At 39.7% G+C, this 72,089-nt stretch overlaps 1 protein-coding gene and 1 non-coding gene across 2 annotated transcripts; both read left to right on the forward strand.

The window, feature by feature from the left end:
- The first annotated feature begins 7,771 nt into the window (after positions 1-7,771).
- Positions 7,772-7,846, forward strand: Trnal-caa (transfer RNA leucine (anticodon CAA)). The gene has a single exon. It is a non-coding gene; the product is annotated as a tRNA-Leu (tRNA).
- Positions 7,847-10,217: 2,371 nt separating this feature from the next.
- LOC126252930 (2-aminoethanethiol dioxygenase) lies at positions 10,218-58,047 on the forward strand. Its single transcript, XM_049953925.1, has 2 exons — positions 10,218-11,109; positions 55,820-58,047. Exons 1-2 carry the CDS (start codon positions 10,400-10,402, stop codon positions 55,824-55,826), a joined length of 717 nt encoding a protein of 238 aa, XP_049809882.1. The 5' UTR covers positions 10,218-10,399; the 3' UTR covers positions 55,827-58,047.
- The last annotated feature ends 14,042 nt before the right edge of the window (positions 58,048-72,089 follow it).

Genomic DNA, 72,089 nt, shown 5'->3' on the forward strand with positions numbered 1-72,089 from the left:
GGCAGCCAGTGAGCTGCAGTGCAACGCCTCTGAAAAGAAATAGAATAAATACACAAATATTACTTTTAATGTTATTGCATGACTTTACCACTGCAAACTATACACGCAAGCTCGTGATCAATATCAATAACACCTAAACATTAAATGGAAAAAAAAGGTTTGAAAATTTCCGAGGTTTCAAACCACTTTATGACTACTATTAGAAGAGTGCAGTAGGACCATGGCAGGGAAAGCCATATCAAAGATGCTACTCTATGCGGGTGTAAAATGAATGTGTGTAACAGAAAATAATAAACGCAAAAATGAAGATTTGGCCCTGTTTCACTACCCCCTGAAGCAGATCATAGGATCTCTTAATTCTATAAATTACAATCTAAACATAAATGACTGATGAAGGTATCTAATACTACTAAATGACAAACGTTGTTTCTTATTATATGTTTATTGCAGATTAAAAAAGAAAACACCCTTTCTGACAAATGTCTATATTTCCTAAGTAAAATTTATAATCAATTGCCAAACTCTGTCCCCCTGTTATTTCCACGCGATCTAACATTAATAACGTGAAATGAGTGACATTATCTATGTATCAAACGTTAGAAGACACAACTTCGAAAGATGATCTGCAGTGGTGTGGAACCTCAGTGGAAATAAACTAACGTGATTACAGCTGTTTAGCTTTATAGCCCTAATACGTCAAAGCAATTTACGATATCACCATATCTACTGCATCTGGTGCGTCGGCGTGCTGGTTCTCGTACACGTCTGCATTGATGGAAGAACTCCAGCCACAAAATAAAACTCTTTCAAACACTAGGACGGCAGAAAGCGGTCCTCTGAGTAATGCACTCTAATACTGTCTTCTCCTCTCTGTGTTCTACAGACGAGAAACGCTAACTCCCAGCCACAAGGACAGATTTCTAATAACGTCTCAATGTAAGTATAGACAGAAGAAGTGCTCCCACTCACTGAATGCTGCGTACTCAATGACGACTTCCAACCTGGAGGCGAAGTCCAGAATTGTATAGGTTCGCAACAGTACAGTGCCTAACTGTTCTAACTATAAACTTTCCTGAGAGCAAAGACACCCAGTCCGTCTGTCTCAACAGAGCTGATATTGAGCGAGCATCACACCTTCTTCACTCCACCGCTGGCCTCCCAGCAAGGCTCGGCTCCGCACCGTCGTAATTACAAAAACATTCTTCCGAACGCCGACCAACCATATTTTAGTCTTTCATCGTTCAGCGCGGAGAGTTTGGGAGGAAAAACCTATACTCGTACAATGGTAGGCTTCTGAGTAAAAATCCTTGGAAATAACCTAGCCTGCATGGTTTCCGAGATGCCGTTTCTTCATTCATCTCACCTGCGTCCAAGATTTTCAGTGTTACCAAAGTATAATCCTTCCAGTTCAGCAACAACATCGTCCAGTCGCGACTTTATTCTGCTCTAGCGCGTAGGTGCTACGATTCCATCTTGCTATTTCCTGTGTTTAAGCAGGACCAACACACCTGTGTAGGCCTTCCACCCAGAGCTTGAGTTCCGCCAGCCATTTCATTTCCACTGGCATTCCAACCTCTACTAGTAGAGGCAATCATTCATTATTCCTTTTTTATAATAAAGACACTCCGTCATCTTTCATCCAATAAGCGTTAACAATTACCTACAAGACGTACATGACAATGTCAGTCTCCTTTATATATTCATATATAATCTACAGCCTATCAAATGATACCTAATTGTGTTTATAGATCACGGCAAAGTATGGGGATAAGTGCTTGTAAGGTGCGAAATTACAGCCACCTTACAACTACATTGTCGACTTTTGTTAAAGGTTCGTCACTACCTTCACAATCACTTATATTTCTTATCGTTAATTTTCCTTCAATCTACTCGACCATAAATGTTCACTGCATGCAAAACAAAGTTCTCTGTTCTTTGCACTAACAATACTAATTGGCGTAATACATCTTTTCTATTGGTTTTCGTGATGCACATATTCTTCAGAGCTGAATTGCGTTAACACTGTTTTAACATTCTGCAAATAATTTTCACTTGCTGCAACTTCGTTTCTTATTGATTGTGTCAAGGATTCTTCCACACCAGTACTAAATTTCGCGTTCACAATTTTATGGCTGTTACAGTGTGCTGAACCATATTCACATGACGGATTCATCGTATTTAAATTCACCATACAAAACAGGTGAACCACACACGAATGAGTGGATATAGTCTACTTCTTTTCATCACTTATTTAGGCACTATACATTCTAAGTTAATGAGATTCAGAAATTCGACAAAGTAATTGCTATTTCCTGTGTTTAAGCAGGACCAACACACCTGTGTAGGCCTTCCACCCATCTTGGCATCTTGAACTACTTCTAAATAATACCCTTACAATTCTCGAAAAAACTCTCAAACTTTTTGACCCAATTCATGTACTGACAGGAGTTTAAGCCAAAGGCCTGAAAAAGACAGAATGTTTGTAATGAAAACCGGAATTTTCTTGTCATTTATAAACCTTAAAACTTCAATTTCAGCAACACATTTAGCATAAAGAATGTTCCAGAACTCGGAATATTAATCTTAATATGCCCTGGTAACTTTCTCACATTTAGTTCCAGAATGGAAATACCTATCAATTCCAGTTGATGTTGCTGGCTGAATTTTATTTTGGTTTAGCCCACCGGTTTTTTCTCTAGTTTTTCACAAGCTGATATTTTGTGACCTTTCTATCAATACTTATAACGCTGAAAAATAAAACGGTTAGCACCACTGTCATCAGATTTAATATTATTATCAGACTTTGATTCCTGCCCTGATTACGACAAAACACTTTCGATGACTTAATGTAAACTCCTTGACAACAGCTTTCCTCTTTGTCTCTTTACCCAATAGTCCATTCTTCACGAAATTTGGTGTTAATGTACGTAGTGACAGTTTTTCTAACATTGTAAGTAGATTCCCTTATTCCAACGACATTGTCAACAACAAATCGCAAACAATGTCAGTTTCTTTTAATCTTCCTCCAGACCTTAACATAGAAATTAATTTGAGGAATTGTAGGAAACGATCAAAAAGTAAGTTATTTGTTGACTCAAATGTTATTATTAGCAAAATTTTCCAAATTAATAACCAACTTGGCATTCCTCTTCGTTCAAAAACAATGCACAGCTACAATTTTGCATGTGGGTATTCTGGTTGTTAAGGGTTTATTTATCGCTTGTCATTTTTTGTTTCTATGTCACTGTTGCTATTTATGTTTACATACTGACATTTTGTCATTTGGAAATAGTGAGTGGAACAATGGACCCTGGAGAATTGAGTGACAAGTGGAGAAATCGAAACATTTCCGACATATTCTTCTGTTTCAGTTCAGTAAAGGGGCGGCAGCAGCGGAAGCAGCCAGAAACATTTGTGCCATTTATGGGAATAATGCCATTGTACAGAGCATGACAAGAAAATGGTTTTCTCACTTTAAGGAGGAGTGTTTTGACATTAGTGACTCTATACATTTGGGAAGACCTTTGGGATTTGATGAATATCGTTAAACACATTAATTCACAGTTATCCACGTCATTGTACTCAATAACTGTCAAACGTGATGAACTATGATCATCATGTGGCATTTTCATGCAATAGGGAAGGTTCAAATATCGTGTTGTGGGACCACTTGCTTCAAGCTAAAGTCTAAAAAATCACTGGGTGATATCTGCTTGCTCATCATCAATTGGTGCATGAACTGTACTAAACAGTGCTATCCTGTGTCATTAATTGTGGTGAGAAATGGAGTCTATACGCTAACATAAGGAAAACAAAAGAATGGTTAATTCCAAACAAAGCATTAACTTCCCATACAAAGACATGTGCACATCCACAACAGATAATATAATGCATCTGGTGGACCAGTGACAGTGTGCAATACTGAGGATTGCTTCCCTGAGGTATAACCATCACTGCTGAATTTATTGTCAACTACTGACTCACACTGCAGGAACAGTCCAAGAACAACAATCAGGAAGAGCGAAGTGATGCTGCTTCATGATAACGCCCATCTGCATTCTGCTAGACTGAAAAGAAATGCTATACAGGAATTGAGGTGGGAAGTCATCCCATACTCACCTTACTCACCTGATCTTGCGCCCTCAGATTTTAACCTTTTCTGCCTTCTATCGAACAATCCTCATAGAATTTCCTTTCTGAGCTCAGAATATGGCTTGACCAATTGGCGGCCTGAAAATCACGTGAACTCTACCGCTCTTGGAATCTAAAAGTTGCCCCAGCGTTGGCAGACTGTTGTAAATAGTGAAGGAAAATATAATATTGGTGATTGAAATCTCTGTTATGTCAGTCTGTTGTGATTATTAAACATATGGAAACTTATGCGTCTACCTAATAATTATCTGAGATTCTCTGTATGATTTGAGACTCATATTTGCTGTCACATTTTTGAAAGGTGTTAAATGCACATCCTTGTTTGCATATACTTCTGCTGAAACATTTTCTTCATATGTGGGCATTTCAGAATATTTCATTCTGATAAATTCCAGCAAGTGCATCTCATTTAAAAGTACCTCGAACTGTAATTCCCAATTATGTACTAAAATTGTTTCCATCAAACAGTGAAATTTTGTATTTCTCTGCCTTACCATCTTTGGTCAGTAGTGAAGTAACGTCCAAGGTAAAGGAAAAAATTATACAGGCATATTATTTGTGCTATAAAAGAATGTAGTGTGGGACAATATGTTGAGAATGTGGGTTTCACAAGAGGCGTGCCAGAGATAAATCCCTGCAGGCGCACTATCCTCTGTGTTCTCAGTGGCTCAGATGGATAGATCGTCTGCCATGTAAGCAGGAGATCCCGGGTTCGAATCCCAGTCAGGGCACACATTTTCATCTCTCCCCGTTGACGTATGTCAACGCCTGTAAGCAGCAAAGGGTGTTCATTCCATTGTAATTTCATTCTAACGAGCTGCTAGGTCACCGATGGTATCTGTTCTTTCAGACATGTACGATAGAACAGATACCATCTTAGTAGATATTATTGATATTACTGTAGTCTGTGTTTTTGTGCCTTTATTCTACTGAAATTCTCAATAATGTGGTTGAAATGTGTTTCATTCGAAATTTTTCTTTCCATTAATAAAATGGACAAATTGGCTAGTCATTCTTGATTCATCATAGAGAGAAGATAATTTTTTATTAGTTCCAATTTAGAAAACACTCAACTGCATCTCATTTACTGAACATATTTTGGCCTTGTTTGGGATTTGATTAAAAGTGGTCTGATACTGGGGGAGAGGGGGGGGGGCTTCCAGTTCTCGAGGCCCTCGAGTTTTGGATCCCCTAGGACCAATCGCCTAGTACACACCATCCCATCATTCTGCCCCCCCACTCCTTTAGTCAATCACTGGTTTGGACACACATACTTATGCACTTCTGTAGGATCCGAGCGATATAGACTCCCACGTTCAGTGAACATCCAGAGACTTTGGAACTCTAAACCGTCTTCTGTTATAAATAAGCCCCACGCCATAATAGACTGCAGGAAGATCTTGGAACAATAATATTACCTTGCCATCAAATACTAAAACACTAATGAAGTAGAACAGTCTTGAAATTAACAATTTAATATCATGTTACCTGCACGAAGTGAACATAAACCTCTGACGTATGTAGGCTAATTCACAGTGGCTGTCATATTGAGTCACCTCTGAACATCATCAAATCAGACTGTATTCACACTGTCCATCACTCTGTGTCTTTTATTCTTATTTATTTACAGCATGTGGTCACCGCTGTTCAGTTATTGTAAAACCTAAATAACTTTTCACTTTCTGATACCTGACTCCACTTGTGGAAGAACACTCAATAAAAAAAAACATCCAATTTGTCATGGAACATTAGCAATTTGCCATGAAAACAGAATACTGTACAGTAAGTCCTGCAGTCTTGGCACTAGATAACTCAGCAGTCCCGATATCTCAGCCACCCCTGCCACATCCTATGGCAGGACAGATAACCGTTTTCCTCACGTCACACTCCAATTCCGCCTGACGCCAGCCCTCTCAATCTACCAGCACCCTATGCCATGGTTAGACAATTCATTAATCGCATGCCGTAAGACGATGTGAGTGAATATTGTTCAGAGCTGGTTCAAAGTTTTTACATACTTTACAGTACAGTACTCTGCAATGGCATCTTCTGTTAAGAAAAATAGGTTAACTTGTCTATCAAGCACAAATTTGGCACATTAAAGAGACGGAATAAGGGAAAAAGAGTCAATGCAATAGTTAAGAACTTGGGAGTCGACAAAAGTACTATCGAAGACTGGATGAATAAGTGGATGGTCATGAAGTCTTGATGTGTTAAGTGTAGACACATTGAAAAAGAGGAAAATTGTAAAGGAAAGTGAGTTTAGTGAGGTAAATGAAGCACTTAGCATTTGGTTTTGCCAAATGGGAGAGAACAGCATGCCGATTAGAGGACTGATCTTGCAAGGCCTTGAAATTTTATGAAGAATTAGAAAAAAGGCAACGATCTTAACTTTGTAGCAAGCACTGGCTGGCTTGGTACCTGGAAAAAACGATATGGAGTCCGACAGCTTAGTATCTGTGAATGAAAACTATACATGGAGATTATGTCTCAGTTTAAGGAAAAGTTTCAGAAATTTATCGGAGTTGAAGGTTTCAGCAATTGTACAATTGAATTATAAACTTTTACCAACTAAAGGTCCTGCTTTCAAGGAAGAACAGTAGCTCCTGATTTTAAAAGGAACAAAGAGAATGTCACATTCCTAGCATGCAGTCACAGAACAGGTGACTACAAATTAAAACTTGGTCTCATTGGAGAATCAAAGAACCCACATGCCTTTAAGCATACTGAAACAGATACCATTTCAGCTTGATACCGAAAATAGTCAGTTGCTGAATGAGTGGTGTAATTTTCAAGGAATAGTTTCATTAGTTGAGCATTTTTAAAGTCTAAATATCTACTAAGGAAGGCTATTCTGATTTTGAACAACACATATTTGCACCCAGACACCGAAGAGTTAAAAAAATTGGGATATAAAATCAATATTATTACTACCCAACATCTCAGCCTTATGTCAGCTCATGGACCAAGGATTTTGTTTAGCCTGAAAAGAAGACATAGGCTCACGCTGTTTTACTACCTTCTTTCTGCAAACGATGGAAGATCTTATCCAAAACTTGAAGAAAATTGACCTAGTGGATGTTACCCAAAGGGTGGCGATCTCCTGGAACGAGTTAGGGTCACAAACACTAGTTTATTCCTGGAAAAACTCCTTGATCACCAGAGGAATGAGTTCATTGAATATCATGATACAGAAAATGTATACTGAATTGACCTTGGTAACAAAGTTCCTGGATGCAAAGAAGCCAATGGAAATGAAGTCTAGGAGTGGTTCCAGAACGATGCAGAAATTATTGCTGCTGTACCGTGCGTGAGTCGTGCTTCGGTAGCTCAGTTGGTAGAGCACTTGCCCACGAAAGACAAAGGTCCCGAGTTCGAGTCTCGGTCGGGCACACAGTTTTAATCTGCCAGGAAGTTTCATATCAGCGCACACTTCGCTGCAGAGTGAAAATCTCATTCTGGAAACATCCCCCAGGCTGTGGGTAAGCCATGTCTCTGCAATATCCTTTCTTTCAGGAGTGCTAGTTCTGCAAGGTTCACAGGAGAGCTTCTGTAAAGTTTGGAAGGTAGGAGACGAGGTACTGGCAGAAGTAAAGCTGTGAGTACCGGGCATGAGTCGTGCTTCGGTAGCTCAGTTGGTAGAGCACTTGCCCGCAAAAGGCAAAGGTCCCGAGTTCGAGTCTCGGTCGGGCACACAGTTTTAATCTGCGAGGAAGTTTCATATCAGCGCACACTCCGCTGCAGAGTGAAAATCTCATTCTGGAAACATTTCCATTGTTGAATTTGAGGTCTTCACCGTTCAAGATCCTAAAATATTACATGGTGAGGGATTAAAGGCTGTTGAAACTGCCCTTCAGTATTCTAAACAACAATTTACATCGATAAGAGGTTTATTGTTCCTTCTTCATCTTCATGATAAAGCAGCAAGTTGCAGAATGCAGTGCAGGAAACACCAGGGTATTATGCATTTCTTTTTAAAAAATTATTCAGTTCTTTTTTAAAGCAGACCAGTTAATTTTCACTAGAGTAAGCTGTATGCCTTCATGAAGTAATTTTTTGAAGTTTGTCTTATGACTACTGTGTTCATTAATTTTCATTAGCAAAGGGTCCATGCGTTCATAAAGTAATTTTCCTTCAATTTAAGTGTAGATAGAAATACACTCCTGGAAATGGAAAAAAGAACACATTGACACCGGTGTGTCAGACCCACCATACTTGCTCCGGACACTGCGAGAGGGCTGTACAAGCAATGATCACACGCACGGCACAGCGGACACACCAGGAACCGCGGTGTTGGCCGTCGAATGGCGCTAGCTGCGCAGCATTTGTGCACCGCCCCCGTCAGTGTCAGCCAGTTTGCCGTGGCATACGGAGCTCCATCGCAGTCTTTAACACTGGTAGCATGCCGCGACAGCGTGGACGTGAACCGTATGTGCAGTTGACGGACTTTGAGCGAGGGCGTATAGTGGGCATGCGGGAGGCCGGGTGGACGTACCGCCGAATTGCTCAACACGTGGGGCGTGAGGTCTCCACAGTACATCGATGTTGTCGCCAGTGGTCGGCGGAAGGTGCACGTGCCCGTCGACCTGGGACCGGACCGCAGCGACGCACGGATGCACGCCAAGACCGTAGGATCCTACGCAGTGCCGTAGGGGACCGCACTGCCACTTCCCAGCAAATTAGGGACACTGTTGCTCCTGGGGTATCGGTCCCCTTCCTGGGACAATGAATTCACGGTGTTCTTATTTCAATTTCCAGGAGTGTATATTCGTAAGTTACATTGATATAAAGTCCATATATTAGGTATTTTCTGAAGTTTATTTGGACAGTTTAAGTTTGAATTCCATCATTATTTGTAAATTGTTGCATCTCAAACAACAAATAAAAGTATTTAATAACGAAAGATTCATTCTTTTTTTTAACACCTTTTCCGATAACTCGGCATTTTGAGGAAATCGGCCACTCTACAGTCCTCGATAGGCCACGGTTTCGAGACTTCATGAACTGATAAACATGAAAGGAGATTTAAAACCAGAAATATTAAGACGAATTAAATTGGGCTGGCAAGCTTATGGGAGGCACTCTTCAATTTTGAAATCTATTTTTGACCAACATATATTGCCAGTAATAATTTATAGCTGCGAAACATGGACATTAAATGAGTTCATTGTTAGGAAGCTAACAGTAGCCCGAAGTGGAATGGAAAGATCAATGTTGGGTTGCATGAAAAAAGAAAGGTAGAGAGCAGTTGAAATATGACGAAAAACGAAGCTCACCAACATAATGGAAAGAGTGAATACATTGAAATTGCAATGGGCTGGTCATGTTGCTCGAACAAACGATGGTAGATGGTCTAAACTAGTCCTAGACTGGAGCCCAATTTACCAAAAACACCTAGAGGACGGCCACCAGACAAATGGGACAGAGATATAAGAAAGACAGTGGGATTCAGTTAGCAACGGGAAGCTCAGGATCGGAAGAAATCGAAGATCTTACTGGGATAGTTTGTTATACGCCGACTCAAAGAAGGCCACATCATTAAGTGATAGAACTGGCTGATGATATATATTAAGAAAATACAAAAGCACAAGATCCACTACTAAGTCATTTGTAAGTGCGGCTGAGTAAGTCAACTTCTGATGTTAGTAGCTGACGACGCCGTCAAAAATTTCTCCGTGAGAAATCTTAACATGACGTGATGGCCCGCTAATGCCTATAAGAATGCCGCCATTTGAACTCATCTAATATGCCAGCCAGTTGGAATTGGCCTAATTTTTAAATTTATGTATGCATATAATAGCAGTATATTGAAGATTTAACTGTCTTCAGTAACTTCCGTGTAGTGTAGTGGCTGTATTGTTTCCAGTAAAGAGTCAATAATATTGAATTTAAAAAAAAACGGAACACTATAACACTCTGTATGTATTTTGTATACCCTTTGCTGTAGGTTATCTTATCCTACATGCGTATTTTCATCTATGATAAGCGTAGCTAATCGTTTAACTTGGTTGATTATTTTGAGACACGTTATCATGTTATTACATAAACAGTAATTCTTACGCGTATTGTGGCTCAAGAACGGAAGCTTAACATACATTTTAATTTATTAAATGTACTTACTGTCTTGGTGTGTTGAAATACTGCCGCTTGGGTTGCTAGCGTATTCTACCAAAAGATCTTTGGTAGTAAGTTAATCTTTCAACTGCGCAGACTCCCAAAAAAAAAAAAAAAAAAAAAAGGCCAAAAAATGGTGACACTTATGGAGAGGTTATGGAAACAGGCATTACGTACATTTTCAAAGCGAAATGTACTTTCACAGCAGTCATTCGAAGAGAGCTTTTTGGTACTGAAATCATTAGCTGATGCGGTAACTGCTGCGGACGTTAAACTTGACCTGAAGTTGCTGGAAAGGCATCCCTTAGGTCCTCTGAGCAGAAGAAAGCCACCTGTGACTTACATCGAAATATATGAGGATGATAATGTTACTATTGGAATATTTATTTTAAAAGCTGGCGTCAAGTTACCCTTGCATGACCACCCTCAGATGTACGGTATTTTGAAAGTGATTTCAGGAACTGTTACCATCCAGAGCTATAGTGTTGTACCAAGTGATCGCATAAGTCCTAGATGTGGTTCTGAAGCCAAGTGTGTGTATGCAGAAAAACTCCCAGAAGTGACAGTGAATCAGAGTGATAATTCATGCACTCTAACGCCTGCAGAACGGAACCTGCATGAAATAAGAAGTGTAGATGGCCCAGCAGCATTTTTGGATATCCTGGCACCTCCTTATGATTCAGAGACAGGTGACTCTGATCTGACAGATCGGTCGTGTCATTACTTCGTCGAAGTGCCGTGGACAAGTGATGTTTGTGACAAAAATATCAAGAGGCTGTGTGTCATACCCAGTCCACCAGATTTCTGGAGCGATTCTGCGCCGTATAACGGCCCAGAATTACGGTGGGTACATTAGCCGATTAATCTGTTTTTGTCTGCACAGAAATCACAAATGTTTATGTTGCTCTTAGACTGTATGATCGCAGATGAAGCAGGTAATAACACACCAAGAAATGTCAGAATTTCCGTACAGCCATTAACAATCGAAAAGTGCATAATGTGTTTGAGTAGTACGTGCCCCACTTTGTATTGATTAGGCTATATATTTTGTGGGCTGTTAGGAGTGCCATAGTTCTGTGAGACTGGCAATATGTAAGTACCACCTAACAGTGATATTGATTTGTTTTGTTTTGAAAACGTGTTTATATGCTTGTAGTCCTGGTGTGGGAAAAAGATGAGATATGCTGGTGAATAATGATTCCAGAATGACAGATGGAGAAATTTATTACCGTCATTGAAGCAAAACTTTGAAATCCCTACTAATACTCTTATTAGGCCTAGTTTGTTTCTTCATCCAGGGATCATCTGATAATGATGTAGGATTTGTCATCATAATACAGTGGGATTAAGTAGCACAAATACACAGGGGTGGCATAGAACATATAATGATTTTGGGAGACCGGGACACACATTTTCAGCTGTCCACATCGAGGTATATCAACAACACCTGTCGGCAGCTGAGGGTTTCAGTTATCATTTATTCCAGGGAAAAGCTGCACGGTCATCAACAGTATTCTGTTCTTTCGAGAACAGTTACTGTCTTCATATATATAGTTAAAAGGCTACCCAGCCATTGACCTTCGTCTGTGTGAATGCGCACAGGTTGCCCAAACTCTTACGGGAATCGCCAAAATGTGCGCAAGTAATGAGTGAATGGGCAAATATCTATAAGGTACATTACATATGTAGAATTGTGGACAGTTGGGAATGTGAGTCTCACGGGAAGCGTGCAAGGGAGAAGTCCCCTGCAGTCGCGCTATTCATCTGTGTCCTCGGTGGCTCAGATGCATAGAGCATCTGCCATGTAAGCAGGAGATCCCGGGTTCAAGTCCCGGTCGGGGCACACACTTTCAGCTGTCCACATCGAGGTATATCAACAACACCTGTCGGCAGCTGAGGGTTTCAGTTAGTCATTGTTTATTAATTACTCCATTTTCCATAATACCACTTCATTGTAATCATTTAAGTTATCAGTTTGCTAGTTGTGTGTCATGGTCAAAGAGTCAGTACATGACTAGATAAACTTTCATATCATAGGCTAAGTGTTAACTTCCAAATTAATATCATTGCTTTATTTGTTTAATAATCATTTTACAACAATATACGATCTGTCAGCATAATACAAGGAAAACATAATCATATATACAGAAAAATAAATATAAAAATGTCTAATGATTAGAGAAAGCGGGGGGGGCGACATGTTGAAGGAATCACCCCGAAATAGTTTATAGGAAAACCACACAATATCTAAACCAGAATGAATGGGCTGAGCAAGACCTCCCACATCTTAGATCAATGTATTAACAAATGCACTAGGCCTATCTCAATTGTTTATACATAAAATACAGTTCTCTTATATACATACTTGAGACAAGGTAATTTAGTAACATAAAAATGGTTATGAACTGTTTCTTTAGTCCTTTCACACTTTTCATTGTACAAAACTCCACACTCTTGCTGGTGTTTTTAGAGCCATGGCCATGCTGCCATTCCTCTGTTACATGTCAATCTCTTCCTTTATGCCTGTCTGAGGAACTGGGCCAATTTCTCCTCATGATGAGTGAGATGTTGAATTCAGGAAAATAGTGAGATATTAGTATCCCACAACAGCAGTTTCCGTTCTGTATTATTCACCTCTACTCTTGAGTTCTCTAAGTAATCTTTAACTGTGTAGTATGCATTTTTACGGGGTGTGCTATGTGATACTTATTAAGTAAATGTAGTTTAGTTATCTTTTTCATCTCCTTGGACAAATTATCATGCAATTTTAATCACTGAAATAAAATGCTGCCATAATGATACCCAATTTTAAATACTTGATTAACAACAAGCCATCAGTTGTTAGCCATACAACTTTTATCTGCAGTTTGAAAATTGTATGTATGTAATATGCATTTAATCCATGGAACAAAATCCCCATAGCTAAGAACTGAATGTACATGGGGTTAATATTTCACCACAAGCATCTGGACTGTTACTCTGTAATGATAAGGTTCTGTGGGTACAATATGTTGAAAACACTATTACTGTCAGTATTTTTGTGTGTTCATTCCACATTAGTTGACAATGTATATTTATCCCTAAAACCTTTGTGTTTACTGTATAATGGGTAAATTTATCATCTGTGTTTTAAAGAGACAGTAGTTCTACCCCCTCTTTAAATGCTGTTTGTTTTCTCTCTTTTTAATGCCAGTTTATTACATATCTTTCAGCCTAATTGTACCATTCCTTCATAGTGTTCTTTGTCATCTCAACAAGGAGCTCTGATGTTATATCAGTGACTATAATGTTGTTGTCATCAGCAAAGAGAATTTTGTATCCATGTCTTATATTGTCTGAAAAGTCATAGACACCTGTTGAGAATGTAGTTGGTCTCAATAGACTGTCTTGAGGAACACCTATGTTAAAATGTTTGGGATCAGGCAATAGTTTCATTAAAAATTATGCATCTTTGTAACTGTGGGCCATCCCTCACCTTTTGTACATTATTTTCCATATGTCACTGGAACCTCATATTAGCTATGCCTTTTATATCTTTTGTGTCTAGTTCTTTTTTTGTGTAAACAGTGCTATCTCACTTGGTTTATCTGTAGTGTCCAATAATGTTATGTAACAAAATTATGTAAAAGGCACCGTTCATTCATTTCTAACTCCCAGTTACTGCACACACTATGCACATTTTATTTCACAATGTAACTCCATACACACTATCAGCAGACATAAAACCTACTGCTCTCAACAGGGATGACTGTGTCACAGATATATTTTCAGAAATAACTTTAGGCAAATGCTGGAATGGTTCCTACTGTAATACCACTACCTGTCCCATCCTTGTTGAACTAGCCCTGTATGTATGTATGTATGTAAAAGCCTTATATGAGTTATGTTACTTTTGTTGTAATTTAATTGTAGTACTGACACATGTCTAATATCATTGTAAAAGTGATCCATGGATGAATAGTACTACTACTACTACTACTATTACTAGTATTACTAAGTATACCATTTTTATAAACTCTGATATTGTAATTTTGCTGCCTTGGAAGCTAAACTGTGCTTCTTTAAGAATATTGTGTTTATTTGGATAACTCATTAATAAGAGTAGGGAAACTGGCCTGTAGTTTTATATTTTCACATCATCTTTCTGTAGCTGAGGAACAATCTGTGCATGCTTTAAATACTCTGGAAAGTTATCTGAATTGAAAGACTCATTTATTATACCAAAATCTACATCTAGCACTGGAGTATCTCAATGACACTTTCACACTTACTGAACAAATCTGTAATACAGTTTGCTGTTTTTCTTGTTGTCCTCTTTGTGTTATCTCTCCATTCTATCTGGTAACGGTCCCATACTGTTGAACAGTACCCGAGTATAGGTCAAATGAGGGTTCTGTAATCCACCCCTTACGTGGTTTATTGCCGTTACTGTGGAATCTGGCAAAGAATCTCAGTCTGGCATCTGCCTTTCCTTTAATACTTTTTATGTGGTTGTTTTACTTTAAATTACTCCGCACGCATACTACCAGGTGTTTAATGGATGTTGGCTGCTTCCAGTGACTGTTCGCCAAATATATAATCATACAATAACAGGTCTTCCTGCTTCTTTATGAGCAACACATTACATTTGTGTTTGTTGAGTGTCAGCTGCCAATCCCTGCACCAAGCATCAACCTTCTGTAAGTCTTCTTTATTTTCTAGCTTTGCAGCTTCTCTATATACAGCATTATTCATAAGTACCTCTGAAACCTTGAGAAATGCTCTACCCACTGATATCTGTCATTTTATGCTATGTTCCTTGATGACCAGAAGGCATTCAATACAGTTTTACACTGTTGTCTAATGAGCAAAATGTATACTCATGGAATATCAAATCAGTTTTGTGGTTGTGCTGAGGAATTCTGTGCAAAACAAGCATGTTGCCATGTCGTCGTCATCGTGTTCAGTCTGAAAACTGATTTGACATAGCTCTCCATGCTGCTGTATCCTGTGCAAGCCTTTTTATCTCTGAATGTAAAAGTAACTTCAGAGGCATTATACAACCATCACTGTTCACTATGTATATATGCACTGCATGACAAAAAAATTAATCAGCCAGAAGACATGGTCAAATATCAGTGTAACTTTGTATATAAAGTACATATGCACCATCAGTGGGTATATAAATGACATAGAGCGAAAATTGTCTGTGATGGGTAGAATGGCCACCAGAGTGCATTAATATTGTTTGTGCACAGTGCTGTTAACGGGCATGGTAGGTTATATAAGGGGCATGACAGTGTCAGATGTTGAGTGATCACATACTCAAGTGAGGCAGTGTTACCAGCATCTGAATGGTTTGGAAGGGTCTTCATTGTGGGTCTCCATTTGGCCAGTTGGTCAAATCATTGATATCCAGATTTGTGGAACATTCAGATGTCACAATCGCCTAATGTTGGCCTGCGAGGAACATGAGGCCAGCCATATGCATCGTCAAGATACCAATCAGGTGCACCTGACCACCGCATGGCAAGATCACCATATTGTGCACCAAGTAAATTGTAACACCCCCATATCTGCACCTGCAATCCAAGAACAAGTGTATTGGTATGAAGTACTGAGTGCTATTGATGGGATCTCAAATTCCCAGTTACCATCCATTTGGATATCAGAAAAAAAATGAATGCTTAATAAGGATTAATAATATTGCAGCTTTAATGTGGTACTACTTTGTTATTTTTTATTTTTACTAAGAATTAATAATATTGCAGCCTTCAATACTTATAAACTTAAAACTAATTAGGAAACAAAAATCTTAGGGAACATTCAGTGGCTTATGAATCTCGACAAGGGAGAGCGCACCTATTTCACAGCAGGGAGAGAAATGCTGGCTGTTATTTATGTTGCCTACTTTCAGTGTCATGACTGCTGTTATCTGTGTTGCCTACTTCTGAAAATCAAGGTACACAGCATGAACCTGGGCACTGGTATCTACTGCAGAATTTATCTGTCCATGTATGGTTTCATAACAACTCATCTAGTCCTGCTGACTTCTGGTTTTGTAATTTTTGTGTTGTTCTTCTGACTTCCTGCTCTGATGTGGCTTACATTGTTGGTCTGGCTGCACAATTAATTTTGGATGCTACACCTGTCTCAGGGAAATTTTGTCGCAACTTCTCTGCAGTGCCTGAGAAATAATCATTTACAGTGGTGGCCAGTTATCATGTGCTAACAATTTAGTACTGGAGGGCAGCGTGGAGGGTAAAAATCGTAGAGGGAGACCAAGAGATGAATACATTAAGCAGATTCAGAAGGATGTAGGCTGCAGTAGGTACTGGGAAATGAAGTGGCTTGCACAGGATAGAGTAGCATGGAGAGCTGTATCAAACCAGTCTCAGGACTGAAGACTACAAAAACAACAAACAATGTGTTACAGCACACTGTAAATACCACAGTAAAATTATTTTATTTTGCTTTGAATATGAGCTGGAAATTGCACTAAAATTATGACATTTCTCTTCGAATGCGAGCCGGAAATCGCACTAAAATTATGCCATTTCTTTTTGAATGCATGCTCCTATGCAAATTAAACATACAAAAACATGTTTTGTAGTGCTGTCTCGTGATAACTAGAAACCATTGTCGAGTGCTGAAATGACTATCAGCCGCTCTCCGATCAACTCAGAGAAGCAACGTAGCTGTGTGTTTTCTACTGCGCATGCTCTGTTATGACATCATCCCTTCTAGCTCTACAAGTGCTGTGTTGCTCACAGCACCAGGTCAGTATTTTTATTTGAAATTGCATGTAACGTATTGTGAAAACGTAGAGTATGAGGACTTACTAAAGAGCTGTTGTCCCGATGGCACTATGGGAAAGTGTTTACACACTGATAATTCCGGCTGATATAAATATTTTTTCCATTTTATTTTATTCCTCACAATGTTAAACTGTTATAAAATTTAAAAATAATGGTTCAGTGTATATACGTAAAATTAATATACTCGATTTAGTTATGATTACTACCATGCAGGTCAACAGGCTGTTGGCTAGATTGTGGTAAAACAAGTGAGTATACAAGGAAATTTAGTATGAATGTTTTTTCTGTAGATGACCTATTAAAGAGGACCTTTTCCAGTAGACCTTTGGATGAGAAAGTGAGATTTAAAGAGTTAGGTAGATGTACCTCAAATGTAAATGTAACAGCAGAAGAGTGTGTAATGAGGCTCACCGAATTGGCTTACATAACACTGAACACTTCGAAATACCTGCAAAATATTTTGATCGGTTTCTTAATTGTCCAGAAGCAATCCATAAACTAAAATACTCAAACACTCGTGAAAATTTAGAAGACGATTGACCTCCTCCAAAAATTAAAAAAAAAAGGGGGTTGAAATTAATCGTCGAGAAAACTTGGAAAACAGAAAAACTCCCAGGAGAGTGGAAGGTAGCCTTGATTCATCCACTACATAAAAAAGTCAATAAACACGACGTTAACAACAATAGAGGAATTTCTTTGCAACCAGTTGCATATAACATATTTTCCAAGATTATACTAAATGGAGTAAAACCAACACTGGAGAGTAATGTAGATGAATATCAAGGTGATTTTAGGAAGGAAAGATCATATTCTAAACAAATATTTAATTTGAAGTCAATCATTTGCCACAGATTACTGAATTTAAAAAGTCGATATTTTTCTTTGAAATAGTGTGTAGCGTATTGTGCAAGTATAGAGAATCAGGGATTTTAAGCACTGTTGTCGTGGCTCCACCCTGGGCGAGTAGTCTAAAGCATAGACTGGTAAGTCGTGGGCCCAGGTTTGATTCCCACAGATACCAACATTTATTTTCATTTTATTTTATCAATGCATTGTTAAACTATTAATTATAAAATTTAAATAGCTTTAAACATTTCAATTTATACGCATTGTTGCTATTCAGTTTAGTTTTGATTACTACCTTTGTAAGTCAAAAGACTGTAGGTCACCACGTTGTAGGACATTGGTGTAATATTGCATGAGGTGCCAATATTCATTTACAAAATTTACTAGTTATTCTGGATTTTCTATAAATCTATTCCCATTTTTATTGTTCTATTATTGTACTTGCGTCTGCCTTCTCTAGTTCTTCTTTAATGATGTCCCATGCTACTTTTTTCCAAAAAAAGCAGTACCCTCAGTTGCATCTTTTTGTAGTTGTGATGATAATTTAGGAACTCGGAATTCGTACAGAGTTGTTTAAAGGAGTGCTATATTTAAGAGCCTCAGAAGACTTTCTAATACCTTCGCACTTGTTTTCTTTAGCTGTTGCTGCTGCTGCTGCTGCTGAAGTGACCACTTTTGAAAATGTCTCCTCCAAAATTAGTTTAACAATCTCTAGAATTAAAAAAAAATGCATCTTCTTTATTTTATGTATGCACTTCATCCCAGGTTTGGTTTGCCAATACACTTCAAAAAGTATGTATTTTAGGCTGAAGGAATACTTTTTTATATGCCCATAGTTTTGTAGTACTTCCCAAGACTGCCTTTATCATCCACCATTAATGATCTCAGAGACCAAGATAAACTCTGCAGTGTTTATTAATGATATGCTGTCTGTACGAATACTTGCTTTCGCAGCAATATCCGTTAATAAAACATTCTCAGCTTTCAAACCTCATCAAGTGGTTTACTGTCCACGAGCTTTTGGCTTCATTCGATAAGACGTCTATTATTAAAGGGACTAATGGCTTCTGGGATAGCCTGATAAATGAGGCCATAGAGATTAGAATTTCTGACAACACCTTCAATAGAGACGGTGGATTGCAGCTGAGTATGGCATGGGATCTGGTGTTGAGGGAGTTGAAGTGGGTCCGACGGTCACACAGCCAAAACATTACCATATATGGTGCGGGACCAAGCACCAGTGAAATCATGAGCGATGGTGTGGCTGTATAAGCACGACAGTCATCCACTTGACAATGGCAGAGGAGATCCCTGCCAAAAGGTCGTGGGCAGTAAACCACTTGACGCTGCTTGAAACCCAAATATGTTTTATTAACTGATATGCTGTCTGTTAGGGTCTGCATTCCTGTGTTGAACTGGGGGGGGGGGGGGGGGGGGAGAGGAATCAGCAACAGGGCTTAGGCGACGAGTGTTAAATAGCATTACAAAATCATTTAATATTTCTGAGTCATTCAGAAAATTAATGTTAAAATCACCACAGATTAACATTTGATTTCTTTTGTCAGCTAACTGTTTCTGTATGAGAAACTCATTTTGATTATGTGTGTCAGTTTCCTTATCTAGAAATGCTTTTTGGTGTTTCTCAGCTTTCCTACATCGTTATTGTCATGTCTGAAGTCCTGACTACGTAGATGTTTAATGTTGCATTGACATTTAAATGTATAGGTGGTTGGTTGTTGACAATTTAAACATGTTTAAAATTTGTTTAGTTTAATTTTGCTGGATCCAAATTGCTCTTGAAGGGATGGTTGATACGGGCCAGTCCGTATATCATCTAACCCGGCTACCAAATCACTGAGTTGAAACTGGATGGGCTGACCTGCCATCCACTATAAGCCACTAGAATATTCTAAGATTCCTTGCCATTACAACTTCCTGTCCTTACAGTGGTAAGCCATCCATTATTTTGTAATGTCTGCACTTTTCTTCTTTCTCCTCCAGTGCTATAACATTAGCGGAAGAGAGATTCCTACTTGTTCACATTTTTTATCTCTGAATTTTGTCAGAATTGTCAGAAGAACTTGAAAGCTTGTGAACAGTTTATGTGTTTCATTTTGTGTCAAACTTTGCAAATAATGTATTGGTAAAGCAGCAACCTTACTTGTATTATTGCTGAATGAATCATTTCTTAGCAGTGTCCAAGTATTGTGGGTGAAAACAGTTTCAGTTTTTACATTATATATTTGACAGAAACATAAACAAAACTCAGTTGTCATTTCTTAGGATAAATTTTCAGCATTGCATGCATGTGGGTTGTGCTTGCATATTGTGCTCCTCTCTTTTCCCTTCATCAACATGCATGTGGGCATGTGGGACTGAGTTTCTCCCTTTACAAATCAATCCCAGCTAATGGTGAAAGAAAATATGAAGAATTAATAGGTTGTCTTCCAAAATGTAACAAATAATGATAAAGGGGAAAAAAGAGAAAGAAGAGTTGCACTTCTGCTGGAATAGTATTTGAAGAGAGATATTAGTTGTTAGATTAAACACCTTTCAGTAGAGCAGATGGTGTTTGAGATGGACTAAACTGATTAAAGTAATACGGAAAACCTTAAGCGATTGGTTAATGGACTGAGCTGAATACGATGTACATCTCTACTGTCTGTCCAAAAACTTGTAGTATTTATACATTTATGTTACTTCCACTTACTTAAGTGAAAATTACAGCGAAACTCGTGTAGAGCCTCCAAAGGCTTTGTAATTTAATGACAGAAATACATATCCTTACTCTTAGTAGATTACAAAATTAAACATTCTGCATTTTCATTGGTGTTTGTCTTAAAATGAAAGAACCTATTTTTTTATCTAGTTTCATCTACAGTGCACTATGGAAAGATTTGTGACTTATGTGTTGCCGAGTTGTTGGTGCAAATTGGTTCTCGATCGTGGGAGTTTGTTCTTTCCACCTGTAGAGTGAGCATGTTTGTTATGAGTTTGCATATTTCTTCTTCTCCTTCTTAATAAACCCTTCATGAATGGTATTGCACCACTTATTTTACTGCCTTATTTAGCTGTACAAAAGGAACAGTCAGTCCAGACATCTGCAGTTGTCGATTAGTACTTTTCGGTATGCACAGCAGCTGTGACAGCCGGCTCCACACGTCATCAAGGAGCTCATGGTGTGAAGACGGTTGCTTAGACTGAAACCAGTTACTAGAAATAATAAGTAAATAATTGTAGCGATCTGGGCTGTTTCTGTTCTACAATGAAATTTGATCACTGCCAGATTGCGACATCAAAAATTACTATTGTAACTGCTTAGGAACTTAAAAATGCCTATTCAAAATAATAAATCTATCATAGCCGCCAGTAGGATACTGTTGAAAATCTCTTTAAGCACCATGTGCTTATTTTGACAGTATAGGTGGTGTGTATATCATATCTGGGCACTGTTATGTATTTTAGTTTGTAGCTTGCCACTTTTTTTTGTATTCAGTAAGTTCAAACCACATTCACCATTCTGGTTTTCAGTTGTAGGAAATGGTAGGTGTATTAACAGGCCTGTTGTGGTCAGTGGACTGTCGGCTGCCAAGGCAACAAGACATTTGCACAAGGGGATAAAAAAGTATGATGAATTAAAGTAAGAAATAGTGGTAAAAGTAAGTGAAATGAGTGCTCAGTATGATCTAAAAGTGACTAGGTATGTGATTCTTCTAGAACAGAAGTTTATATTTTGAACATTGAGCATGATCTTCATTTGGCATCAGTTTACTGACACTGAAGCTAATAAATGGTCGGAGTTACATGTCTGAATGTATTTCTGTTTCTTTTAAAGAACCTTTTGTGTAATTAATCAACTGAGACAACAAAGTTCCTTTACAAAGGAAAACCCATGAGTATTGCCACAATTTATTCTCATACCACTGGAAATATTAGTGAAATAGATATCAGTGACAGTGGCATTGAGAAACAACTAAAATCATTAAAATTGAACAAAGCTCCATGGCCCGACGGAATCCTTATCAGATTATATACGCAATTTGCAGCTGAGTTTGCCCCTCTGTTAACCACACTCTTTTTCTGTTAACCACACTCTATTGCAGATCTTTCAAACAAAAACCTGTGCCTTGTAGTTGGGGGGAAAAGAACAGGCCACACCCATCTACAAGAAGGATGGCACAGGTCACACCCATCTACAAGAAGGGTAGCACAGATTTCAAAAACATCGATCAAGTAAGCCTAAATGTACATTTCTCACATGAGACATACTGAAAGTTATGGACCAAGGCACTTAGGTAGACACACTATTTCTCAATTTCCGAAAAGCATTTAACTCAATGCCACACCTAGCTTCTTATCATATGTATGATAATATGGGGTATCGCATGAAATTTGTGGCTGGATTGAGGGTTTTTTGGTAGTGAGGACACAGAAAATTGTCTTGGATGGAGAGTCATCGACAGATGTATGTGTAACTTTGGGTGTACCCCAGGAAGATGTGTTGGGACCCTTACTGTTCATGTTGTATATTAATGACGTTGTTGTTGTGGTCTTCAGTCCAGAGACTGGTTTGATGCAGCTCTCCATGCTACTCTATCCTGTGCAAGCTTCTTCATCTCCCAGTACCTACTGCAACCTACATCCTTCTGAATCTGTTTAGCGTATTCACCTCTTGGTCTCCCTCTACGATTTTTACCCTCCACGCTTCCTTCCGATACTAAATTGGTTATCCCTTGATGCCTCAGGACATGCCCTACCAAACGATCCCTTCATCTAGTCAAGTTGTGCCACAATCTTCTCTTCTCCCCAATTCTATTCAATACCTCCTCATTAGTTACGTGATCTACCCACCTAATCTTCAACATTCTTCTGTAGCACCATGTTTCGAAAGCTTCTATTCTCTTCTTGTCCAAACTATTTATTGCCCATGTTTCACTTCCATACATGGCTACACTCCATACAAATACTTTCAGAAACGACTTCCTGACATTTAAATCTATACTCGATGTTAACAAGTTTCACTTCGTCAGAAACGCTTTCCTTGCCATTGCCAGTCTACATTTTATATCCTCTCTACTTCGACCATCATCAGTTATTTTACTCCATAAATAGCAAAACTCCTTTACTACTTTAAGCGTCTCGTTTCCTAATCTAATTCCCTCAGCATCACCCGATTTAATTCGACTACATTCCATTATCCTCGTTTTGCTTTTGTTGATGTTCATCTTATATCCTCCTTTCAAGACACTGTCCATTCCGTTCAGCTGCTCTTCCAGGTCCTTTGCTGTCTCTGACAGAATTACAATGTCATCGGTGAACCTCAAAGTTTTTATTTCTTCTCCATGGATTTTAATTCCTACTCCGAATTTTCCTTTTGTTTCCTTCACTACTTGCTCAATATACAGACTGAATAACATTGGGGATAGGCTACAACCCTGTCTCACTCCCTTCCCAACCACTGCTTCCCTTTCATGCCCCTCGACTCTTATAACTGCCATCTGGTTTCTGTACAAATCGTAAATAGCCTTTAACTCACTGTATTTTACCCCTGCCACTTTCAGAATTGAGAGTATTCCAGTCAGCGTTGTCAAAAGCTTCCTCTAAGTCAACAAATGCTAGAAATGTAGGTTTGCCTTTCCTTAATCTATTTTCTAAGATAAGTCGTAGGGTCAGTATTACCCCCACGTGTTCCAACATTTCTACGGAATCCAAACTGATCTTCCCCGAGGTCGGCTTCTATCAGTTTTTCCATTCGTCTGTAAAGAATTCATGTTGGTACTTTGCAGCTGTGGCTTATTAAACTGATAGTTCAGTAATTTTCACATCTGTCAACACCTGCTTGCTTTGAGATTGGGATTATTATATTCTTCTTGAAGTCTGAGGGTATTTCGCCTGTCTCATACACAGTATTAATTACCTTACAGACAATATTAATAGGAACTTCAGACTTTTCACAGATGATGCAGTTGTCTACAATTAAGTACAAGAAAGTGAAGAGATATTCAGTCAGGTCTTGATGAAATTTCAAATTGTTGCACAGCTTGACAGCTTGCTTTAAATACTCAGAAATGTGTACTTCACAAAACAAAACAAGCAAACAAAAAACCTAGCTTATTTTATCACTACAGTGGCAATGAGTCACAGTTGGAATTGGTAATCTCATATAAATCTCTGAATGTAAAACTTTGTAGGGACATGAAATGAAGCAGTCGCATAGGCTGAGTGATGTGTAAATCAGGTGGCAGACTTCAGTTTATTTGTAGAATGTGAGGGAAATGCAGTCAATCTACAGAGGTGATTGTTTACAAATTACTCATGTGAGAACAAACAGGTGACCATAGAATGCTGGCTTTCAAAGCCATTATTTGTGATATTGCTGATATTTGTTTTATGTGTATTAGGCTGTCATCCAAAGCAGAATTCTCTGCTTCACATTTCGTTTACCAATGCTGGAGACATTATCAAAGGTTTTAATGACTCAGAAAGCTATTGCAGACACAAACAAGCTCAGAAAGTTAAACAGTTTACATGTATCCACGATGGCCAGTTCGTGACGTCGCCAACCTCCTGCGTAAGATCGTGAAGTCACATCAGTGTATGTTACAGAGCTCGTAATGGGGAAGAGCTGTCTCTGTTTGCTCTATTTAACACTCAGGTGCTCATCTTGTGTAATTTCAATCCTTCTGGTGTTCTGTTGAAATTGTGTTTGTGCTTCTGTATTTCTGTGGCCTCTCCATACATGCTAGCTTAGTAATTGTTAGATCTTCCTGAAACAGTCGTGCCAGAGAAACGAATGTGGTGATTTCCCGGTCCAGATGTGTGATCTACTACTGCGGATTTATTCATCTTGCCCAGGTAACAGTTGCTCTTGTATTCATTAAGGCAGGTTTTAATACTTCTTTTTGTAGTTTATATATATAGCTGGCAGGTCGATAGACACACAAACAAACACAAACATACACACAAAATTCTAGCTTTCGCAACAAACGGTTGCTTCGTCAGGAAAGAGGGAAGGAGAGGGAAAGATGAAAGGAAGTGGGTTTTAAGGGAGAAGCAACCGTTTGTTGCGAAAGCTAGAATTTTGTGTGTATGTTTGTGTTTGTTTGTGTGTCTATCGACCTGCCAGCGCTTTTGTTTGCTAAGTCTCATCACTTTCTTTCTTTTTAGATATATTTTTTCCACGTGGAATGTTTCCCTCTGTTATATATATATATATATATATATATATATATATATATATATATATATATATATATATATATATATATTAAACAAAGATGATGTGACTTACCAAACGAAAGCGCTGGCACGTCGATAGACTCACAAACATACACACAAAATTCAAGCTTTCGCAACAAACTGTTGCCTCATCAGGAAAGAGGGAAGGAGAGGGAAAGACGAAAGGATGTGGGTTTTAAGGGAGAGGGTAAGGAGTCTTTCCAATCCCGGGAGCGGAAAGACTTACCTTAGGGGGGAAAAAGGACGGGTATACACTCGCACACACACACATATACAGACACAAGCAGACATATTTAAAGACAAAGAGTTTGGGCAGAGATGTCAGTCGAGGCAGAAGTGCAGAGGCAAAGATGTTGTTGGATGACAGGTGAGGTATGAGTGGCGGCAACTTGAAATTAGCGGAGATTGAGGCCTGGTGGATAACGGGAAGAGAGGATATATTGAAGAGCAAGTTCCCATCTCCGGAGTTCGGATAGGTTGGTGTTAGTGGGAAGTATCCAGATAACCCGGATGGTGTAACACTGCGCCAAGATGTGCTGGCCGTGCACCAAGGCATGTTTAGCCACAGGGTGATCCTCATTACCAACAAACACTGTCTGCCTGTGTCCATTCATGCGAATGGACAGTTTGTTGCTGGTCATTCCCACATAGAATGCATCACAGTGTAGGCAGGTCAGTTGCATATATAATAGAGGGAAACATTCCACGTGGGAAAAATATATGTAAAAACAAAGATGATGTGACTTACCGAACGAAAGTGCTGGCAGGTCGATAGACACACAAACAAACACAAACACACACACAAAATTCAAGCTTTCGCAACAAACTGTTGCCTCATCAGGAAAGAGGGGAAGGAGAGGGAAAGACGAAAGGATGTGGGTTTTAAGGGAGAGGGTAAGGAGTCATTCCAATCCCGGGAGCGGAAAGACTTACCTTAGGGGGAAAAAAGTACAGGTATACACTCGCACACACGCACATATCCATCCACACATATACAGACACAAGCAGACATATTTGGTCGCGCGCACACACACACATATCCATCCGCACATACACAGACACACACACATTTCCATCCGCACATACACGGCAGCAGGAAAGAGGGAAGGAGAGGGAAAGACGAAAGGATGTGGGTTTTAAGGGAGAGGGTAAGGAGTCATTCCAATCCCGGGAGCGGATAGACTTACCTTGGGGGATATATATATATATATATATATATATATATATATATATATATATATATATATATATATATATATATATATATATATATATATAGGCTCTACAGCTTTTAGTATGTAGTTTGTTATTTGTTTGTCAGAGGACCATTGCTTCTGAATGTTTTCTTAAGTGATTGAGCTCATGTGACAAGTACTGTGATTCACTTATTCTCTTAGTTCAGTCCACCAATCACTCCTATTTTCTGCTTGGGATCATGAATGGCATTTCTGTGAAAATGTCTATCCTTGCGACTAGTCTTTCTTTAGGCTTTATGCTCTAAACTGATTGTGGGGCAATGGGGAACCTGCTCATCACAGATGTAGTGAATTTTTATGTGAAGAAAACTTGAAGAAGCAGCCCTTCAGATGGCAAAGAAGAAACCTCATATTATTGCCTTCAGTATGTGGATGATACTTTTGTTACATGGCCTCATGGGGAAAAAGAACACACTGAATAATGTTAATTCTAATATGAAGTTCACTATGGAAAAAGAGAAAGGAGGTCGAATTTCATTTTTAGACTTAGAGGTACTTCAGATACATGACAGAACTTTGGGACATAACATCTACAGAAAGTGCACTCACACAGATAGAATATTTGCAGAAATTCTGATCAACCCAAGCAGAGAAGAGGAGTGATCAAAACATTGGTGGACCAGGCTAAAAGAATCTGTGAACCACACAGTTCTTTGAAGATGAGCTCAATAATTTAAAAATAGTATTCAGAAGAAATGACTACTCTGCATTACTGGTTTGCAATCAATCTGAAAATTGAAGGTTTAGGCATTTTAACTGAAAATTATTTTACTCAGGCAGAAACAACAATCAGGAAAGAGAGATGGGGGGAGATTTTTTTGTGCATTGCATTTGATTCACACACCCCAAAGCAGAACATTTGCTCGCTGTAACAGTAGAATCACTGTAGAGTAGATTTGGTGGGTGTCTCGCCCAGTTTTTTGTGTTTAAGCTCATTGAGTAAAGAGACAGTGGCACACACGTCAGCCTGAAACTGAATGGGGGTCTTGTTAAGTTAAACTGGAGGAGGGTCTGTGTAAGTTTCTCTGTGAATGGGTCAAGCTGTGTGAACAACTTGTTGACATGTTTATACTGTGGTGTTTGTAGCTCATTATGCTGAGTGTGATTTGGCTATAGCATCAGTGACCAGTGCTGGATCAGCTTCCAAGGTGTGCTGTTACGAACACAGCTGTGTGTCCAGTGTTGCTACATTGATTACATTCCTCATCCCAGAAAGAACATTTGGAACAATAATGCATAATGATAAAACAGCAACCCAGAAAAACCTTTGTAGCTTATTTTGGAGGAACTGAAGCACGCAACTCACGACATGTTCTGTGGGCATAGCTGTTACTATTAACAATTGTGTGCTGTATCACTATCCATTGAAGAACACTCTGAATTTTTTCTTCACGTGAGAACTAGGATGTCCCCAAATCCCTGTTGGAAGACTTATCTGATGACTCCCGATCTCAATACGATTCACAGGAATGGGAAGGTTTAGACATGGTAAACACCACATGTTCTTAAACTGAAGAGTGTGCTCATTTTGAGATTTTGTTAACTTTAACGATTGTAAGAACCTCTTCCAACATGGGGTTTTCTAATTTCAAGGCTTGCAATGCTTCAGTCTGATAAGGAACACAATGAATTATGACATTGCACACCAAACAGTCGGTGCATGACTTTGCAGGCCATATTTTCACAGGTAAAACATCAATTTTGGAGACACTTTATAAATGTCCTGCCCAAGCTGGTAACTGCAGCAACTACATGCTGCTTTCGTTCATTGTAGGGCATCACTGTACATGTTAGTGCCTCCTTGGTGCAGGCCACACTGTCTTGTGAGTGCCACCTATTGCTGACCATGGCCATCTCCATAATGGTATTGGATTGAGAGCCTGTGTTGTCATTATACCGGAATTCAAGAATGTTGATCGGGATTGTGTTTCATCGTGGCTGCAGAGGAAGAAGTAAAATTTGGATCCCATGTATGGCTGTAGTAAATAAATACAAGAAAGTTTCATAGGAATCTCTTTAGGAAAGGTAATGTAATTGTTAATGCACCTACAACTAAGAAAAACAAATATCAGTTGTATATTGCTCAAATTGCAAGCTGTTGTTGTCCAGGCAGTGATTCAGGTATAACGTGTAATGTCAAATATCTCCAGAAATAAGAAATGAGGTTTGTTTGGCCACAGGTGCCAGATATTGACACAATAAATGAAGAATGGATAACCTTAGTTCTAACTGAAGAATGGATAACCTTAGTTCTAACTGCACTGGATGTTTTGAAATGAAGATTTAGGTTTAAGATGGACGAGACGTAAGTTGTTATGCTCAATGAAATTTGGAGCTGTGTGCGTGGTACTCTATCTGCGTACCTTTCGTTATATTTATAATCTGATGATGCCTCATACTGTTTGATTTATGTACCGTACTAGGTATTTTCTTTTATGAGGCTTCATAAGGCAAGTCGAAGTTTTAATATGTTTTTGAAATATTGACCACAATTCACAAATGGAATGGTAGTCGACAGTCATGACGGAGGTATAGACCAATGACTGTATCCCCAAATCCAAGCTAACTTTAACCACCTACAATTTTTTTCATTATGTACTATGCATTTTAGAAAATGCATCCCCCTAATTAGTGTGTAATCCTTTTATGTAAACTCCTGTGTTCACTAACATAAATATAAAAGTTAAAAAGCAGTCATGATAATCACATCAAGTTAAAATGTGACCTGAAAATTGTTCAAAATATGCCCAATGTATGGTAGTTATATTTTTAGAGACCAAGCCAAGTAATCATTTTATTGTTCTCCTGTAGTTCTGGACTTTTGACAAAGTTTTTATCTCATGCATGGAAGAAAATATTCCTCCATGCATACTTTTTCCTTCAAGAGTAGTCATTTCTGATTAGAATGATTCAAAATCACGTTTGACATTGCACATTATAAGAAGTTTCAGTGATTATTACTGATTTGAAGCTGTAAAATGGAATAAAGAGTGGACGAGCAAGAACTTAATATCCCGTCAATAATATTATATGTGTAAACCCAGGCAAGAAATCAACTGTGGTCTTTTTTTGACAGAACCATATGGCATTCACCTTAAGTGAAGTCAAATAAAAAAATAAATCCCATTGACCAGAGTATCCTCCTTCTCCTGAGTGAAAGTCCAGTGCCTTAACCATGGCACAGCCTTACTCAGTAGATATCATTGCACAACTTACAAGGGGTTACTTATGTATAGATGAGACACATTTATCACAGCAGTGTATGAGAAAATGATTAAAGTTCTCACATATTCACATGCTGGTGTTCTTGTATGAATTGTGGTGAATTTGAGTAATAAAAAGCAGCTGAGCCAAACCACAAAGCTTGCACCATTCAAAAATGTTTAAAATATAACATAGCTGCTTTGCTGAGACAAAACAAGCATCGTTCATGTGGAAAAAACTATGAGGGTTGGTACTTTAATAGTGGCAACTGTTTAATAAACCTTTTGCAAAATAGATACCTGTTTCAAAGTTTTGCTGTCCTTCTAAGTAGTCACCAGTGTTGTGTATAAACCATTGCCCACAATGTGGATGTTATGGAATACTTTAGCAGTGCCACTTGTGTTGATAATTCTAATGGAGCAGTCTTTTGCCAGATGAGTCTCTGTAACAGTTCTGAAGCAAATGCCATAAAGTGCTTCCTTCAGTTTAGGAATCAAGTTGAAGTCACAGAGGCTTAAGTCTGAGGAGTGTGATGGGTGCTACAGCACTTCCCAGCTCCATCTATCAAACAAATTGGTCACAACTTGCGCCATATGCAGTCATGCAAGTCCTCCAAAGTGATGGGTGGATCCTGAAGGAAGTGTCACTGCTTCTTTTTCTAAGCTGTTCATTTTGAAACACAGCATGTGACCAACTTAGAGAAAGAGGTAGTGGACTTTCTGCAGGACCCACCCATCATTTTGCTGGTCTTGCTCATGTGAGTGTGGCACAAGTTGTAACTGATTTGTGTGAGTGATGGGACTGGGAAGTGCTGTACCGTTCACCACACTCCGTGGACTAAGCTCTTGTGACTTCAGCTTCACTCCTGAATTGAAGGAAGCACATTATGGCATTTGCTTCAGAACTGTTGCAGAGATTCATCAGGCAAGATACTGCTCCACTAGACCTATCAACACAACTGACACTGCTAAGGGAATCCTATGACTTTCACATCACTGACAATGGATTGTACACAACGCTGGTGACTACTTTGGAGGACAGTAAAACTTTGTAATATGTATCTATTTTTATAAGCTTTAAATACATAGTTGCCGCTATTAAAATTCATCCCTCATACATAATGCATGAGTGGTCACCTGTGAGTAAAGTTGCTGCAGGGGCTTAAGGTGCTGAATTCACGTGAAATGGAGTATAAATCCCTGCCCAGTCATTTAGGTTTTATGTGGTTTCCTTAAACCACTCCAGGTTAATTCAAGGGTGGTTGCTTCAACATGATATGGATTTTTCCTTATGAGCCGTTCACTCCTCTACTAAAATAGCTCTCTCCCTTCTCTTCTTACATCATTATTGACAAGGCATTAAAACCTCACTTCCTTTCTTGTGAGTACGGGGCTAGAGAAACATTTATTGCAGTGTGAGAAACAAAAGCAGATATGAAGGCAAAGTAAAACGTTCCTTGCCTGGCACAGAGAAAGCATTCATATAAAAGAGCATACGCAGAATGAGGTTCGCCGATGACATTGTAATTCTGTCAGAGACAGCAAAGGACTTGGAAGAGCAGTTGAACGGAATGGACAGTGCCTTGAAAGGAGGATATAAGAATAACATCAACAAAAGCAAAATGAGGATAATGGAATGTAGTCGAATTAAGTCGGCTGATGCTGAGGGAATTAGATTAGGAAATGAGACACTTAAAGTAGTAAAGGAGTTTTGCTATTTGGGGAGCAAAATAACTGATGATGGTCGAAGTAGAGAGGATATAAAATGTAGACTGGCAATGGCAAGGAAAGCGTTTATGACGAAGAGAAACTTGTTAACATCGAGTATAGATTTAAATGTCAGGAAGTCGTTTCTGAAAGTATTTGTATGGAGTGTAGCCATTTATGGAAGCAAAACATGGGCAATAAATAGTTTGGACAAGAAGAGAATAGAAGCTTTCGAAACGTGGTGCTACAGAAGAATGTTGAAGATTAGGTGGGTAGATCACGTAACTAATGAGGAGGTATTGAATAGGATTGGGGAGAAGAGAAGATTGTGGCACAACTTGACTAGAAGAAGGGATCGTTTGGTAGGGCATGTCCTGAGGCATCAAGGGATCACAAATTTAGCATTGGAGGGCAGCGTGGAGGGTAAAAATCGTAGAGGGAGACCAAAAGATGAATACACTAAGCAGATTCAGAAGGATGTAGGTTGCAGTAGGTACTGGGAGATGAAGGAGCTTTAACAGGATAGATTAGCAAAGACAGCTGCATCAAACCAGTCTCAGGACTGAAGACCACAACAACAACAACAACGCAGAATCTGATGTAGAGGGGGCAACTCGTATTAGTTTCATGGTGAAATAGATTTGGGTGAAATAGATTTGAGGCTTCATGACCAACAGTTTTGGATGCACTTGGTACTAATCAACATTTCTTCAAACTGACTCTGAATTGATCCATCAGCAAGTGTGATGGGTCAGGATGTGAGTTTAGTTTGTGAAGATAACTTTTTCTCGGGTGTGGGGGAGGGAGAGGAGCTGCAGCTTTGTCCCCTCTCTCCACTTCATGTTGATATAAATGAAGTCTGTTTTTTGTTATGCTAGTACAAGAACAATAAAATAAATCATATAGCACCCTAAGAATGCTTTCGTTCATGCTGACTTCTAGATTAGTTATGTTGTTTATGTTTCAGTCAAATATATAAAGTGGACTATTGTGCTGTCATAAAATTCACTGTTTTGAACAATTTATCACTAGCAGAAGTTCACCCAAAGTTTGTGAAAGCTTAAAAGAAGCCTACTCCTTGATTTTTAACATTTAAGAAATGGGCAACTAATTTCAAATGTTGTGATTCTCTCTTAAAGATCACTGACAGGAAGGGCATTCCATAACTACAACCAGACTTGCAAACATGTGGAAAATGCATGCTGCAGAATTGGATGATCAGCCATGAATGATTTATGAAATAGTTGATATCATCAGTATATCAAAAGAGAGTGCAGTACATTGTACACAAGGAATATTTTTTTTTCTTAAAAAGGCTTTTTGAATGTTTGCCAATAGTAAATGCAGAAATGAGTTTCTCAGCAATGATTTTATTCAAAGGATTCCATACACTACTTTTTTGTGCCTATTTTATTCCAAAAACGAAACAGAAGTCAAAGCAGTGGGTGGGGGCAGGTGGCCCTGCACTGAAACAACAAAGACCCTTTTATCTCCCACATAAGGTGTGACAGATGCATAATCATGCTCATGCAGTATTGTAGTGAGGTATCAAATAACTCTTGAAAAATTTTGAAAGGAAATGATTGTCTATAATGATTTATAGCTTTGTGGGAACATTCTACTAAATTTTCATCTTTGCTTGTGACAGGTGTGTAATCAGGACCTAGTTGTCCATAATTTGTTTGTAACTAACTGTTGTAGTAGAGATAGAAGCTTACATGGCTATGAATGACATTCCTGCTATCAAAGTTTTATTCTTAAAGTAGATATTTCATTTGTATGGAAAGGAAATTTCACTTACTTGCTGACAAAGAGAATTCTGACAATAATTTGGAGGGTCCTACGGCAGACTGGACAAATCACAAATTACATATTTTGAGATATTCAGCTCTAAGGTTCAGCCACAGGGGAAAGACTCAGTTAAGACACTGAGGATAGTAAATGACATTCAGTACAATTTAATGTATACTCGGTGTCATCTGTTATCTATCCAAACAAAATATGTTATGAATATAATAGAGGGAAACATTCCACGTGGGAAAAATATATCTAAAACAAAGATGATGTGACTTACCAAACGAAAGCACTGGCAGGTCGGTAGACACACAAACAAACATAAACATACACACAAAATTCAAGCTTTCGCAACCAACGGTTGCTTCGTCAGGAAAGAGGGAAGGAGAGGGAAAGACGAAAGGATGTGGGTTTTAAGGGAGAGGGTAAGCAGTCATTCCAATCCCGGGAGCGGAAAGACTTACCTTAGGGGGAAAGAAGGATGGGTATACACTCGCGCGCGCGCACACACACACACATATCCATCCACACATATACAGACACAAGCAGACATATTCAAAGGCAAAGAGTTTGTTTGACAGTGTTTGTTGGTAACGAGGATCACCCTGTGGCTAAACATGCCTTGGTGCACGGCCAGCACATCTTGGCACAGTGTTACACCATCCAGGTTATCTGGATACTTCCCACTAACACCATCCTATCCGAACTCCAGAGATGGGAACTTGCCCTTCAATATATCCTCTCTTCCCGTTATCCACCAGGCCTCAATCTCCGCTAATTTCAAATTGCTACCACTCATACCTCACCTGTCATTCAACAACATCTTTGCCTCTGCACTTCCACCTCGACTGACATCTCTGCCCAAACACTTTGCCTTTGAATATGTCTGCTTGTGTCTGTATATGTGTGGATGGATATGTGTGTGTGTGTGTGTGCGTGAGTGTATACCCGTCCTTCTTTACCCCTAAGGTCAGTCTTTCCACTCCCGGGATTGAAATGACTCCTTACCCTCTCCCTTAAAACCCACATCCTTTCGTCTTTCCCTCTCCTTCCCTCTTTCCTGACGAAGCAACCGTTGGTTGCGAAAGCTTGAATTTTGTGTGTATGTTTGTGTTTGTTTGTGTGTCTATCGACCTGCCAGCGCTTTCGTTTGGTAAGTCACATCATCTTTGTTTTTAGATATACAAACAAATTATGTGCATTACAGACCTGAAAAAATTATGGCCATTAGAGCTAACTACAATGAAAAACAAATGATGAAACTGTCTCATCACAGATGTTAACCAAACAATAGTCATGTTTCTTTCAACTAAGGACTATGTTGTAAGCTGTTAAGAGATGATGTCTTTAGATAGAATTTCGAGGGTTCTCACTTATCTACTAACGTTGCTTCATCGCTGGAATCTCCAACACTCTGAGTAGCATTTAGTAAATTCTTGTAAAATTCGTGGTGATATGGAGAATGCAACACAGGATTGACTGTAGGACTTCCTTCTTTACACTTATAAGTGGTTTTCCAATGGGATACTTGAAGTTCAGGGCAGTGACATTAAGCTTAGCTGGACAGTCCATTACACATTTAGTGAAATGCAGTTCATAGCATTTCACATCATCATTGTGTGTAAACTTCAGGTGCTTTACATTCACTTTATATTTGCTGATTGTGATGTATTTTTTGTTCATCCAAGCTGCAGTTTGTCCATAATTTTTTCCTGTTTTTTAAAACTGTCAGAGCATTTCCACCACATGGAACTTTCGGTTTTTAAGTCTGCATGTGTTGATGGTAAATATGTTGGCTGCATTTAAGCTTGCTCTCAGTGTTGATTGAAATTAGTATAACTGGTCTGAGAAGTCTGGCCTGGATTTAAAAATTTTTGAGCAATCTCTTTGATATGCTGGGTAGGATCTTGAACTTTAGAATGGTTACAAGTTGATACTTCTGTTGTGGTCACAACTAGAGTCTGAATAAAGCATTACAGTTTCTTCTATAGGATTAGTATTTAATGCCTTCAAAAGACACAGTCTTGGCCCTCGGCCTGGCATTCTCTCATGCCAAAGTTACATAAGTCCTTTGGACATGCCCAAGTCATGGACACCCCACATTAAAGCAAGAAAGTTATTTGCAATACACAGTATCTGTAGGAACCTTGGTAAGTGAAACTATCTTTTGTAGATCAAATGTCAGTACCTCTTCTGCCCCCTCTCCCCCGTATTTTGTTGCCTTGAAAAGTCAACTTGTTGATTATGCCTTCGCATATTCAGGATTCCTGTCAAATACACTAAGAGACGTGGTTTTTATTTTAAATATGTCATAATTTTTGTGTAATTCTCATACATGGAAGTGAACCAAATGCGTGAACCAAATGCGTTCCTGATGTTTAGTTGCTGATGTTCAGTTGTTGTAATAACAACTTAGGAATATGTCTATACACATATTCAGTTTTGATCTTCAGGCTATACTTATTCTTCCAAACTTTATAAATAAGTTCTATGGGGTTATATATCCATGTTCATTAATTGCATGAACATCTACAAACATACTTTCCATGTTGGTGTCTGTATTACACTGAAACAACCTAACAGCTTGTCATGAGGCTTGATGTATACATTTTTGAATATGCATTCTTCCTTTGTGATTTTTACTGTCGCCTGCTCTGAGAGGCCCCTTCAGCAGTCCATTTTGTTTTGGAAGCTCCATCACATGCTTGTTGTGATGCCTTCTGGTGAACTCCAGCCACTACATGCTGCCCAAGGAGTACCTCAAACAAATAACAATTCAGCATAAATAAATATTTGTTTTAACATATAATCTCATATGTGAAAATGCAAACCTGCACATTATTTGAAACCTACACTTTAACATAACAATGATAAACAACAAATTTACTCATTTATATATGACAACGAATGTAAAGAGAACTTCTCACCTCTAACTTCAGAGGAAGAACCCCGAATTTCACTATGCAAAAACTCTGCACCCTCTTATGCATATTCCACTACATAGTTCTCACTTTACTCTCTAGATGGCACCATAGCACACCCAGAAGTAGTTAGCTCACTTCCATGTGTAACCTCAACTTCATACAATTGTTTTAAACCTTTTTTTTACCCAGATCTGTGTAGTCTTAAATATAAAATGTACCTTCACTAACTGATTGACCAGGAGTTAGCAAGTGTTCATCATTAGAACCACGCCTGACATCAGCATCACTGTCATTTGATTTGTGATCTTTTGTCTATAAATTTTTCTGCTACCTTGTCAGTAGATTAGTTCACTTTCACAACAGAAACATACGCAGATTTTACATATGCCAGAAGTTCAAACATGAACAATATTACTCCGTGTCCATACACAGTCTTGGTGCAGTTAGCCATGTGAATATTTGCAGTATTCAACATCAATTTCCACGACAAACTTAAAAGGTCTAAAGTTTATAGTTGGTTCAGTCAGGTGTAAGACCATACATCTAGACTAAAGCATTAGCCCTTAGTGGGGAGGCAGGAAGATGACCATCACCATATTTATGGCATTCAGTAAGACACACATGCTTTATGGGTCGTGCCAAATGGCTGTCACCTCAGGAATCTCATCTTTTGTTACCCTTGGGGTTTCAGACTTGAGGACTAGTGAATACCAACAGTTATCCTCTGTTCTGGACATGTTTCAGTGACCACCATGCCATGGAGCACTGGAACATGATGAGGATCTTGACTTAATTCCCATCCTCAGATTGCAGGTATGGTAAAAACCTCTATTGAAAACCCTCAACCTCACCCTCAAGGTGTACTATGTTGCAGAGGGATGGATGAAGGTGAAACAGCCATTAGTTTGCTATCTTTAAGGTATTTTCAGGATGCCACTTGTATAAGGTATGTCCATATAAGTGTGATTCTGTCTGGATTGGCTTCTATTTTTGTAGCTGTTTCTAGGAGATTAGTGAATTTTACATCAACCACAAACACCCCCAGTTTTTCTAGTGATCTGTTGGGCAGTATTAACACCCAAACAACCAATAGACTCTGAGACTAGCCCACATTAGAAATCTGTCAATAGTAGCTAAATTAATGTCAGTTACAAGCCATGTCCTGTGTTAAATGATGTAGACTACTTTTGTGGCCAAATTTGTGGGGGATGCCTTTGTGAAATTATCTCCTTTGTATATAAGTGAATCCACTGTGTAGTGGCTCAATCCTGGCGAAAACATAAAGATGTACCCAAGTAACCCAACCAATAACATTCAAATTTCCTTTGCGAGTATGTTATAAATATTGAGCCGCATACCTTGCTGAATGACAGTAAATGAGTTGTCAGCTCTAGAGACTACATGGACTACAACTTAAATGGGCAGTAAATAATTGTGAGCTTGGAAAGACACTCATTGTACCAAAGTTAGCTGAGTACCCATGAGCTACTTTAATCCATCTGGAAGTTATGCTTTATTCATGTAATCCTAAGTGCTGCTTCAAGTGTCGACATTTGGTTACAATGCCACAGTGTGTGTGGACCAGGCAGCATGCAGCAGATGTGGTTCAACTGCCCACAAAACAGATATACACCGTTCCACCCATGTGGCTAATTTTTTCCAAAGGCATCCAGTTTGGAACAGGGGATGTCTTTGTAGAAGAAGAAAAAGGATCCATGATGTAAAAACTGCATGATGTATCTCATATTCCGAGCCAACAAAGATATTAAGGCCACTTGGCTACCTTTTATTCATGAATTCCTTTGCTTCAGAAATGAAATGGCGTGCACCAAAGACCAGCATTGTCACCTAGACAACGTCACTCTCAGGAAATGCTAAAACCTGCATATTTACAAGCAGTTGCAGATGTACACTAATAAATCTTTGTCATTGTCTCCAACAGGAAAATATACCTTAAAGATCAGCTGAAAAGCTGTAAAACCATGCAATTTTGCAAGTAACACCCCACCCTGTCTCCACTTGTATTCTCCCAACCATTCTGGGATGAAAGAGAAAAAACTCCTCATTAAACTACCTGCCATGAAGGAGTTCAAAACCCATGTGGAAGAATGGAAACTTCTTGCATAGGGAAGATCCTTTGCATGTCAAACAATTTAATGTTTTTGATGCCACTGTGTTATTCCCTACATGATGTGGACTGAGCAGTTTCCCCAACAGTTCCTCTTAGGTGGTAATTTGAATGCACACTTGTGCTTGTGGTATCAACAACCACCTGCTGCAGGGATCAAGCCTTTGAGAGACTCTTGTTATTACCACACATATCACGGAACATGATGTAGGGCACACACTTCAGCACTGCTATGGCTCATTCTCTGCTATTTGTGAAGCCTCACTATGCTGTCCAGCCATTGCACAGACCACTAACTGCACTCGTAGGGGCATTGTTTGAAAGTAAACTGCCCAGATGGATGCTAGGTAAAGGGTAACTGGATGGTTTGCTTTGAGTGTGCTAATTTCAAACATAGTACAAGTGTCTAGAAATGGGTTTACAACTTTACCAGCATGATCTAACACAGCACTGAAGCACCCATACCATGGTCTTCATACAAAGTAAGATGATTTTCTTTCCTCTGATGCAATAAAGAATGCCATTGTTGCATTAGGGGCTGATGGACAGTTCTGCATAGGTTCAAATTCTGACCAACTGCAGAGAATCTTATAGCCTTTATGGTTTTACAGAACTGTTCAAGAGAGCAATAAGAGATCATGACAGCAGTTTCCAAACAAACCAAGGCAGTCCATTAACAATACAGTTTTAGGAAAGACAATTAAGAAAATTTCAGTAAGAAGTGTGAAGTGTACAGTTGCTGCCCTGATGTGAAACTGATGTCTCTTCTTTAAAAATGTTGAACATGGTGCACTATGATGGAATTAGTCTGGCCACTGAGGCCTTTAGAACCACCCTGTACTGAGCCTTTGTGCGGAGGCTAGTGAGCCATTGCTCCACATCAGGTGACAACTTCTTATGGTGCAACAGACAACAAAATCCATGCCAAACATTCCTGTGTACCAGACCATTGCTCGGCCACCGTTTGAAAGGCATTTTCGTCATTGACAATGAGCAACAAGGCCCTATTGGATTTGTGTGAAGGATTGCCTTTTAGAGATGAGTGTGGGTGATTTTAAAGTTTAACACCAAGGTTGGAGCAGGCTTCTACAGGGGCGCAGACATATTTTAGACTTGACAAATTATAAGAAAGATTGCACTCCATCTTTTACATTTCAGTCTCCGTTTATTAACATTTTAGATGGTCATCACAGTTTTAAAGTTGTGTATACTGAGGGTTCCAAATGAGGGGACTCCCCTGGCTATTCAGTAGTGTTTCTCGACTATGTCTTCAGGATTCGCTTTCCCTATAAGTATACTGCATTTACTGCAGAGCTCCACAAGATCTGGAAAGCGCTTGAGCGGTGAGATATTTTCAGGGCAAACAGATTCTCATCTTCCCAGATTCCCTTAGTGCCCTGCCATCATTGCAACACATGTACCCAGCAGAGAAAATGCTCCAGTTAATATGTATTCATCTGTACTCCTTTCAGCAGTGAGGGAAGCAGATAGCATTCTGCTGAGTGCGAATTTTGGAAAATAAACAGGTAGACCAAGCAACCAAGGAGGCCTGCAGAGAACATGATGTGACAATGTGCCATCCCCTTGCAGGCTGTCATTTCACTGTTGCATTGGAGATACATGTGAGGGTGGGGGGAGGCTGGCAGTGACAAATAGTAAGCTGAGGTGGGTGAAGCCATCTATCTGGCCATGGCATTCTTCACACTGGTCACTCCAGTGGGTTGAAGTGAAGTGTCACTGACTCCTAACACATAGCTTACTACTCCGGTGAGTGGACCCTCCAGTCTGTGATGCCTGTGGCATGCAAATAACTAATGCCACATTTTAACTGAGTGTACAGTATATTGTGAGAAGTGGGCAGAGGCAAACATAGATGGTGATCTTACCTCTTATTTTAGCTAATGATGATATTTGTGGGTGGGCGGGTGTTTGTTTAGGGTGTTCTCTGTGCAGTTTTGTGATCATAATCCACCACACTCATCTCGTACAATTTTAGTATGGGTGCTAAAAACCACATCATCATCATCATCATCATCCATGTATGAGCTGGCTTCAGTTTTGTCCTTGGCTTGTGGCACATCACCTAGTTATGACCGGATCCATTACAGCATAATTTTATGCATACTTTGCACTGTGCTGCCACCACTATTGATACATGAAGATATAGAAATCACTACCTCAGTTGTGCTAATGCTTTAACTTATAGCAGCATTTACATTCATTGAATATAATCAAGAGACAATTGTTTGACATCTTGTGGAGTGAGCTCAGTTTTCTGCTGTGTTTTGACACAATACAGTTGGTAGATTGCTCGTGTACACATGCAAAGTGTGTTTGGCACACATAGACTTGGCTCTTTCTTAGTTAATGGCAATATATCATGAGGATATGTATGGAGCTACACACTACTGGAACTGTTTTAATATTCACTTCAGCATTCCACAAGATCACAGGCACTTGTCACCTGATAAAGATCAATGAACACAACTTATTTTGAGAATTAAAATATTTTCTTAATAGCAGCTGAGGTGGTGACTTTATCTGTTACTGAATGCCACAGCACCTCACAGTCAGAAATAAATATATTTTCCTTACCTTTTTTAATTGTATCTGGATGACAGACCATTTTGTGACTCATAGAAATGTGATAAGTTAATCCTATTTCTAAAACCTGGGAAATGGCCAAGCAGTTATTATGGTGTTGCTCTCATCAGCATAGAGGAAATAACGTGAAGAAGATTTTCAACCACTGCCTTGTCTGCTTTTGAAAATCCACACAGCATTCAATGAGTGAGTGTTCTGGAGCTACCACTTCACCATTAAAAACTGAACCCTACAGTAGGTGACTAGAACAGGCCTGCCAATGCAGATATAATCTAACAAATGGAAGAATGCTCCTCTCAGAGCACAGAAAAGGTGGATATATCCCCCTTTACAAGACACTGACAGGCAAGTGAGTAACCAGCTGCCTCATTCTGCCTTTTGTCACCAAAAGTTTTGGCAATATGAACATATTTGCACTATTTTAACACAAAAATTTCTAAATCCTTTTACTTGATACTTTACCTGTGGGTAGCGAGATATTGATGCGCACATTGGAGCTTTGGAAAAATTGCAATAACAGAGGAAGCCACCAGGCAGGAAGAGCTGCCTGCAGAAGAGTAACCCAAACTAACAGTGAGCGAGCAAAACACGACAGACAGATGTAGACAAGACAACAGACTAGGACCAGGACAAGGACAAACAACCTAGAAGACAATGAGGCACTAATTGAAGTCTTCTCCAAAATGATAACGAGGCCTAGAGCAATGGAGAGAGAAATCCAAAATGCACCTAGTACAGCGAAGATAGCTCAACAGTTTCAAGTGTGAGCACCAAACTACCAATTATGCACTGGGTGGCCACCTATGTACCAGCTACATGGAATGCTACTGGCTGCTGTATATAAGTGGCAAGATGGAGGCACTCTCTCTGTACGAGCACAACACTACACAGCTCTGGTACCCCATAACAGCCATCTAAATCCAACTCCTGTGGTAGGCATTCAACCTCCACAGCACCCGATACACAAGTTAAGACTTCATCCCCATGGTCACCAGAAGGGTGAGGCAAAGGCAGCAGTTCAGGTAAGTTCCTTGGGCGAGGAAGAAAAGTGATGACAGTGACGTTTTGATCACTAGATTTGATTTCTTCTTTGATGAGCTTCAGCACCAAATACCCCACATCCAACTGCAACTGAGAACTCTAATCTTCTCCAAATGACAATGAAGACCTGCATTGTGCAGGGTTATAAATAGGGTGCAGAAGTTTTGTGAATGCTCCTGACAGGAGGGTCCTGTAATAATGAGATCATCCAGATAATTCACACAGGCTTCAATCTACTGTGTGTCAGTTGTTCCAGATATTTTTGGAAAATTGCGGGGGCCGAGGCAGTGCCAAACGAGAAATGCTTGTACTCATATAAACCGAAAGGTGTGTCGCTGACGATGTTCTGAGATTCCTCATCTAAGGGTAACTGAAGGTACGCATCATTAAGGTCGACCCCCTGTAGCAAGTTTCCATGGAATAGGATCAGTTTCGACCTGTGATTGAGCATTAATTGTAACATGCACAAACTTAAAAAAAAAATGCATGATTTTCATTTTTTGTTTTCCTTGTCACATTTGATCTCTTTTTGTGTGGTATATAGTTGCCATGAAGATTGTTCAGAATCAAAACCAGTTGCAAATAAATATTATTATAGACAGCACCATTTTTTGTAGTGGGGCAGCCCATGTGTTAGATGTCATAGGCTTGATAACTCCAGCAGCATGGAGACAATCAGGCTCCTACTTCACCGCAGTACATAAGGGCATCAGAACGGGTCTGGCATGGTAAAAACAAGTCCATCTGAAGGGTGATGTGCACTTGAAAGTCCAAGGCAAACACCATATCCGGCTTAAATAGAGATGCAAACACTGAGCAGAGGTCATCGAGTTCCTGGAAACATACTGTGGGAATGTGACCTTGACTTCATTGGAGATAGAAAACCCAAACAGTGTAAAAGCACCAAGCCCCCCCCCCCCAAAAAAAAAGAGGCATGTAACTTGTATGTATGCTACTGTGACCAAGAAGTGTTCACAAAGGGGAATAGAACTGTCCCCATAGACCACCAAACAAAGTGAGTAAGGAAATGAAACACCTACTTCCATCCTTGTGATGTCATTTATTGTATGGCTACCAGTTTCGATGCTTTAGTGCACACCTTCAGGCCGTAGCTGATGCAGAGAGGGCTAACAGCAACCATACATATGATGTATCACTGGCCAACATCTGTAACTGGTTCCTGCAGACTACCTTAACTGCGATGTTGCCTCTCCAACCATCAACTATCAACACAATGACAACAAAGCCAAGGACAGTGGAGACACAAATCCAAAACATGACCAAAGAGATTAACTGTGTGAAAAGCAAGGTAGTTGTAAAGCAGTCCTGACATAGCAAAGATAGATCTGACAATATGAAGCACGAGCACTGAATTGACCAGCTGTGCGCTGGGTGGCTGCCTATATACCGGCCTTGTGGACAGCTATTGGCTGCTGTATTCATGCGAGACAGTGGCACTGTTGCCATGCGTGCATAGTACTCTGCGGTCACAGTGCCCCCTAAGGGCCGTCTAAGTCCATCTCCTCTGGTGGGGCATTAAAGCCACAGGGGCTCAGAATTCATTTGCTGGGTATGGGCTTGGCGACCCCGAGTTTCTTGAGCTGAGGACTAGTAAGCACCTCCAGTTCTCTGTCTGTGTGAAGTCTGAACATGCTTCAGTGACCATCATGCAGCACAATGATGGATGTTGTGTGTCATAGGGAACAAGGTAAGAAACCCTTGAGTCTCAAGGTGTGCTGTGTGCTGATGAAATGCATGGCTTTTGGGGTGGAACCGTTCTTAGTGGGGAACCTCTGGGGATCCTGCAGCACCTTAGTTTGTGTAAGGCTTACCTAGGCACCCAGGGCTCTGCCTAGGTGGGCTATTATTTCCGTAGCTGCTCGTGGGACTAAGATAGATCCCTTGAAATTGTCTTCTCCTCCTCCCAGTGAAAAGGGTGGGTTACTGGTAGGTACTAACACCCAATCATGTAGCCAGTCCTTCAGACTTGGGAATTACACAGAATGTTTCAGTCTCGAGAAACAGAACACATGCTGGTGGCCAGAATGTATTTCTTATAGTTAAACAGAAAGAGAAAGTTTAATCTTTCTACTAACAAAAAGGTTTAGAAAGTGTCATTAGAATGTTAAAATCTGTCAAGCACTTGTGAAATGGGACGCTGCTGGCAAAACTTCTAGTTCTGAACAAGTGAAGCAAGTTCGGCAAGCTCAGTGCCTAGGGAAGTATGCAATAAGAAAGTGAACTGCACAACACCTTGAACTGCATCATAGGTGTTGACACTTGCAGGCATCTGGTTGATGTTCCCCAAGAAGGACTGAAAGCTGAGTGATCCGGGGAAGGCGTTGTTGATGTGCAAAACATTATGAAAAGGGTGGTGGAGATCTTGTCAAATCAGACTCTTTTTATACTTGCATTTAACAGCACCAAACTTCCAGAGTATATTGAGGCAATTTTCCTTTGCCTAAGTATATGGCCTTATTTCATGTACCCAGTGCACTGTTTTAAATGCCAGCACTTTGGGCACGCTGCTCTTGATTGTGAGGGAGAAGCCACTTGAGGCAAATGTGGTGAGGACGCCCAAGGCAGAGTTGGTTGTTCCTCTGCTCTAAAGTGTGTCAACTGCTCTGAGGATATCCTCATCAGGAATAGTGACTGCAGTGTCTTCCTTGAAGATTGGAACTCCCTGCCCTCTCCAAAGATCCAGTTTTGTCCAGCGATGCCACTACCACCTCCATGGTTGTGGCTGTGGAGCCTCCTCAGACAAAAAATCTAAATCAAAGGTGAAGAAGCACCCCTGACAGAGTTGGGAAGTACATAGTCCGGCAATGTCAATGTCATCCTCTCAGATGTCTCTCTCGAATCGTCTTCAGATGCAGTGGGCCTTGATGTCAGATTTGGGCAATCAGCTCACCTCAAAACTAAGCCTCCACTCATTGCTGGCTCGCCTCCCCTGCAGAAAGTCAGGATGAAAGTGCTACCCACATGATAAATGGCTCCCATCCTGCAGTAGAACATTAATGGGTTCAGGACACATGTGAGGGACTAAAATTCCTAGTACAACAGGAACACACCCTGTGCTTTTGTATGCAGGAAAGGTGTTTTAAAGTGTCTGATCCCCTGGACTATCAGGCTAAATGCTGTATCGAGAGGATGACCTGACTGGGGAAAGAGCCAAAGAAGGGGTCATTGTGTATGTCAATAACTACTTCTCTGTTCTCCCCCTGGGTACTGACTTGCAAACAGGTGCCGTTGAAATTAATGTGTGTGAGAGGATAACTAGTTGCTCACAGTATCTATCTCTGCAAGATGCAATAGATTCCGAGGCTCTCGCAGATCTTATGGACCAATTGCTCCGACCATTACTCATACTGGAAGACTTCAAGATCGACCATCTCTTATGGGGCTTGACCTCTGCTTGCCCTCGGGTTGGGTTTTGGATAGCCTCCTGACATCTCACAAGCTGTGCTTCCTCAACACAGCTACTCCCACTCATTTCTGTGCTGGTACTGGGTCATTCTCAGCCATTGACTTCTATTTATGCTCTCCAGCCTTCGCAGACTCTGTTCGGTGGAAAGTCATTGATGACCTCCATTCCACTGACGACTTCCTACTCAGCTAGATGGAAAATTACCTGATGAGTGACCACCAAAATAATGGTCAGCAGGGCTAACTGGATGCTGTTCAGTCAGCTTGGCTGTATTTGAACACTGTAACAATGTCCAGGAATGGGTGGACCACATTACATGGGTAATCTGTCATGCTGCTGACTTATCCATCCCAAAGCCATCAGGTCATCTTATGAGGCAACATCTACCTTGAAGGATTGTTGAGTGCTGCTCAGAAATCCGGGACAGGCATGTAGCTCCTTGACAGTTTAAGTACTGCCCAACAGCAGAGAACCTCAAGCATTTCAGGTCGCGAAGCCAAGGCTTGATGCATAATTAAAGAGAGCAAGGGAAGGCCATGGCAAGCATTCCTGGACTCCATCAACTGTTCCACTTGTTACAAAAGTATAGGAAACCCTCAGGAGGATTTCTGGTAAACACAGTCATTTACCGACAGCAGCTGTGCTGAAACAGGAGTGTCTCGAAACAACGCCCAGATACATCACTCAGATGACAGCAGAACATTTTGCAAAAACTACTGCCACTGCCAGCCAGGATCCAGTGTTTTACCACTGCTGTGCAACTGTAGAGAGGACCAAGTTGGACTTCATATTCAACCATTCTGAGTCTTACAATCATCCATTCTCCATGTGGGAGCTGAACATAACCTAGTTGTTATCAGAGTATCATCTTAATGAGCTGTGTAGGAAAGACCCTGGACTGAATGGTTAACTGTTGTTTGGTGTGGTTGTTAGAGGCATCTATTCAGCAGACTTTCCTACATAAACATCACTGTTTCGGCATATTCTTTGATATCAGTAAGGTGTATGATACTACTTCGAGACAAAGTATTGTCACACAACTCTATCAATGGGGCTTTCATGGCCACCTCCCCATCTTCATGTGGTCTTTCCTGTTTTAGCGGTTTTTTAGTCCTGAGTTGGTGACACACTGTCAGATCATTTGGAGCAGGAGAAAGATATGTTTTAAGTGTTACCCTCTTTGTCATAGCCATTAACAGTATCATATCTATCATCAGGATCACATCTACCATAAATAGATCCATGCAATGCTCCTTATTTGTGGACGATTTTTCTGTTTTCTGTTCACCCTCCAGTGTTGCAACAGTGACTTGTCGGTTGCAATTTACTGTGCAGAGGTTAGAGGAGTAGGGTGCAAAGACAGGTTTTCAATTTTCTACAGATAAGTGTGTGTGTGTGTGTGTGTGTGTGTGTGTTTCATTTTGATCATTTCCTTTGTTTTTTTTAATTCACCTGACTTGCATATGGGGGATACCTTTCTACATTTTAAAGACACAGTAAGGTTTCTGGGCCTCATTTTTAACTCCAAAATCTCTTGGTTACCATACCTGAGAGACATGAAAGGCAGAACCCAGAAGGCAATGAATATCCTACAATGTCTGAGAAAAAGGTCGTGGGGAGCAGACAGAGCACAGCTGCTCCAGTTTTATGTGGCTTTTGTGTGTTCACGACTAGACTGTGGGTCCACAGCGTATGGATCAGTGAGGCCTTTCTACCTGGATATTATTGATACTATCCACTGTGAGGGTATTAGGCTGGCCAAGGAGGCCCCATACCTATTCTCTATGCTGAGGCTAGGGAACCGCAACTCACCATCTGGCGGCAGCTCCTCGTAGTGCATCAGACTTGCAAGTTTCTTGCAGCTCCGACTTCACCTGCGTACCATACTGTTGCTTGTCCACCTCTGGAGTGCCTTTTGTCAAATTGTCCATGAGCAACAATACTGTTTGGGATCAGTGTGCAGTATTTATTTTGCTGGAGTCACTTGGAGTGGAGCATTTACAACACCAAATCCAGGATTTTAACTGCAGAGGTCCAGAGCAGTTTTTGATTTGGTGCTGTGAAGGAGAGATTGCACTCCTACATATGTTTTTAATACATCATTTTATGACATTGTAACTGAGCACCACTACTCTACACCTGTCTTTACAGATGGGTCGAAACAGGGGGACTCCATTGGTTGCTGCGTTGATTTCCCTGATCGTGTCCTCAGTCTGACTGCTGTCTTCAGTGCAGAATTATATGCGATCTTGTGGGCACTGGAGCAGATTAGATGTGCTCCAGGTGCTAAATTTCTTGTCTGTTCTGATTCTCCAAGTGTCCTGAACTCTCTACAGTGCCTATGTGCAGTAGACCAAATTGTAGACCAAATTTTACTAGACTGTGTTTTATTTTTGCATCAGAGGGCAGTGACAGATTTGCCAGCAGATCTACCATCTATTTTAAATGACATTAAAACAAATGTCCAATTTTTTTCTATAAATTTTATGGAGACGTTATTAATGTGTCAGCAGGGTGACTGGCTAGCCCTTATTTTTTTGTAAGTGGTCAGCCAGTCACATTTCCCTGTGCCTTTCTTTTAGCTGTTCTCTGGTTTTATTTCTGTTTTAACCCCATTTCTGGTACCTGTCACTCTTCTTCATTTTATTAGGGCCTATGAGATAGTGTGATTGTGTGGGTCAGTGAGAGTGAGGGAGTGAATGTCATTTCATAGTTTCCTTCTCACTGTGTGACAACAATTTTAGTCATTTTATCCATATCTATTTCCTTAAATATATGTAAAGGTGGTGATAGCGTTGGCTTTGAATGCCTGTAAGCTCCACATCCTCCCTTTCACCCCCCCCCCTCTGCCACCCACCCACACACACACACACACACACACACACACACACACACACACACGCCACACAATACTCACTGTCCCCTTTTCTCTCGTTGATTTACAGTGTATACCACTGCCAGTGTCTCCTCCGTCACTCATACTCTCTCCTCTCTCACTTACACTGTCTCTTATTGTCTTTCTTTGCCACAGCCAGTCTCCACCGTACCTCGGTAGCTCAAAACTGCTGGAGGGTCCAACTTGTTCTTGCATCGGTACCCAAGTATTTAAAATTTCTGTTCAAAATGCAGCATTCCCTATACCTACATGTTGAACCGTGCCGGTCTGGGAGGGTCCAGACACTCCAAGCCTATGTATGGTCTCCACTCATATGTATTTTTCATTTCCACTGTCTCTTCTTCCTTTCTCTCCTGTTGGCACCTTCTTGTCTCTCTTCCACCTTCACTGTCTTTATGCTACTCAGTTTCAGCACAAAAAAGTATGAATAATTTTGCATGCTGTAATTTTTGGCGGGGAAAGCAGAATGAGGATTCAGTCAGCTGGTTCTCCACTTTTCTGTCAGAGTCTTTAAAAGAAGAATATATTCGCCTCTTTTGTGCTCTGACAGGAGCATTTTCTGCTTGTTTCATTATTTTCCTAGCTATAGCAGGGTGTGCTGCTTGTATAAAACAAATTCTGCAGGTCTGTAAAGTTTTGAAAGTGTATTTGTTTGGTTCATCATATTTATCTATTTTAACACACACAAACAACAAGTAATTGTACATAATAATAAGAGTAACACAAACTCTTTTGTTTTGCATTTTTTATGGATGCTTTCCTCATCAATCACAATTCATCGAAAATGTTCAGCTTATGATTGTACAAGGTATGCAACGTTGCATCTGCCATTTTTTCCCCAACATTTGAGGCTTTAATCAAACAGATTGGTTACACATGTATCATTCAAAGTATTTTCCATTGCTCTCCCATCTTTTGGGCAGTGTACGAACCCCGTGTCGAAAAAATTGTTCATCTTTTGAAGCGATCCACGAATCAATCCAATTTGTGACTTCTTCATGAGATCGGAAGTGTTGGTCAGCCAAGCCATGCGCCATTGATCTAAACAGGTGATAGTCAGAGGGAGCAGTGTCTGGAGTATATGATGGGTTACATAGGACTTCCCTTTTTAACATTGCCAAGTATGTTTTGACATCTTTTGGCAACGTGGGGTTGAGCGGTGTCATGCTGCAAAGTCACTTTATTGTGCCTCTCACTGTATTGTGGTAGTTTTTCTTTTAATGCTCTGCTCAAACTCATCGATAATGAGCACCTGTGATTGTTTCACTTGGTTTTAACACCTCATAGTACACGACGCCGAGCTGGTCCCACCAAATGCAGAGCATGATCTTGGAGCTGTGAATATTCGGTTTGGCTGTCGATGTGGAAGCATGGCTGGGATATCCCCATGATTTTTTGCATTTCGGGTTATCGTAATGAACCCATTTTTCATCCCCGGTCACAATGTGCTGCAGAAATCCCTTCCGTTTTTGCCTGTGAAGCAACTGTCCATTAACACACAAATGCCATTCAACGTCTCATGGTTTCAGCTCACACAGGACCCAAGTTCCTTCTTTATGAATCATGTCTGTAGCCTTGAGATGTTTTGAAATGGCTTGCTGTGTCACTCCCACTAACTGTGCCAGTTCTTCTTTAGTTTGATGTGAGTCTTCACTCAGCAATGTCTCCAATTCTGCATCTTCGAAAACATTTTCTATTCCACCACTATGCTGGTCTACGACGTTAAAATCACCATTCTTGAAGCGTTGAAACCACTCACGACACGTTCTTTCACTAATAGCATCCTTACCACATGTACTTGAGAGCATTCAATGAGACTCAGCCGCTGTTTTCTTCATATTGAAACAAAACAGTAACACCTCCTGCGAATGACGAGAATTAGGCTCGTAAACTGACATTTTCAGTCAAGAACAACTTTATTATGCAGAGACAAATCGACTAATGTTTGAATGAGGTTACGTTGACCAAGGTCCAAGCTAACTGCCTGACGTCTATGATCTGTTTCTTTCGACAGCTACTTACCATTGTCACCACCTCTCAGCAAATAGCAGAAGCAAAGTTGTACACCTTGTAAATTAAGACCAAAAATGTTGTTAGAAATATTTTACTGGATTTGCAGTTTTTCCTGTTCTGTATAATTTTTATCATTCATTTTAAGTTCTTTTCGGGCATGTTAAGACCCATTTTATCCCATTTTTGTCACAGCAGTACCACATTGTGCATATTTAAACAGGCATGAAGTGCCTATTATACAGAGACCGTGCAGCATAATGTTGGTGAACAAGTAGTGCCTAAAAACACAGTTTAATGACCTCAGAACCCTTTGATGACCTATGAACCTGTGTCATGGGTTCACTGTGTCAGTTACAACTACATTTATGCCTCAGCCCAGGTATTATGTTCATAAATTTAAGTTTCACCCCAGAGAAGATCCTCTTAAGAACATATGGTAAACATTTTGATGATTTACCTTGAATACAAAGTGTAGAAGTGGCTGCCCCCTGGCCCAGCATTGGTGCTTTTTGCCCTCAACAATCGGGGATTTTCAGGTGTATCTTGGCAATGGATAAAGATTTTCGAAAATGGGAAAATAGTGTGTGTCAATGAATGTCTAAAGACTGTACAGTTAAATTTTGAGCAATTTTCTACATTTAGTTACTTAGGTAATTGCAGCCCACAGTGCAAAAATGGGTTTTTGTTGTTATCTACTTAATTACTGTAACAATGAACAGATGGAGCATTTGGAAGCCACCTAAGGTTTCAGCTGAGAATTCTGTTTGTGTGCTTTTTAACCATTCCTGTTCTGATTTTAATAAATTTTCAAAATTCTAAATAACCAGTGAAATTTCAATGTCACACATTTAACTTAAAGCTTACCTGTTTGATACACATTAGAGATCTGAGAACTCCTCCCAAACAGGCCATGAAGGCCCAACGGTACCGACCGACCGCTGTGTCACCCTCAGCCCATAGGCATTTTTGGATGCGGATATGGAGGGGCATGTGGTCAGCACACCGCTCTCCCACCCATATGTCAGATTCCAAGGCTGGAGCCACTACTTCTCAATCAAGTAGCTCCTCAATTTCCTCACAAGGGCTGAGTGCACCCCACTTGCAAACAGCACTCGGCAGACCGGATGGTCACCTATCCAAGTGCTAGCCCAGCTCGACAGTGCTGAACTTAGGTGATCTGACGGGAACCGGTGTTACAACTGCAGCAAGGCCATTGGTAGAGGTCTGATAGAATGCTCCTTAATATCACCATGTATTTTAAAAGGCAAGAGCCATAGTTCACTGAGAATGGATCAAGCCTGTATTCTCCAGTTTTACAGAGCCTTTGTGGAAATGCAAATTGATAATAGTTGTGTGGAATTGCAGATTGATAGTAGTTGCATCATTTATGGGTTTACTAGATCATTCTGTTTAAAAAATAATAGGTTTGTTGCATGGTGAGGGAAAGAGGCTTGCTGTTTGAGCCTTTAGGGCTAGCCATATGCTCAGCATTTATTCTGCAGCTGGTGGATCACTGTTCAACATCAGGTAAATATTCCTCATGATGCAACAAGACTATAAAATGGTATCTGCACACCATATTGTTACTTATTCACATACAAAATAGATTTTCATCCATACTGTATGAGAGCAACAAGCACAAAGAATTGCCTTTTAGAACTGACAGTGGCTAATAAGTAAGTTTTACAGTAAGACTGGAGCCGATCAACACCTTGGCATCTTAAAGAGACCCAAAACTATCTTTTGGTAAATTTAAAGAACAAATGTACTGTAGAGATAACTTCTGAGAATTCATTTTATTACTCATAACAATAAGGGAAATTCCTGGATGGAAAAATTCATAAAACAAGGGAAAGGCAATAACTTACATATAAAGGACTGGCACATGGCACACAGAAACATGTAATAGAAAACAGTTAACACTAACTTTTGTGCTCTTGCTCTTTTTCTAGTAAGATTACACACACACACACACACAAATGAGCACAACCACAGTAGCGACATGACTGGTTATTGAATATCAGTTAGGCTATTGAAAGCAGTTGCCTGGGTAGATGGAGGCAGGCAGGGGTGGGGAAAAAAAGGGCAAGAGAGAGACAGAGACAGGGGGATGGGTGGGAAAAGGGGGGAATGGAGTAGAGGTTTTGTGTGTGTGTGTGGGGGGGGGGGGGGGCGTGGGCGAGCGAGCGAGCTATATTTTTCTGCTGTATTAGTTTTGTACCATACATGTGCACACTTACAAAGAATGGACATTTCAAAGATGAGCTGTCTTGGCTATAGGTAATCTCATGCGAGTATAAAACAGTAGTAGCTGGGACAGGTGTTCCAACTGTTAAAGAGCAAGAGTCCTTATTGCGGTAATAGATAACAGGAGCTGGGGTCACAGGGTTGCCATCGGCCATACCGGAGTGGTACCACCAGTTCCCGTCAGATCACTGAAATTAAGTGCTGTCAGGCTGGGCTAGCACTTGGATGGCTGACCATCTGATCTCCCGAGCACTTTTGGCAAGCAGGGTGCATTCAGCCCTTGTGAGGCAAACTGAGGAGCTACTTGATTGAGAAGTAGCAGCTCCAGTCTTGTAAACTGGCATATGGCTGAAAGAGCGGTGTGCTGACCACATAACCCATAACTCTCCATATCAGCATCCAGTGATGCCTGCGGGCTGAGGATGACACAGCAGCTGGTTGGTACCGTTGGGCCTTCGTGGCCTGTTTGGGCGGAGTTTAGTTAGTTTAGTTTAGTGGTCAAACAGTAAAAGGATTTTGCGAAAGTACGGCTTGAGTTTGGATTGTATGATTATGAAGGACCAGATTGGTGATGAAGAGGAATCAATGGAATTGGAAAAGGTGAAAGTTCTTGTTGCAGAATGGATGACAGCCCAAGATGCCAATTTTAATAGTAAGCCCATTAGGTGGGATACCATGTGCCAGAAAAGATTTCATAAAGAGGATTTGTGGTTGGAGTGTTGCTAGGGTGAAGGAAAGTTATTGGAATACATGGCAGGATGGGCAGAAGACAAAAGGAGTGACTGGAAAAAATGGATATTCAATAATCAGTCTCACTGCTACCACAGGCATGTGTGAATGTGTGTACTCTTGCTAAAAGAGAACAGAAAAGCTAGTGTTAACTGTTTTCTATTACATGTTTGTGTGTGCCACACACCAATCCTCATTTTATTATTTTTTACATAAGCACCATAATTTGAGTCTACGCTACTCAGATGATTGAAAGCAGTTGTTTTTATAGATCATCTCTTCAGTATTCGCCTTCAGAATAACTGCACTGTATTTAGTGCAGAACTGCATGGACTCGTGAAGGCACTGGAGTATATAAAGCATCATTACTGTAAGGAATTTCTCATCTGATCAAATTCCATTAATGTATTGCAAGCAGTGCAACAAATGTACCCGGCAGATAAAATGTATAGAATCCCTTCATCTTTGTACAACAATGAGGCAATTATGTTATTCCCTGTGAGAAATTGGAGAAACAAGCAAGATGATGTAGACATTCCCCTACAGGTTGTCATCTTGCTGTTCCTGAAAGAGATGTACAAATGTGGAAGGAGGGGGGCTAGTCACGAGGGACAATATTCTGGTCTTGGTAAAAGCAACTATCTGACTGTCACATGCCAGATATGACCTCTTTGAAAGGACAAATTCACTCTAACCTGCCTTTGAGTGAGTCACTGTCTCCAGGTTGTGGTGCTCATGGCATATTAATCACTGAATGCCATATTTTAATTGAGTATATTTTATGTTTTAAAGATAAAGCAATAAAGCAGAAGCTAACTTGTACAGGGCTCTGCCCTGAAATGAGTGTGCTAAAACTTCTAAAATTCTGTATTTTTGGCTCATTTCTTTTATTTTTATTCCTGAAATCAGCCAGCTATATTTTTCTGCTCTTTTAGTTTTGTACCATACATGTGCACACTTACAAAGAATGGATGTTTCAAGATGAGCTGCCTTTAGTGTCAACATTTCCTTAAGGTTGATGTCTTTCCTCTTGCCATTATTCATCTATTGCTCACAATATTCCTTAAAATGAAATGAAAGTGCTGGCAGGTCGACAGACACACAAACATACACACAAAATTCAAGCTTTCGCAACAAACTGTTGCCTCATCAGGAAAGAGGGAAGGAGAGGGAAAGACGAAAGGATGTGGGTTTTAAGGGAGAGGGTAAGGAGTCATTCCAATCCCGGGAGCGGAAAGACTTACCTTAGGGGGAAAAAAGGACGGGTATACACTCGCACACACACACATATCCATCCACACAAGCAGACATATTTAAATAATAAATATGTCTGCTTGTGTGTATGGATATGTGTGTGTGTGCGAGTGTATACCCGTCCTTTTTTCCCCCTAAGGTAAGTCTTTCCGCTCCCGGGATTGGAATGACTCCTTACCCTCTCCCTTAAAACCCACATCCTTTCGTCTTTCCCTCTCCTTCCCTCTTTCCTGATGAGGCAACAGTTTGTTGCGAAAGCTTGAATTTTGTGTGTATGTTTGTGTTTATAAATAATAAATATGTCTGCTTGTGTGGATGGATATGTGTGTGTGTGCGAGTGTATACCCATCCTTTTTTCCCCCTAAGGTAAGTCTTTCCGCTCCCGGGATTGGAATGACTCCTTACCCTCTCCCTTAAAACCCACATCCTTTCGTCTTTCCCTCTCCTTCCCTCTTTCCTGATGAGGCAACAGTTTGTTGCGAAAGCTTGAATTTTGTGTGTATGTTTGTGTTTGTTTGTGTGTCTGTCGACCTGCCAGCACTTTCATTTGGTAAGTCACATCATCTTTGTTTTTAGATATATTTTTCCTACGTGGAATGTTTCCCTCTATATATATATATATAAGACAACTTAACACATGCTTGTATTAGAGATAAACAATGGAAACACCAGGTAGGAATGTCAACAGTGTAAGAAAAGATAGGTTGCTAATTACCATAAAGGAGACACTTTAAGATGCAGACAGGCACAATTAAAAGACACTTATATAAAGCTTTCGGCCACAGACTTCATCAACAAAAGAGAAACACACATCATTTATCCACACAAGCACACGTAACCACCATTTCCAGCATCTTGGGACAGAATGCCAGCCCAAGATGCTGGAGTTGGCAGTCATGTGTGCTTGCTTGTGTGTATGAATGATATGTGCTGATGACGGCTGTGGCTGTTAGCTTTATGTAAGTGTATTTTGATTGTGCCTGTCTGCAACTTATTGTTTCTCCTTTACAGTAAGGAGCAATCTATCTTTTCTTATATTGTTGTTTGTATTAGAGTCATTCTTTTCATGCTTAAGTGTTTGTACAATCTCATATTATCAGCAATTAGCAGTTGACTGGAGTAATTGCAAGGCTGTCATTTCCATGCTGTTTTGATTTGCTTTTAAGACATTTGTGCTCCCGAATACACTTCTTCATAAATGGTTTTTACTCATCCTGCAGTCCTCAGACGTAATTAGTCAGCTACAATGATTTTCCTTTAAATTTTCAGTTGTTCACTTGCTGAGTTACTGTTGTTTTGTACCCTTGTCTGTGGCATAGGGAAAGTCGTATATGTTTGATAAATAATGAGATTTAATTATTATTAATTTTATTGTTGGAATAGTGCCAGTCTACTTTCCATAAAATATCATTGACTGAATATCTCATTTTTGTTTTTTCTTGTTCCAGGATGTGAGGCATAGGATTAATGGTGAAATAATTATGAGAGAAATGGATACTGACAAGGGATATTATAATTTCATAATTTGATATAAACTGTCTGCCTGAAGATAATCAAGAGGCTGTATCTTTTGTGTTGAACAAGTGATTTCACTGAGTGTATACTGTCAGTATTTAATCAGTTCAACTGTGTGGGGTGCCACGTTTTCAGTTCACATATTATGAAGTGCAAAATGAATAAAAACATCATCAAATGACTGTAATACTCATGAAACTTTGAATGGATGTAACTTTTTTGCTCGGGGATTGTGTATATAAAGTGCAACTCAGAGTGTAAATATTAATAAGAATAGTTGAACAGCTATTCCATGCTGAACTGGCTTGTATGTCTTTTACAAGGAACGTGAGACTGTAAGTCTATAAAGTACTTGTTTCATAATTATATTTTGGTTTGTATAATTTTTGACAGAAAAATACCTCAGTATTAAGTTTAGTTAGAAAAATCTAAGATTTCATTAAGTTTGTAATTTTAAAGTGTCAGCTCCCTCCACAACCACTGCCTGAAATGGTCTTGTGCTCAAATAATCAAAGTGCAAGATAACTTTGATGATTGTCCGGAGACATGACAATTTGAATAGTTAAATTTGTCTGTGTAGACAAAATACTAGTGCAGTTGTGAAAGTGTAACTAATACACTATTGCAGAAAGTGCATGTAAGAATGAGAGCTGGTTCTCTGTGATTTTTTAAAAAAATCTTTATCAAATAATTTCTTTGTAATTCCATGGACACGTTTGTTAAATTATAAGGTGCATAAGTCTAAATTTGACATTAGAGCTTTCCAGTGGTACCTACAAAAATCAAAATTAATTGATTTTGTGTTGGTTGAACCACATTTTCTAATAGCATTACGCAAAAAGGTAATTGATAAATGCGCAGAGATGCAAAATGCAGAAAATGAAATGCAGCAATTGACTTTAACTGTGACTTAATTTGTTATAGTAATACTTTTTACTATAGCTGCATGAAAAGCAAAATTTATTTCATAATTGATAATATAAAGCCCTTCCATAACCTGGCTCACGACAATTATTGAAAAGATGTACTGTTTTCAATAAGATCTCATCTTTGCCAGGGGAGGGTAATAATGCATCTTATCAACATGTTTTGTTCCTTTGTGGAGCTTCGCTGGCTAGAAATACAAAACCCTTATATTAGTTAAAGTTACTGGGAAAGTAATCAGGCTCAAGCGATATGTTACAAAAGTGACAAAAATAAGGTCTTTTGTGTGTTTCTTTCTTTCTTTCTTTCTTTCTTTCTTTCTTTCTTTCTTTCTCTGTGGTAAATGCTATATTAGCATAATTTACCAGAATTCTACCTCATAGGTGCTACCAAATTCATTGAATTAACATTGCGAAGTTCTACACGAAGACATTATTAATTTGAAATTCAGTATATTATTAGTTCTTTCTGGTATTCCTTATGAAATGGGTATTGACAGTGTTAACACCTAACACACAAAATAATTTTGTGACCAGTGTTCCTGGCTTTCACTTCTCTGTTATTTTAAACTACATTGCACCATTCTGATTAACTTTTTCTGGTTTTTCAGCAATATTTTCAGATTTATGGCTCTTATTCTGGGTAACAGGTTATTGAATATATCTAAAGAAAAAACATTCATCAGTAATCGGTCATGATTTCTTGTTCTATGAAAACATGTGATATTATTGATAAGTAATAAACTGTCTGTACTAAAGCAATAGTTTTAATAGTGCATTTGTGATGTATATCCATTCTGCTTTTGATTATTCTATAGTGTGGTCCAGATATAGTTGTAAAATTAAAGTTTTAGTCTTAATGAAGAACTACCCATTGTGTAAATTGTTTATAAATTCCGTAAAATTTTGACTTGATGTATAGACAGTTAAATTCTAAAAAGAACAAATTGTTAGCACTACATTTGGAAGTAGTACTAAGTGTGAAACCCAGTGTACAGTTCAGTATTCAGTTGCTATCAATCATTGCAGTATAATTTCAAGAACCATAAATTATCAATTAAAGCAGAACATTGATTTGTGAGTACAATTTGCTGAAGGAAATACATCACACATGTTTTTGTATAATTAACATGATATGATTATGACAGACCGTGGAACTGCATTGTTTGCAAGGTTTGGTACGACAGCTAGTGCATAACTGTATATCTACTTGTTAATGAAAATATTTATAAAATTTACACATTTGTTTAATTAAAATCACCTGGCAACTAAGTCCTTACCTTTTCACGTGTATGCATGTTTGTGTTTATGTACGTTCATATGGAGTTGAGAAACTGGCCACTTTTGCATGTTTTTACAGCGACAATCAAAAGTATCCTTTGGTGACAGCTGGCTGGAATCACATCTGTGGGCAGCCGTTCCTCCTGCCCTGATATGTTCAACAAACATGAGCTGTGCATACTTATTATTTCCAGCATGACTCGGAGAGATTTCCTCAACTGTTATATGTGATTTGTATCAGCAGCTATATAAAAGACAAAGAAATGGATAACATGAAGGAATTATTTCCAAATCATGCTTTATTTCTCTGAAATAATAAAAAACCATATTGTCAGTATGTGGCACTGCAGTCATCTAATTTCTTATAGTGAAGAAGCAACTGATTTCTCAGGGGTAACTCTGAACATTTGAATAAGAAGACAAGTAGAATAGGTCAAATAAAACCTTGGTACTCATAGTAAAATGTGAAGGCCTGCAGCAGCTGCTAGGGATCACAAATGAGCCCTCTTAAATGTCAGTGTCAATAAACGACACATCACCAGAAGTGCACAGAAATGTCTGTCTACCTGTCTGTGAGTTTGGTTATTGCCTGCTGCTGCCTGTGTTCTGCTAATTTCCGTCACCACAACTGTGCAAGAAAACAAACATTGAGAAGCACGCATAATGTTCTGTCTCCAGTACCTCTTATCTGTCTCAGGACTTGTGAGACTTGATAGTATGACCCAACAAAAAAGTTTTTTTGATCACACACAGAGAGTAGGCACTCATTATAGAGAACCAATAACATTCTCAAACCTCCAAATCACTTTGCTGGTACAACACAAAGTGAAAAGACATGCTTTGTTTGCTTGGGATTGGGCAGCTGCAGCTTTAACGAGAAAATTAGTTGGAGGTTTTCCAGAATAGACTCGGAGGAATGCACATTTTGCCAACTATTTGATCTCTGTATCCTGTAAATCAGATGCCTATCATAGACATTGTACTCAATAACTATACACACATCAGAATCAACACAAGTAGTCTGAAAAGGCACCCAGAAGTATTAGCTTTGGAATGGCCTGTAAATTCCATCATGTTTTGGAAAATGATAATTCAAGACTTGGAACAGTTTCAGAAACATGCTTGAAAGACTCTTCAGAATTTTGTTTGTGCAATGTTGGAGAGCAGTAGGCAACATCAGTGTATTTGTAGATGCCTCATCTTATTCATCCCTCAGAGACTCAACAAAGTATTGGAGACAGAGGTTTTGGACTTCATGTTAAAAATATAAGTAGAATACAGAATGACGTGGTGCCATGATAGAGATGCTGGACTCACATTAGGGTGCATCTATAGCAGTTATTAATGAGCAATGTCTGGAACACTTTATTTACCCCAGTTATATGTTATATGATACGTAAGCAAATGTACACTGATCAGCCAGAACATTATGACTAATGACCTACAATCCGTATAAACCCGTCCATATGATAGCAGATCACCTAGTGAGGAATTACTGCTAGTCAGGCAGAGGCACAGTGCCTGTAGTATCAGTGAGCATGCTGTCCATATGTAGACTGGGGAAGGTGCACGATCTGTCTGAATGTGACTGAGGGCAGATAGTGATGGCTCAGAGGCTCAGCACGAGCATTTCAGAAACCGCATGACTTGACAGGTTTTCAAGGAGTGTTGTAGTGAGTGTCTTCAATACGTGGCAGAATCAAGCTGAAACCACGTCCAGATGTCGTGGGGTTGGGCAGCCATCCCTCATTATGATGTCTGACATGGTTGGCTGGGTGGAGTGGTAAAACACGACAGACGGCAAACTATAACAGAACTAACATCAGACCTTAATGCTGGGCAGAGTACAAGTATGTGTGAACACACACTGCACCAAACACTCCTAACGATGGGCCTCTGCAGTCGATGACTCGTGCACGTGCTAATGTCCATACCATGACATTGGCAACTATAACCAAAAAGGGGCATGTGACCATTGGCACTGGACGGTGGCACAGTGGCAGAGTGGTGCACGGTCTGCTGAATGCTGATACCTGCTTCATCATGCTGATGGGAGGGTGTGAATCTGTCATCTTCCAGGAGAACAGCTCTTTGACACCTGTATTGTGGGATAGAGACAAGCTGACAGTGGCTCCATTATGCTCTGGGGAACATTCATATGGGCATCTGTGGGTCCAGTGGAGCTCATGCAAGTCACCATGACAGCCAATGAGTATTGTACACTGGTTGCAGACCACATACACCTTTTCATGACAATCATGTTTCTCAATGGTGTTTCTCAACAATATAATGCATCATATCACAGGGCCAGGAGAGTGACAGTTGGTTCCAGGAGCACAGTGGCAAGTTTGAATTGATATGCTGGCCCCCAAAATTACCAGATTTGAATCCAGTCAAACGCATCTGGGATATGACTGAATGTGACATCAGAACTCATCGCTCCCCTCCCCAGAATTTGCGGGAATTAGGTGACTTGTGTGTGCAGATGTGGTGCCAACTCCCTCCAGTGATGTGCCAAAAGCTCATTGTTTCCATGCGATGACATGTCACCACTGTTATCCATGCCAAAGGTGGATGTACTGGGTATTAGGCAAGTGTTTATAATGTTCTGGCTGATCAGTATATATCTCTAGCTGCTTTTGGAATGACTACCAAACCTATTACACCCAACCTGGATTTAGACCCCCTGAACACACACATATCTAAGATGTGAGTAGATACAGTAACAGAAAACAAATCAGAACATGTTCTTGATTGTTAAGAGACAGGAAAGTCCACTGAAGGAATTGTCACCTTTATATATGGAAAGGTTTTGTATGATAAAGCAGGAACCCTGAAGTGACGAAATGGTTCTGATAATAGATGCTGATAGGGAAACTGCTACTTCATGCCAGGCAGCACTGTTGCAGAGTGTGAAACAACTTGATGAGTACCCACTTATGATGGAGCTGCACATCACCTTAAATTTTAGCAAAGGTATTGTGATTTGTAAGGACATAATAAAAAGACACTGGTGAATGAAAGGCAGAATGAGAGGCTCATGCAGTGACGCCTGTATCTCTGACCCTAAAAAAGAGTTGCTGGGGAACTGTTTTTGTATTGACTGTGTTCTTTCTGAATGTAAAACACTTTTAAAATTGTGGCCCTTCGTACCAAATCCTTGAAGTTGTTTCAGATGTCAGTTTTTCCAACCCACTAATCTAGTAGGAAGGGCCAGAAAATGTGCAGAAATTTTAGAGAAGCTGCCCATGAACTTGGCATTGCATGTACAAATCTACTTCGTGTATTAATTGTGGTGGGAGCTAGCTTGAAGTAGGGTGCCCACGAAATTAAAGTGGCCAAATACATACCTTACAGTGGAGGAAAGTGTCTACATAAGGCATAACAAGTACATATCTTTCCATAACCATTCGCAGCCACAGTAAAAAAAAATCCTAAAAAATAACATGTCAGCTCAGACAAAGGGTAATAATAAAAAAGAAACAAAATGCACCAGCAAATACACTTGTAGAAGAAGTGCAACAATACATACAAAGGAGGTAGGGCGGAAAATTCATGTAGTCACAATTTTTTTACATTGGTAGGAAGGAGTGCCGTGAACAACATAGAAATTCTGACCAGTGGTGTTGGGGGATTTTAAAGAACACTTCTTTATGCTTTTCTTGAATCACTTGAAAACTGTGGTTTCTAGTGGGAATCTTTCCCAGTACAAAATTAAACTGTATTAAATTTCCCACAAAAAAGATTGTATTCATTTTTTCTGTAGTACTAACAGCTTTGCAGGGAATGGAAAAAACAGCAGATTGTAAGAAATAGTATTTTAGTGGTATAAAATTAATGTTTATTGTTAAATGAACTGGACTAAGAACAAATATTAAATGTGTGTGCCAGATCTAAATACAGTAGAATAGTATTAAGGGATAAACTGTGTTTTGGTGGGTGTGATGAACTGTAAGTAGTGGAAGGGGGGGGGGGGGGGGAGGGGGTCAAGAGCATGAGGGAAGGCGGTTCACCAGATTGTGGTCATGCAATTCCCTCCTTCATAGGACTTTAAATTAAAGAGTGAGCAGGGATTCCTCACACCACTTTCTCTACCCTACCACATCTCACAAAGCAATTTAGGGTGTTTCAAAAAGTTATACCAACCCTTCCACAGCTCACCATATTAAACACTGGCAACACAGTGCAGACACATCTGGGGGTATTTATTTTACAGAAAGTGTGCTAACAGGTTATGGAATGCATATATCAGTTACTAATAATATTAATTCAAGAAAAACCTATGTACATATTCTATGCTCCGTTCTACACTGCTACAGGAGAAAATGAATCTTGGTCATCGCTTATCGCAGCTGAAGCATTCTTCCATGAAAGGCAACTTCCCCCACCACAAATGCTGCTCACTTAGTTTACAGACGGGCTATACCACTTCAGCAATTCCTATCCAGTTCTCTTCTATGTATAGACAAAATACCTTCACTGAGTTCGTGTTTATATAATTGACTTATTTTCAGTTTACTAACTGAGCACTTATTTCCAGTTGCTATGTGAGATGATGTATAAAAAAGCTCAACATGTTGTCACTATGCATTTGATAATTTCTGTTTCAAAGTCTCCACTATCAACGGATGGAACACTGTTCGCAGCATGAGGGGTACCAATAGCATCACTCCAGTTCTGCTCTCCTGACATCTGGAGAGGCCCAGAGGCTTAAATTTTCTCCCTCTGCAACAGAAGTAGGTCTCTTAGGTGTTGCAGAAATTCAGATATTTCAACATAAGTCAAGCACAGAATTGTAGTAGATTGCTGTTACATGATCTGTCACATTCTATGATCCATATTCACATCCACCTTGCAGGATATACTGTGGATTTGTGGTAAGCGGTTCACTCCACAAGTGCCACCAATTCTGAATGGAAGAGATTTATGCTGTCTATCAGTGGCACAAGTAATGGTGAAAGAAGTGTAGTGACTTCTTGATCATTCATTAATTAACCGCCAAGTGACTGCAACACAATTTACAATACACTGCCAATGATAGACAGCAGCAAAGTGGCACATTTACCAATACAATCCCTTTCCTGCCAGTTCTACAAAGGTCACTAACAACATCACACTTGCAGATTAAATACTTCTCAGCCATTGTTTATAGGAATATGTTTTATATAAAAGCTCATATTACAACTGTGAAATACTGAAAATAACTGCACTATGTTAACACAAACTCAGTGAAGTTGTTTTGTCTACTCACATAAATGAAATGGACAGGAAATGCTGAGGAGGTGTATTCTGTAAACTGAAAAGTGAGTGGCACTCATGGTGGGGGAAGTTGCCTTTCCCAGAGGAATGCTTCAGCTGCTGTACAGGATGACTAAGAATCAATTTCTCCTCTAACATGTAAAATAGGTGTGTATAAATTTACATAGTTTCTGTTCATAAGTGTTTCTTGTGTTGGTGTCATTAGTAACTTGTAAATGTATTCTGTGTAATGTGACTACAATTTGTGGAAAATACATTCCAAGATGTAGGAGGAGGGGGTGGGGGTGAGTGTTACGCATACAAAGGAATTATCAAAATGGGATGGAAATCAGTAGATGTGCTGCACATGGACAGGCAAACAAATCAAACAAATGATTACAATTTCAGAATATGGGATGAGTTATTCAAGAGCAAGTCAGTAACATGTTGGTCCATCTCTGGCACTTTAGCAAGCAGCTATTTAGCTTGGCATTGATTGATAGAGTTGTTGGATGTCCTCCTGATCAGTGCCAAATTCTGTCCAATTGGTGTATTAGATCATCAAAATCCTAAGCTGGTTGGAGAGCCCTGCTCATATTGTTCCAAACACTCTCAATTGGGGAGAGATCTGGCGACCTTGCTGGCCATGGGAGGATTTGGCAAGAATGAAGACAAGCAGTAGAACATCTTGCCATGTATGGGTGAACATTGTCTTGCTAAAATGTGAGCCCATGATGGTTTGCCATGAATGGCAACAAAACAAGGTATAGGATATCGCATGCGCTGTGCTATAAGGGTCCTGCAGATGGCAACCATAGAGGTCCTCCTATGAAATGAAATGAAGTGGTAACCCAGAGCATCAGTCCTGGTTGTTGCACTGTATGGCAGGCGACAGTCAAGTTGGTCTGTTCAGGATGTCTCCAGACATGTCTTTGACCTGGAATCTGATAGACTGGGGTAGAATTGTCTTGAGTAATGAGTCCCATTTTGAAATGGGCCCCAAAGACCAGCAAAGATGTGTCTGGAGACACCCTGGACAACGGTGGGTTACCAACTTTATTTAACAATAAACATTCATTTTATACCCTTAAAACACTATTTTTAATAATTTTCAGTTTCTCCGTCAACTGTAACATGGAAAACATTAGTCTCCGAGAAAAGATGGATAGCACTGCTCTTGTAGAAAATTTAATATAGTTTAATTTTGTAGGGAGAAACATTTTTGTTGTAACTTGCAATTTTTAATTACTTAAAAAATATTAAAAAGTGACCTCTCCCACCACTATGCTCACACCCCACTGGTCATGTGTTCAGTATGTTGTTCATGCCAGTCCAGCCCACCACTGTATCAAAATTTTCGACTGTATAAAGAATTTTTCCTGTAATTCTCCTTCATTGACTGGTCTCTTAGGGACTTCCACACTTACAAATACAGGTAGTGCAGAACAAACCATGTCTGCACAAAGGACAGACAAAGACAAATCTACTAGCATTTGTACAATATGTTTTTAATTAAAATTATTTTGACCAGACTAAATAAAATGACAAAGTTGACCAGATTCATCTGCTTCAGTGGTCATCACAGAAGACACAATGCTAAATATAAAACTGAAAAGTTCATAAAAATGAAAAATAATATAACCTTCTAGCATGTTACAAGGTAATGTGTCAGTAACTGTGTATCTTGACCACATAATATGAACAGTCTTTTACGCTTCTGCCACATTTATGGGAATAGGAAAAATTCTACCAATAGTGGATGCAGATGTATGCTTGGCATATAAATGTAAGTCCTCCCCCCAAGAACCATGGACCTTGCCGTTGGTGGGGAGGCTTGCGTGCCTCAGAGATACAGATAGCCGTACCGTAGGTGCAACCACAACGGAGGGGTATCTGTTGAGAGGCCAGACAAACGTGTGGTTCCTGAAGAGGGGCAGCAGCCTTTTCAGTAGTTGCAGGGGCAACCTTTTCAATAGTTGCAGGGGCAACAGTCTGGATGATTGACTGATCTGGCCTTGTAACACTAACCAAAACAGCCTTGCTTTGCTGGTACTGCGAATGGCTGAAAGCAAGGGGAAACTACATCCGTAATTTTTCCCGAGGGTATGCAGCTTTACTGTATGGTTAAATGATGATGGTGTCCTCTTGGGTAAAATATTCCGGAGGTAAAATAGATTCCCATTCGGATCTCCGGGCGGGGACTACTCAGGAGGGCATTGTTATCAGGAGAAATAAAACTGGCGTTCAATGGATCAGAGTGTGGAATGTCAGATCCCTTAATCGGGCAGATAGGTTAGAAAATTTAAAAAGGGAAATGGATAGGTTAAAGTTAGATATAATGGGAATTAGCAAAATTCGGTGGCAGGAGGAACAAGACTTTTGGTCAGGTGAATACAGGGTTATAAATACAAAATCAAATAGGGCTAGTGGAGGAGTAGGTTTAATAATAAATAAAAAAATAGGAGTGTGAGTAAGCTACTACAAACAGCATAGTGAACACCTTATTGTGGCCAAGATAGACACAAAGCCCATGCCTACTACAGTAGTACAAGTTTATATGCCAACTAGCTCTGCAGATGATGAAGAAATTGATGAAATGTATGACGAGATAAAAGAAATTATTCAGGTAGTGAAGGGAGACGAAAATTTAATAGTCATGGGTGACTGGAATTCGTCAGTAGGAAAAGGGAGAGAAGGAAACATAGTAGGTGAATATGGATTGGGGGGAAGAAATGAAAGAGGAAGCCGCCTTGTAGAATTTTGCACAGAGCATAACTTAATCATAGCTAACACTTGGTTCAAGAATCATAAAAGAAGGTTGTATACCTGGAAGAATCCTGGAGATACTAAAAGGTATCAGATAGATTATATAATGGTAAGACAGAGATTTAGGAACCAGATTTTAAATTGTAAGACATTTCCAGTGGCAGATGTGGACTCTGACCACAATCTATTGGTTATGAGCTGTAGATTAAAACTGAAGAAACTGCAAAAAGGTGGGAATTTAAGGAGATGGGACCTGGATAAACTGACTAAACCAGAGGTTGTACAGAGTTTCAGGGAGAGAATAGGGGAACAATTGACAGGAATGGGGTAAAGAAATACAGTAGAAGAAGAATGGGTTGCTTTGAGGGATGAAGTAGTGAAGGCAGCAGAGGATCAAGTAGGTAAAAAGATAAGGGCTAGTAGAAATCCTTGGGTAGCAGAAGAAATATTGAATTTAATTGATGAAAGGAGAAAATACAAAATTGCAGTAAATGAATCAGGCAAAAAGGAATACAAACGTCTCAAAAATGAGATCGACAGGAAGTGCAAAATGACTAAGCAGGGATGGCTAGAGGACAAATGTAAGGATGTAGAGGCTTATCTCACTAGGGGTAAGATAGATACTGCCTACAGAAAAATTAAAGAGAACCACTTGTATGAATATCAAGAGCTCAGATGGAAACTCAATGCTAAGCAAAGAAGGGAAAGCAGAAAGGTGGAAGAAGTATATAGAGGGCCTACACAAGGGCGATGTACTTGAGGACAATATTATGGAAATGGAAGAGGATGTAGATGAAGATGAAATGGGAGATATGATACTGCGTGAAGAGTTTGACAGAGCCCTGAAAGGTCTGAGGCAAAACAGGGCCCCGGGAGTAGACAACATTCGATTAGAACTACTGACAGCCTTGGGAGAGCCAGTCCTGACAAAACTCTACCATCTGGTGAGCAAGATGTATGAGACAGGCGAAATACCCTCAGACTTCAAGAAGAATATAATAATTCCAATCCCACAGAAAGCAGGTGTTGACGGATGTGAAAATTACCGAACTATCAGTTTAATAAGTCACAGCTGCAAAATACTAACACGAATTCTTTACAGACCAATGGAAAAACTAGTAGAAGCCGACCTCGGGGAAGATCAGTTTGGATTCCATAGAAATATTGGGAACACGTGAGGCACTACTGACCTTACGACTCACCGTAGAAGGAAGATTAAGGAAAGGCAAACCTACTTTTCTAGCACTTGTAGACTTAGAGAAAGCTTTTGACAATGCTGACTGGAATACTCTCCTTCAAATTCTGAAGGTGGCGGGGGTCAAATACAATGAGTTAAAGGCTATTTACGATTTGTACAGACACCAGATGGTGGTTATAAGAGTCGAGGGACATGAAAGGGAAGCAGTGGTTGGGGAGGGAGTGAGACAGGGTTGTAGCCTCTCCCCGATGTTATTCAATCTGTATATTGAGCAAGCAGTGAAGGAAACAAACGAAAAATTTGGAGTAGGTATTAAAATCCATGGAGAAGAAATAAAAACTTTGAGGTTCGCTGATGACATTATAATTCTGTCAGAGACAGCAAAGGACTTCGAAGAGCAGTTGAACAGAATGGATAGTATCTTGAAAGGAGGATATAAGATGAACATCAATAAAAGCAAAACGAGGATAATGGAATGTAGTCGAATTAAGTTGGGTGATGCTGAGGGAATTAGATTAGGAAATGAGACACTTGAAGTAGTGAAGGAGTTTTGCTATTTGGGGAGCAAAATAACTGAGGATGGTCGAAGTAGAGAGGGTATAAAATGTAGACTTGCAATGGCAAGGAGAGCGTTTCTGAAGAAGAGAAATTTGTTAACATCGAGTATAGTTTTAAGTGTCAGGAAGTCGTTTCTGAAAGTATTTGTTTGGAGTGTAGCCATGTATGGAAGTGAAACATGGGCAATAAATAGTTTGGACAAGAAGAGAATAGAAGCTTTCGAAATGTGGTGCTACAGAAGAATGCTGAAGATTAGATGGGTAGATCACATAACTAATGAGAAGGTATTGAATAGGATTGGGGAGAAGAGAAGTTTGTGGCACAACTTGACTAGAAGAAGGGATCGGTTGGTAGGGCACATTCTTAGGCATCAAGGGATCACCAATTTAGTATTGGAGGGCAGCGTGGAGCGTAAAAATCGTAGAGGGAGACCAAGAGATGAATACACTAAGTAGATTCAGATGGATGTAGGTTGCAGTAGGTACTAGGAGATGAAGAAGCTTGCACAGGATAGAGTAGCGTGGAGAGCTGCATCATACCAGTCTCAGGACTGAAGGCCACAACAACATAATTGTAAGTAGAAATAGACATACACTAACTAGAAATCTGAAAATAATGATATAAACACCATTATCTGTTTTGACACACAGAGACCATTTAAGAGAAAATAGTTTAAACACACTTATTCATAATTATAATTTGATAACTGAAATAAGTAGGCTAGAAAATACTACCACAGACAGGTCAGAAGGGTGTATTATCTTTCATAGTTTTGCACATTCAGTTTCATATTTCACAATTTTATGTATGTGTGTGTGCACACACGCACGTGCTCACATGCACTTAGCAATCAAAACTAGGCAACTATATCATTATATTTAGTGTGAGCAAGATAATTCTGATAAAACATATTTGAATAACTAGGGTTGTTTGCTCCAAGTGTTGTGAAGTTTGTATGATAGTAAATCCTGACCTTCATCACCAGAACATGAGCAAGGAAGAAAAAACACAAGACATATAAACAGTACAAACCTGTCAGACCCCACAATGCTAATTGTACCTCATCAGACTTCTAAAGATGCTTTAGAGCAGTCATTGCCAAACTGCCGATTGCAAGCTACTAGCGGCTGGTGGTGCCATTTTCAGTATATCACAGTAACACTCATGTTTGCTTACCTGGATTGTTCCACTGAGCTCAGACCATGCTCATGGCAGCAACAGCTTGTTTCTCCCATACAACTACCATTGTCATTCAAGAACACTAAATGATCAGCCTAATAGCTGAGCATGAGGTTCTGCATGTTATGGGTTTCATGTGTATATTAGACATTTGCCAAAGCGAATAGTTTGATTTACACCTTGGTACTAAGGTAGGTGTATTGTAACGATGGCAGGTTAAAGCAAAAAAATCACTTTCATCCAGCATGAGAAACCAATTACTTCTTTACTCAGGTAATGACAAATGTGTGTGTTTACTTTACTATATAAGGGTATCAGTTGGGAAGAAAGGGAATGTTGAACATCACTTTAAAATCATTCACCCAGGGATTGAAATGGATTTCCCACTAGATTCTGCTCGAAGGATAGAAAAGGTAAGACAGCTAAAACCCACACTTCATGCTCAACAGTCAACTTTTTAAAAACCACTGGACCAGAACAAAGCAGCAACCGAGGCATCATTCTGAGTTACAAAAATTAATGCACAGAATAAGAAACCATATGAACAAGGTGAATTCACATCTACATCTACATGATTACTCTGCTATTCACAATAAAGTGCCTGACTGAGGCTGCATTTTTAGAAGCTCCAAATTCATTATTTGATATTTTTAAAAATAAAATCGGTTAAGGCAGTAAACAATTTTTTTAATGTCCTTATTTCTGTCCTAGCTTCTTTTGGCAGCTCACAGTAGGATTTAAAAATGTATGGTTACTCAGAAGTTGCATAAATTTGGCAGACATTGCTATAGAGCATGAAATCAGTCTGACAGAACCTCTGGGCCGTCACATCCAATCCAGCATCTGCCTTAGGTTTGCCAACTCAGCAGAAGGATAAGGGATTAGATTAAGACAAACTTCACTATTAAGGGCTGGCTCCCATACCGCATTTGAACATTAACATGTTCAAGGAAATGGAACTCCCAGTGCAGGGAAGCTCATTTTAAACACATTGAGACCCTTGTGTTAATTAGTCACCATCCTCTGCGAGGGTGGTTTTACTGAGGAATGGTCCAAAGGAGGATGGCTGTCTTTCTAAGACTCATGTCACTCTTCTGCTGCACACACTTTGAAGTGGCTTTCCTCTCTACTGTAATATAAATGATTAAAAAAATCAAGTTCAAAGCAAGTGTACCTTTTTAGCTCACATCATTGAGCATGTGCAGCTAATAACTAAGTGAGAATAATGTCTCTCAGTATCTGCTTCTTGCAGTTCCTTGATGAATTTCTGGCTTGTAAATGATTATTGTTCACTGAAAACAATAATTGTTATGTCTAGTAGGTGTGATTGGGCCTAACTTTGAAGTCAGAACAGTGCTTCTGTCTGTTTCTTCATCATTGTTTTATTTTCATGATTTCACATACATTTCCACATACTTGCAAATATGAAACTCTATTGTAATAGAAATATAAACCAAACGTCTTCCAGCCAAAACCAAATGAATTCACTGTCAAACTGCTCATGCCATAGCTCCACCAACTTCCAACTCACTACTTAATAACTGACTGATGCATTTGCTGACATTTACCGAGATATGCAAATTGTAGTACAAAGATATGTATGTGCAGTCAATATAATCAATGTTTCTAAGCAAAGAATGCAGTTAATTAATACCTCAAAAACATGTAAATAATTATGTTTATTATCAAATAATTAATCTTATAATCATTTCATTATTTATCGCTATAGACACATCATATTATTTCGATTTTAACACCAAAACTATAGCAAATGCAGAATCATAATTCCGATTTCACTGGATTGTGTTCGAAGTTATAGTGCACTGGGTTTTCCAATTCTTGAGGAAAAAAGATTTGTTTTGAACATTTCCATTACAACATTTGACAGATGCTGTTGCAATTCATAAAAGTATAACAGAATTCTCCCTGTACTTGACACCACAAGAGACTTTACATTAGAAGGCTATCAAAGCCCATATAACACAATTGTCTTGACAAAAGAGCCTCTTGACGTCGGTGGAGTTGTATACCCTCAACAATGGTAATGACACACATTTCAGCACTACTACTGGGTATTCCTCAGTCATAGACCTGCATTCTGTATTCCAGTTCTCACAGATTCTGTCAGTGGGAAGTTATTGATGATGTAGATTGCAATAATTAATTTCATTTGGGATATATCAAACAGATGGAACAGTCTCTGAAAGCAAGCCACCAGAATGGGTGACCAGCAGAGAAAACTCGACACTGTAGAGAAAGATGGTGATTTTTGAACATAGACAGTCTCTACGACTGGGTGAACCACATCACAAACATGAGCCAAAATGCTGCTGAATTATTCAACCCCAGTCCTCAGGCCACCTTGAAACATGGCAGGGATTTCCTATCTCATCAACGGCTCTCACTTCCTACACTAAAGTTTTTTAATCGAGTCAGTAGAGTAAGAGGAGAAACGATAATGAAATATATTATCAGTATGTGCTCTGTTTAATCAAATATTTACCTTTAGATCATTAGATATTTGAATTTAAATTGAGTGCATGCAGCAGAATTAACAGGAATCCATGATGACCCTGTCTGACCATTGTTGAACTGAGGGCCACTGAGTGCCAATAAAAATGCAAGTCACTCCTGGTGAGACAAAAGCAAGGTGTTAGGAGGGTTCTGGGGTCTTGGCACTGGGATGCTTCCAGAAAAAACTAACAGTGGAAACTCCAGGTTGGAATATCAACAAAATTAGGAAGGAAAGTAGCTACTCATCATATAGCGGAGATGCTGAGTCGCAGAGGCGCACAACAGAAAGACTCTCACAATTATAGTTTTCGGCCTTTAAGGCCTTTGTCAACAATAGACAGACATATGCACACACACACACACACACACACACACACACACACACACACACACACACACACACACAACTTTCACGCCCGACTGCAGTCTCAGGCAACTGAAAACCCACTTCGAGCAGCAGCACCAGTGCATGAGAGGGAGTGACGACTGGTAGGGGTAAGAAGGAGGCTGGAGTGGAAAGGGGGATGGATAGTATGATGGGCATGG

This window comes from Schistocerca nitens, chromosome 4 (genome assembly GCF_023898315.1).
Source record: "Schistocerca nitens isolate TAMUIC-IGC-003100 chromosome 4, iqSchNite1.1, whole genome shotgun sequence".
Lineage (NCBI taxonomy): Eukaryota > Metazoa > Arthropoda > Insecta > Orthoptera > Acrididae > Schistocerca > Schistocerca nitens.

Coding starts and splice junctions, on each gene's coding strand:
- LOC126252930 (XM_049953925.1), top strand. CDS start 10,400: ATGGTGACACTTATGGAGAGGTTATGGAAACAGGCATTACGTACATTT.